The following is a 72,089-nucleotide window of genomic DNA, read 5'->3' as shown; positions in this document are numbered from 1 at the left end:
TCTTTTACGATCATTTAATTAATTATTTGGGTTGGGTAATTGATTATTCATTCTGATCAAGTGGGTAAATTAATATTCATATCTCATTAAAACAGGGGTGGATTACATACAAGGATAATTGGTGTAATTGTTAACAAAGTATTAAAACCTTATTACAGTTCGAATCCCTAATTAGTTGGAATATTTGACTTCGGGAATAAGATTAATTTGACGAGCATTTTATAATTATGACCGATGGACTATTGTGGACAAAAACCAAATAGGTATCAAATAATTCATGACAAAGGACAATTAACCCGGGTAATAAATTAAAATCAACACGTCAAACATCATGATTACGGAAGTTTAAATAAGCATAATACTTTTATTTCATATTTCATCGTACCTTTATTTACTGTCATTTTAATTACTGCAATTTACTTTATCGCAACTTAAATTATATCATTTTTATTATCGTCATTTATCTTTACGCTTAAAATATAAAATCGACAAACCGGTCATTAAACGGTAAAAACCCCCTTTTATAATAATAATATTACTATATATAATTATATATATTTTATATAAATATAGTTGTAAAAAATATAGCGTTAAACTCAGCTAGCTCCCTGTGGAACGAACCGGACTTACTAAAAACTACACTACTCTACGATTAGGTACACTGCTTATAAGTGTTGTAGCAAGGTTTAGGTATATCCCAATCTAAATAAATAAATAAAAATTGTGTAATTTGTATCATATTTTGTAGTAAAAATATAGTATATTTCGTACACTACCTCGCATAACATCAAACCCCATTCTGGAATTTGGAATGTTTTAGTACTTCGATTTAAATGGTAATTGCGATTGCCAAAATTTATGGCATACTTGCGAGTATGCGGGGATATTCTATATGCATTATGTTAATGTCGGTTACCAGGTGTTCATCATACGAATGGATTTTTATACACTTGGGAGTGTAATGTTATTTATGATAAATGAAATCTTGTGGTCTATTAAAATGATGAAAATGAATGATTACGATAAACTAATGAACTCACCAACCTTTTGGTTGACACTTTAAAGCATGTTTATTCTCATGTATGAAAGAAATCTTCCGCTATGCATTTGCTCATTTTAGAGATATTACTTGGAGTCATTCATGACATATTTTAAAAGACGTTGCATTCGAGTCGTTGAGTTCATCAAGATTATTATTAAGTCAATTATAGTTGGATATATTATGAAATGGTATGCATGCCGTCAACTTTCAATGTAAAGAAAGTTTGTCTTTTAAAAACGAATGCAATGTTTGTAAAATGTATCATATAGAGGTCAAGTACCTCGCGATGTAACCAAAAGTAATGTATTCGTTCAGATGGATTAGGACGGGTCATGAAAATTGATGACAAACTCCACTTTGTGGAAAAACCCGTTGAAATTATGGACCGTAAGGTCAAGACCTTGAAACGTAACAATATTCCGATCGTCCGAGTCCGATGGAATGCAAAACGAGGACCTGAGTTTACTTAGGAACAAGAGAATCAAATGATGCAGAAGTATCCTCACCTTTTTCCGACTCCACCATCTACCTCAGCTTAAATTTCGGGACGAAATTTTCTTTAACAGGTGGGTAATGTAACGACCCGACTTTTTCGACTTTTAATTATATTTATTTCTTTCACGAAACTGCGTATTTGTGCGTACTGTGTTAGATTATATTCTGGGATCATTAATTATGTTAATTACTTGCGTTAATGCCTTACAATGTGTTTTTAAGTACTTAATTACTTAACGTGATCCTTGATTTCATTTACGACCGTTAGTGTCACTTATTGATTAAAACGAGCTACGAACTTAGTACACGTTAAACTTTTGTCATAATTGGGATATTATGGCTACGTAAATGTAATTGATACTTATTAATGACAATTACTTGGTTTTATGGTTCCTTAATCATGCTTAAGTGTTTACTAAGGCTTATTAGTTACCATAATGGATTTAACACCTTAATGGACTTCCATGGCCCAACCTACTCAACTTAAGTGGGCTAGTAATGGGTTAATTAGCCCATGTAATCATAATTAAGTCCATGAAATTAATAAGATAATTATTATGCATGCTTATGTACTAAGGCTTGCATTATGTCTCAAACCACCCAACATGTCACCATCACCATGTACTACCACCATGAACCACACCACATAAGGCCAAAATGGTCCCCCCACCCTTGCCTCCCTTGACCGTCGGCCACCACCCCACCATTTTGTATTTTTTTTCTTTTTCTTTCCTTGATAAATACTCATACTTCACTTCATTCTCTCATTTTCATTTCATTCAAACACACACTCTTCTCTCTACTTTCTCACTCTAAAATTTCTCTCAAATACTTGAAGAACTTGTAAGTTCTTAACTTCTTTTTCTTTCTTTTCTTACTTTAATTCATAGATCATCATCATCATGAACAAAGATTCAAGTTTTGTAACTTGAATCTTCATAACTTTTGTTGATTTAAACTTTGTTTTGAAAAGTTTTCAAGAACATGAAGGAATCAAGCTTCTTAGCTTTGAATCTTCATAATCTTGTTAGATCTAAGTTTATTTACTTAAGATCTCTTTATTTATGTTTAAAGATCAAAACCCATGTTTATGATCTTAATGTAACTTGTAGATCCAACACTTTACTTTATGGATCTTCAAGAAAGTTTGAAATACAAGCTTACTAGCTTGATGTTTCTACAAAAAGTTAAGATAAGATCAAAGTTTGTTAACTTATGATCTTCTTTTGTTTGTTGTAGTTTAGATTTGTGACTTGTGTTTTCAAGAAACAAAAGATGCAAGCTTGCTAGCTTGAGATCTCATAAGTGTTGTTAGGAATCCAAGCTCTCTAGCTTAGGATTTCATTTTTGTGTTTGATCTAAGTTGTGTAACTTATGATCTTCTACTTGGTTTAAGCAAAAGTTCATTTGATTATGTTCATCTTACTTTACAAGATCTAAGTTTCATAACTTATGGTTGTGTAAAAGTTGAAGTCTAAGTGTTATGACTTAGGGTTTCACCAAGAACATAAGATCTAGACTTTGTAGTCTAAGGTCTTTAATATTTAGCTAAGATCTAAGTTCTATAGCTTAAGGTCTTGCTTATTTAGTTTGATTCAAAGTTTATAACTTAATAGAACTTGTGATTGTGTTGAAACTAGAAAATTGATGTAACTTTGGTTCATCATTCTTGCTCAAACTCTTACATGAGTTGTATTTTGTGTCCTAGTCTTAACTTTGTATGTTGATGGTTAAACCTTGGTTAAAGTGATGCTAAAACATCAAGAGTTGTACACTTGAGGCTTATATGCATCAAGGATGAGAACCGTGATGAACATCAAACACCGAGAAACCCACCGGAGCACTTGCTTTCTGTTTTTCAGGGTCTGATCAGGCTCCTGGGCTTCTGGAAAATTTGATTTCCAGATAGTTCGGTCCGAGTATATGACTTTTCATTCAGGCCTCGCCTAAATCCGATGTATGGTTTAGGATTCATAGCCTTCCGAAAGTCACTACGCCCTTGTAACGTTGTGCTGAAATTTCTGACCTACTCGCACTTAAACCGTCGCCACGGTCAAACAAAGACGAGTTAGCTTCTGAAAAATGGTCAGCGGTTAGAGGAATTACATACGGAGCCATAGCCATTGGCCTTACGTCATTTCAGTTTGTATAGAGGTCGTAGAAACTGAATGAAGTTAGCCTTTGTTTCGGTCTCTATTCTTGATTGAAAACTTACTTTACATTTTACGTATGATGTTGATGATGATGATACCTAAGACTTAACTTACGTACTTTTAAACCCTTTTGGGACGATTTACTGACTTAGTAACTTTTGACCTAGGTTGAGGACCTTTCGGACCGACTTACTTGCTTACTTATCTCGTATCGACTTTTACCGCACTTTCACTGTGAGTTATAGCTCCCTTTTTACTACAACTATTTTTGGGAATGAGAATGCATGCGCTTTTTATGTTTTACTTATTAGGTATGAGTACTTAAACTTTATATATGTGGGGGTTATATAATGGCATAAACTTTCCCCTTAGCTCGGTAACGTTTAGTCATTCGTTTTTGAACCGGTGAACGCGAATCTTAGATATGGATCCATAGGGTTTGACATCCCCACTCGGGCTAGTCACGCTAGCATTTAACGGGTGTTTAATACTTCGTAGACTTATGCACTCGCCAAGTGTACTTTTAGGGGGTGATATTTACGTTAAGTTAGTTACCAAGTGCCCACGGTTAAGCATATACTTTTCGTACTGTTTTGAAATACGAAATCTCGTGGCCTACCTTACATTACTATTACAATTAAACTATAGCTCACCAACATTCGTGTTGACTTTTAAGCATGTTATTTCTCAGGTGCTTAGAAGTTTGATGCTTCCGCTGTATTAGTCTCGCTGTTAGACTTGCCGTGTAGACTCCCGCTGCTTTTGTTTAGAGATGTCTCTGCATGAAACTTTTACTTTGCATTCACGAACTATGTTACTTTTGAACAATGAAATTGTAATGACCTTTGAGTCTCGTACTTATGTTATTGCTTTCTATTCGTAGAAGCACACTATCGTTTGTAAAACATTTTACGTCGGTAAAGACGTTACCCCTTTTTATGAATGCAAACTTATTTTAAAACAGCATATAGTGTTTGACCTTGTAATGATCCTATTGTTGATGATCCGTACACGTTAATTTTGTACGGGGCGTCACACCCAAGGCTCGAAAAACACCTATAAAAAGAACGAAGGAAGATGAGTCAGAATGGAGAAGCGAGTCTAAAGAAGAACAAGAAAGTGATTCTGGAATTTCGAAAAAGAAGATACCAAGCAGACCTTTTAAATTTGAGGCGAAGATTGATATGCCTATGTATGATGGAGTAATAGTTGTCGAGAAACTAGACTCCTGGATCGATGTAACGACCCAACTCGTTAAACATCGTAAAACACATTTTTTTACACAAAGTTGGATAGGCCAAGCCTGTCAGGCTTAACCCGCGGCGCGGCTTAACACAGACCCATATGTTCTGAAACCATCAGAACCCTCGACCTTCATTTTTCGCTTTATCCCGCGGTGCGCCCCTTAGGGTCGCGGCACGGCTCGGACCTGGAGCTGATTCCAACCTTGTTTTAAATATACAAATCCCCAATTACTTGAAATCGACAAATATCAACGCAAAAGCTTCCCACCACATTACAACATAAAGTTTACATGTTTTAGTAAATCCAAAAACAAGTACTTGACCACCGGGCATCATTCGCCCATTTACAATTCAAGAATATGAGTTCCGACCGACAAGTTTAAATACCAAACATAAACCCGAGCATGGTGTTTGGGGTAAAACTACCCAAACCTAGGTCGAACTCCAAAAGCTAAACTCTAGCATAATCAATAAGGGAGATCACTAGTCCAAACGTATACCCTTGCCTTTGTCCACGCCGGAGCTTAAAAGAGTAAACAACGAGAGGGTAATCAAAACACTTAGTGAATGCAATAATTATACACATACATATATAACATACTTAATTGCAATCACATACACAATTACCTCATACACGCTAGCAAATTTATATAACATACCATCGCAAAGTATAACGCTAAATCTTCAAGACCACAAGCTAGCACAATCAATAGCATATATAACTCAAACTATAATATACTACTTTACAACACATAACCATGGTTAACCAATAGTACAAAGGAATGGTACTCGAATTTCCCATCGGTGTTCATAACAACCATTAGAGTACTTAACATGTCGTACACTAACCCCATGGGTGGCATCTTAACACGTTGATACTTCACCCCGGGTGGCGTCTTATCACGTCGACACTTCACCTGTGATAGTTCTTGGAGTGGCAACTTAACACGTCGATACTTCACTCCGGGTGACGTCTTAACACGTCGACACTTCACCCTTCATAATTTCCGGAGTGGTGTCTTAGCACGTCGACGCTTCACTCTTCACGTGAAACATGGTGTCTTAACACGTCGACACTTCACATCTCGCGCTACACAAATAAATACATTATATACCTACGAATATAATTATTCCGCTCACCTTAATCCCAAACGAAGGTAAGAAAATAAGCTCTTCAACCGTCAATGAGATCATCTATTACATCAACATAAATCAACACTTATCCGAATAGGGCTTCCGACCCGCCCAAAAGGACACCTAGTGCAAATGTTCATCATTTGCACTTACAACTCCAAACATAGGCCTAAATCACCAATTATCACTAAGTTAGTGACCATGGCATTAAATCATCCAACTACACACCACTAGGTCATTTAAAAACTCGTTTGACCCATTTCAAAATCAACACACCCATTTGGGTCACCCCTAACCCAAATAACACCCATTTACAAAATCAACAAGGTGTGCTAGTGATTTACAACCATTTAAGACCCATAAACACCATTTATCACATGAAACCCTAGGTTAGTCATTCTTGAGCCCTCATGACTCAGTCTTACCCAAAAACCCCCAAATTGCTAACAAATGGGTTTTATGTTCATCACTAACCCAAACCCTAACCCTTATCACTAATTACTTAAGGAAATTAAGATTAGAACTTACCACCGCAATCACAATGTAGCTAGTGACTAGATGAACAATTTTAAAACTCGAGCTTAAACCCGAAACAAGCTTCTTCCACCTTTGATTGAGCTTTCTCACACTAGAATCTCCTCTCTCTCTAGGATTAAAGTGGAAAGGGAAAAGGTAGATGAAAATGGAGTAATGACACCCACCAAACTGATCTTGGGGCCTTAAAGTCGTCCCACATGTAAAAATACCAAAATGCCCCTCTAAACATTAAATAAAAGAAGGAATTTCTGTCAGGACCTAAGGCCGCGCCGTGGCCTAACGCTGAAAATGTGGGTCGCCAGCATTTATATATATATACACATTATATACAATTCGAACTTGGGTCTTACAATCGATCAACTCGAGACTCACTTTACACTCTACGATTTTAAGAGTGTAGAAAAAGTTTCATTTGACCGGTTAAAATTAACCATCCATGCCTTTGACTTGTACCTCAGAACTCGATCAGATGAAGAGATTGGATAGCCGAAATTCACTTGATTGTTGCAACAAGAATTTTACCCGGTGGGTTATTTACAAGATAGATGGACACATTGGCATAATCTACATCAACAACAAGGGAAACAAGTAAAAGAATTTACAACTGAGTTTCGAAGGCTTTCGGTGTCATTAGGAGTTCCATTTGATGGTGAAAAAACACATATGAAATATGTGGTTGGGTTGACACGCACCATCCGATCAGAATTGAAGTTACATACGATCACAGACATCTCAAATGTTAGCCGCATCACGATTGCCATCGAGCAAAAGAATAAGATGGGGATGTTCCATAATGATGATCGCACAAAAAATGGGATGAGTAGCAGCTTGACTAAGAAAGATCACTAAAAGCATAAATTCCAACAAATATTGTGAACATTGCAAGATGGAGGACATGTATAAGAGAAGTGTTGGAAGACAAACCCGTCCTTATTTCATAAGAAGTGGGCTAAAGACAAATGGAAACATACAACAGTAACAACTAGAGCAATGGTCCAGTAGAGTTAGATTTGGTTGCTGAGGTGGATAAAAGTTTATCTCTAATGGTAAGGTCACAAAGGGTGGATACTTCAGGTATTTTAGATATGAAGGAGGAATTATTTACGTTGAAGATTCAAGTCAATGAGGAACTAATCAAATTCATAGTTGACACGAGAAGATAAAAGAATCTAATATTTACTATCTGGAACACGATTAAGAAACGTAATCCCGACTTGGAACGTGATTAAGAAACGTCGTTCCAAACACGGACCTATGTTTCATTTGTTTCGAGAAATATATTGATCAGTTCTTACTCTTTCTTTTTCTCTTTATTCTTTTCCAATCGAGATGTGTAGATCTTGTTCATGAATTAATGAAAATGTGCAAAAGCTCTATTTGCCTCTGTCATTCTATGAGTCTCTTCCTTTTGCGTAGGGGCTCTATTTACTTACTAGCTATCGGGTTATGGGTTTTCTCAATGGTATTCGGATCCCCATTTACTTATTAATTATCAGGTAAATTGGGTTTCTTCACGAGTATTTGTGTTCCCATATATAATAAATATACATAGATAATAAAATAAATTATTTATATTATCTATTAAATTCAAATTTAAACTCGGGTATACGAATTGAATAATCGAGTGTGTACTAAAACCTCCCTTTGAGATGAACCCGCATAAAAATTTAAAATCATACCTAGACCTGATCCTGGACCCGTATGCATGGCTCCTACCCCGTTTAAAAATATAAGGTATTGATTTTCCCATCGAACACGGATATGTTGTCATCTCTAATTTTTAGGTATGGAAAATAAAGTTTTGTATAATCTCGTGAAGTTGTGGGTTATAAATTACTATAGATAATTGTAGAAGACTATATTTTATAGATACGCATATGGATATAGATAGATACAGTATAGATATGTATATGTATACTAGTGAAATGACTCGTGGAACCACGGGTTTGGTTAAACGAAATAATTTAATGATATGTTTTAGGAATTAAATGAATGTAAATGCTAAAGTCGTTTAGTTTAATGACCCGTAGAACCACGAATTCTGACTAAGAAACTTGTAATTATACCTTCACACATACTTAAATGAAAAATAAATATAAAGTGAATATACTTTTTGGTACCTATACCTTCACATATACTTAAATGAAAAATAAGAAAAATAAATATAAAAACTCAATAAATTGGAGATACTAAACGGAACTTTAAATGCTAACCATGAACACAAACATCTCATTATACAGTCAGTCAGTGTTCTACTATTGCACATACTTGTATATTCTGGATTCATAACCTTACGAAGAACAACTCATGTTAACAAAAATCAAATTCATTCTTGTCATTTTATCGAACATGTGTTATGCATCCAATAAATTAAGATAAGTAAAAAACTAAAAAAAAAATAAAAAAATTAATGATATAATACAGTTATGCAAATTCAAAAAAATCATGAACCAATAAATGGTATGAGCCCTAAACTCATAACCAAGAATTAAACAAAGATAATCTAATTGTAAACTCTTTAATCAAAAGATTGATTCACCTGAAAAGACTTGTGATGAAGCTTAGAGTAGATGAAAAGATCCATTAAAAGATGGTGTAGAAGATGAATGAAACTATTTTTTGAGGAGATAAATTTGAATTCTTTGTAAAAGAGATTAAGTAAAGACGTGAAATTCGTTTGAGTTTTCTAGAGTTTTAATTTGATTTGGAAAAAGGAAGATATTTTGAGAACGGCGATTTGTATCCGTACATGTTTTTTGATTTAGCGAATATATTACGGAGCACGGTGGTAATTTTATTTACCATATAAAAAAATACTCCATAAATTACAAAAGGAATAAAAGCTGCATCTTTTGCTAATTTATATCTTAATCTTAATCATAATTAATTGTAAAGATTAAATTTTATTGTAAATTAAATTGATTTATGATGTCAACCAAGTGAGTTAGATTTTTTTTATTTTATTTTTCATTTTTTTCAATGAAGGAAAATGACTATTTATGATGTTATCATTATAGCATTTTAATATTAACTATAGAAGATAGATAAATAGGTGGGTAAAAAAACATATAGATTGTTATAGAAGATCAACGTTGAAAAAGACGCGAGACGGGGTCGAGACGCTCGGGACATTAAAACGTCGATATGGGGTCGAGACGTTCGAGACGGTGGTCAATACGAACGTTGACTAACGTTGACTTTTGATCAATTTTAACCGAATAATTGACTTTTCACCGGCGTTGACCCGACATTTCCCGCTTTTAACCCGACTTTTGACCATTGACCGACTTATCAAAAGACATGACGGGATCGAGACGGACTAATTATCAAAATAACACAACGAGCGTCGCAACGGACGCCGTTTACAATAGAAGACTATACTTTATAGATACGCATATATATAGATACGCATATAGATGTAGATAGATATAGTATAGATATGTCATATGTGTATGTATACGGATAAATAGTTGGGTAAGAAAACATAAATTAAAAAATAGAAAAGGGTAAAGATAACGAAAGGAGAGTAGATAGAGGTAGAGATTCACACACACAGTCACACACGTACTAGGGCAAAATCAAATCAAATTGGGGGTAAAATTCTACTACTAATTTTTTTAGTTTACTGTATGTTTATTTTTATTTTTTAATTTTTATATATGTAATAATAATAAGTCTGATAACAACATCATGTTATCCGACCAAGAAATAGCAAAAGGAGTTGAAATTTTACTAACTCAATCTGACCACAAATCATTCAGAACCCTAACTGAATTTGTTCAATCTCTTTCTTCAAAATTAGGGTTTGATTTATCTCATAAATCCCTTTTTATACGTGACCAAATCAACTTTTTCCTTTTCCGATCACAACAACCACCGCAATATCACCACCACCACCCTGAACCATCACCGCAACTATTGCAACCACCGCCACCAACCGCCGTTGCCGTTACTACTTCCGGAATTGTGAAAGACCATTTTGCCCCTCAGTATCATTTCAATCAACAACAGTTTTATCAACAGCAACATTTTGCGCTTCAACAGCAGCAACAATTGCATATACAGCAATTGCAGCAGCAACAACAACAACAACAACCGCCACGTCAGCGGCATCCGGTTGAGCTTAATTTCAGTAAGGCGGTTTCGCCGCAGCATACGGCGGTGGTTAGTTCTCCGCTGTCGGAGGTGAAAAGTGAAGCTGGTGGTGTTTTGGTGCAGGATGTTGGTGGAAAATCATCTGAAAAACCTAAAAAGGGGTACTTTTTTAATTTTAATATATGTCTATATATAGTTGGTTTTAAAAATATTATGTATAGGTGTTAGGGTTAGGGTTTTGAACTGGTAGAACTTTCTGAATTTGAATTGACACTACAGGCCTGAACAAGGATATGAATGTTATGTCATTTATAAATTGGAAACGTAGTTTTAAATGTTTTAAATAATTTATGGAGAATGCTAAACGTTAAACATACCATATTTAACTTTTTAAACTATGGTTAATTAATTGCAAACCATAAATACTCCTTTTCTTATATGAGCATTCATTATATAATTTTAGTCTTAGTGTCATTTATGGCAACGGTTAGTTATAAATACGGAATTAACTTATATAACACACACCTTTAAGGCTACGTTTAGCATTTTTCATACTTTATCTATAGAAAAAAAGCTTCAAACTTTATAACTTTTTTTATCAGTAACGTAGCGAGTCTGCTTAAAAGATGTTGTAGTTTTGAAGAAATGACAAAATTGCTTAGCAATGCATGTTTGATAGTGTTTTTGAATATTGGGTATCTGTGTCTATTTGTAATCCGGAAATACTGCGTAATTTCACTTTATGATGACATATGTACACTTTTCTTATCCTGACTATTTATAGACTGAAGGTTCCCCTTTTAACATGGTAAGATGCTTAACATAAAAGTGAGAGACTTTTTATATTGATTTTGAATAATTGTTATGTGATTTAGTGATAGTAGGATCCATTGCATTTGCTCATCAGAATATTGGGTCCCAATTTTCTATGGTTCTAATGAAATAAGAACATTGCATCTTATAAACACGAATCTTTTATACCTTTTTGTTCTCTCTTTTTTTTTTTTTTTTCCAATACTAGCTAGACTTCTTATATATACTCCCTGAAATATATGCAAGCACAAAATTCCATCTCGCATTATGTTGAACGTTGGCCATTGATTATGGTGTTGCATGTCGTATCAGGGGAGTAGCAGGAACTAAAAGAAGAGGTGGACCAGGGGGGCTAAATAAACTATGTGGTATTACGCCCGAGCTTCAAGTTATTGTTGGCGAGTCAGCATTATCAAGAACGGATGTATGATTCGTAATTTGAGTTATTATTAGCTTTATTAAACCATTTATTCTCAGTATAACATGGGAAGAGGCTGTGGTACATTTGAGGTGGCAATTTGGCTCGTTTACATATGGGCCGATTTATGTTATCTTTATCTTATACGAGAATAGCTCAAAAAGGAAACGGGTCATGGTGGACAAAAGTGCATTAGTTATATCCCTCAAATCAAGATTTGGATTTTAAATTAAATGAAATAAATGATGTTAATAGTAAAAAAAAACCAATATTCTTGGACAAGCTTTCATTATCAACTCACCCATCTCGACATGTTGTTAAACGTAACTCGTTTTGGCATGTACCCTTTTTGAAATGATACCCAACCTGCACCATTCACCACCTCCAATATCAAATTAAGACACCTATATTTGATGTTGCTAACATTTGAATGTTGTTTTATTCAGATTGTAAAGCAGCTATGGGCATACATCAAGAAGAACAACCTCCAGGATCCGGGCAACAAGAGGAAGATAATTTGTGATGATGCTTTGCGTGTTGTATTTGAAACTGACTGCACTGATATGTTCAAGATGAATAAGTTGCTTGCGAAACATATCATTCGACTCGAGCCTACAAGTATGTCAAAGGAAACTTAATGAATCATGCCATATTCTGTTGTTTAATCTTTAGTTCTTTTTCTTTCTTTTTTTAAATTTACGTCACCTTTAAATTTTGCAGAAGAATCATCTCGTAAAAGATCCAAAGTAAATGTTGAACCTGTTGTTGAAAGTACAGATAACTTTCCCAGGCAAGTTATAATTTCAGAAGCACTTGTTAATTGTTTGGGTACCGAAGAAAGGGAAATGACCCAGTCGGAGGCTTTGAGACTTGTTTGGGAGTACATAAACGTCAATAATCTTGAGGTATGTAAAAATTGTATGATCATGATTATCTTTGTAATAGTGGTGCAAGTTCAACCCCTTAACTTATGAATGTGACTATTTAGGTTATGTTTTATTCTGTCTAAAACCATATATATTATTTTGTTTGAAATTTTTGACTGTTACGCATAAAACTATATACATCATTTACTTGAAAATTTTAATTTTTTTTTTTTTTTTACTGGAGTAAAGTTAAATATGCCTAAAAATATACCTAAATGTTGACCTAATCCATATAGTGAATGACACAAGAATCCCACTTATTCTTACTCATTTTCTTTACCAATCATTCTTACTATATCAACCATGAAATCTTTAGCCCTAGATTTTGGCATGTACCTTAGGTCTAAGAAGCATTTTCTTTTTACTATTATTAAGACTTTTGTGATCATTTATCACACTAATTATTTAGAAAAGTTTATAATATTTGGTCAAACTTTGTTCCTGATCAACCTGGTCCAACCTGTACAAAATATTACCAGTTTTGAGCTGAATCATGTATATCACATTTACTTGAAATTTTAATTCATGCATCCCAACGTAAATGCAACATTTGACTTGAAATCTTATCACATTTACTTTCTCATTTTCTTTACCAATCATTCTTACTATATAATTTTTTTATAAGGCCTTAACTACATCTATTTCTATCTTGGTGTTTGTTACTCCGTATAAAAGTATAATACAAGCAGCTTGTAGTTAATATTATTCTCTTGAAACTTACCGATTGTTGTATTGTTTTTTTGTCTTTTTTAAACGGCTTTTTAATGACAGGATCCTCAAAATCCAGTAATGATTCTGTGTGATGAAAAACTTAAGGATCTTTTTGGATGTGAAAGTATTTCTGCAATGCGAATTCCCGAGTTGTTGGTCAGAGAACATTTATCTAACAAGTAGTGTTATCAACTTAGTTGACTGGTACGTACCTTTTAATTAGTGTATTTATATTAATGTTTATGTTGGAAATAAATAGACCATGCTTTTGTTAATTTAAATATTAATAATGAGCTTCGTATTGGCTTCAAAGAAACTCATTATTTGTAGCCACGCTGGATTTTGATAGCTGGTGTTTATTTAACAAACAGTTTGCACTAGCATTTACTATCCTCTAAAGCATTTAGTTTATATCAAAGTTCCGAATATAAAATTTCATTTATTTTCATGACTACTGTTTGTCTTCAGTTTGTATGGAAGTATTTTTTAGAAAGTGTTTTTGATGCTTGCGATTTGACTTTTACATGATCACTAATGGATTCTTGCACATATTTTTATTTCAGATATGCGTAGGAATTCACCGTCTAATAGTTTATGGTTCGTCTGACATATCCCCTGTGAAGAAGTTTGTAGTTTGTTTCTAAAAGTTAGTGTTTTATGATTCAGCTGACACGGTTAGATGTAAAGCGAGTTGTAACTCGTATTTTATGTTAAATCCCGAATAAATATGTCCCTGTTTCGGTTTCTGGATCTTGTGTTTAGTTGTTTTACCCTTGTAAATGTCTAACCTTGGACAATGTAGTTTGACTAGTACTTAATGGATGCCCCTTTAGAACCTTTTTTGTATTTTCTTCATTATTATCGTCTCTTTATTTTTAATGAATCGAAGGAAAGGAATGAAAGATGATCAAGATTGAAGAACTCGGACCCTTGTATTATTCATAATTTATTCCATACTCGACTTCATGATAGGGTTCTCAGATTGTAGTTGTAAAATAAAGCTCCAGTCTCTGGACAAACTTGTCTTTCTTATCTTCGGCAAAACATACACGGTAACAAAGGGATAACTTTTTTTCTATTCATGCTAATCTGAAAAGTTAATAGTATTTTATTGTAATTTGAATATAATCATCAACAACAACAACAACAATATCCAATTCCACTAAAGTGGAGTATGGGGGAGGTTAGATGTAGACAGTCTTTCCTCTACCCTAGAGTAAAAGGGAAGTCATTCCTCCCCCCACGGATACCTATCGGTCCGCGGGTAGAGGAAGTCGTCCCTCCCTATACTATAGGGCAGAGAGGCTGCTTCCCAAGGACCTCCGGCCAGAAGAAACCATGAAATCCGTTAATGGAGTAACTAAAAAGCAAGTAAAGTAGATAAAAAAGAAACCTTAGCATGGAAAATGTAAAGATAAATATGGCATGTAACAAAGTAAAGTAAAAGAACATATAAGTGAAAAATGTAAGTGTCAAATATGCAAGTATAACAAGTCGTATAAGTATAATATGTGTTAGTAAGCATGTAGGTATAAAGCATGTAGTTATAATATGCAGTATAAAACATATAAGTAAACTATGTAAGCATAAAGACATGTAGCATGTAAATACGTGTAATTTAATGCGATATAATGTAATGCAACATGTAACGGTATAGTGCAATAACACATGTAAATAAGTATAATGTAATGCACACAACAAATTGCGAAAATGCTACAATAAGTATAAGTATAGTATGTGAAAAAAAAAAAAAAAAAAAAAAAAAAAAAAAAAAAAAAAAAACATGGAAATACAAAGCATATATGAAGCACAAAAGCAAGTAGGCAAAAAGACATACGATAAAAATATATAAAACTAATTAGAAAATTAAAAATAGGGAAATAAAATAAATATACAACCTAGTCATCAATCCTAATTCTACTCCTCCACAAATTTCTATCAGAAGTCATGTCCTCGGTCAATAAAAGCTCCTTCATGTCAAGCTTCAGTCTATCCTCCAACCTACGTGTAGGTCTACCTCTTCTCCTTACGCCGCCAACCGTGAGGGCTTCCACTCTCCTGACCGGTGCTCTGGGTGGCCGCCTCCTTACATGACCAAACCATCTAAGCCGTCCTTCTCTCATCTTGTTGACGATATTCCCAACTTTTAAGTTCTTTCTAAAAATTCCATTAGGTATCATGTCTAGCATGGTCTTACCACACGTCCACCTAAGCATCCTCATTTCTGCCACCTCCATCCTCCTCTCTTGGGCCTTCGTCATTGGCCAACACTCCGATCCGTACAACATGGCCGGTCTAATCGCTACCTTGAAGAATTTCCCTTTCAATTTAAGGGGTATCTTCTTGTCGCACAAAACCCCTTTCGCAGCTCTCCACTTCAACCATCCTACTCTTATACGGTGAGACACATCCTCATCTATCCTTCCCGATTTGTGTAGCATTGATCCTAAGTATCTAAAGGAATTCTGTGGATGTAAGACCTGATCCCCAATACGAATATCCACAGTATCATTGTGATCTTCGATCCTCCCGTAGTCGCATCTAAGATACTCCGATTTAAGTCTACTAATCCGCAGTCCATTTTGTTCCAGGGCATTCCTCCATTGCTCCAGCCTTCTGTTTAGCTCATCCTGGGATTCCGATACTACAACAATATCATCGGCAAAAATCAAGCACCAAGGGATACTCCCTTGTATCCTTTGAGACAGGTCGTCTAAGACTAAAGCGAAAAGAAAAGGGCTAAGAGCAGATCCTTGATGTAAACCTACTTCTACTGGGAAATACTCTGTGTATCCTACTGTCGTCCGAACGCGAGTTTTCGCCCCCTGGTACATGTCCATAATAGCTCTTATATGCCTACTTGGGATACCTCTACTATTAAGGATCTTCCAAATCAACTCTCGTGGGACACTATCATAAGCTTTTTCCAAGTCTAAGAAAGCCATGTGTAGGTTCTTTTGTTTCTCTCTATACTTCTCCATAAGACTTCTAATAATGTGAATTGCCTCCATCGAGGAGCGTCCTGGCATGAACCCAAATTGATTCTCTGACACCTTTGTCTCGCGTCTAAGCCTATTCTCAATCACTCTCTCCCATAGTTTCATGGTATGGCTAAGTAACTTTATACCTCTATAGTTACTACACGTCTGCGCATCCCCTTTGTTCTTGTAAATGGGAATAACCTCGCTCAGTCTCCACTCCATTGGCATTTTTGCGCTTCTAAACGTCGTGTTGAAAAGGTTTGTCAACCACCTAACCCCATCATCGCCTAAGCACCGCCACGCCTCTATGGGGATTTGGTCCGGTCCTACTGCTTTGTTTCTCCTCATCTTGCGTAGGGCCACTCTAACTTCCCCATGGTTGATCCTCGTGCAGAAACAGTTGTTTTGGTATTGTGGGGCCATATCATAGCCATGTGGTTCTCCATTCCTAGTCCTTCCCCCATCGAAAAGGGATGAGAAATATTCTTCCCATCGTTTCCTAATTTTGTCTTCCTTCACTATGCTTTGACCTGCTTCATCCTTGATATATTTGATGTTAACCAGATCTCTTCGCCGACGTTCCCTAGCTTTGGCTATCCTGTAGATGTCGTTTGCCCCTTCTTTAGTGTCTAGTCTCTTATATAAGTCTTCGTAAGCTTTATCTTTTGCACGTGTAACGGCGATCTTTGCTTCTCCCAAGATTTAGAGCTAATGTTGTTGAAAGAATGGGTGCTGAAATGGAAAATGCAGCCTTTATTGATGCAGATCAGATGTGGAACAACCTAGCGTCCACTATTAGAGGGGTGGCAAAAGAATCCTTGGGAGTGGCAGTTGGGACGTCGAGAGCCCAAAATGGTTGTAGAGAATCATGGTGGCTTAACGACGAGGTCCAAACTAAAGTCGCGCTTAAACAAGCGAGGTTTCGGGAGCTCACCTCCTTTAGAGGGGGTACACTAGCAGACAGAACTAGCATAGAAAATAGCTATAAAGAAGCCAAGAGATGGATGAACTAGATTTAAATGGATATAAATATAAATGAACAAAATTAAATGAATATGGATATAAGGATCACCTAATTCATGTTTGATCGGTTGTTATCTATAGTCTTATGTGCGTTTGTTTACTTTTTAATTGAAGGGTTCAATGCTGAATGATGAACCATTCAGCGCGTTTGTTTCTGACCTCTGAATGACAGATGTTGAAACCATCAAGTGTTGAACTATTCAGAGCTAGAACTATCTTATAACCATTAAACACCTAAATTTTATGTAATGTGCTCTTTAAATTATATCAAGAATATTTATTAATCTATACTGTAGTTTTTGTTCATGTCAAAGGTTAATAAGTTAATTTTATAACATTCACATTATCCGTTCATAATGATTATCAAACAAGTTATTTTCTTTCACATTAAGAACCAGTTGAATAATTCATATTATGAAACATTTAGCACCAAAATCATTCAGTTTTTTGACTTTATCAATCGCACCCTTAGTGTTTGGTTTTGAGCGTGTAAATCCAAATATGGCAGCTTAATCATCCAAAAATAATCAAATATGAATCTCAAACGAAGATGATCCATCAATAATGGAAGAACAAGAAACATTAACTCAAAATCAATTAATCAACAAAGTCTATAGAAAAATATGTGGTAGTCAATTAAGCAAATCGCAGAAGAACATGTGTAATGTAAACATGTTATGTTTGCATAGGTGAACATGTGGGGCTTCTTCGAGGTCCGGTGTGCCTAAGACAACCCCATTATGAATGCTGCCGTTATGAAGACTTTGTGAGAAAATTTTGAGGGATTTTAAAGTGAGATGAATGTGATCTGATAATGTTATTATTTTTTTCAGTGTTACAAGTAATGTTATGGGGAGTGTAATGAGAAGATTTTGAGTGACAAAAAATGTAATTTAATGATTATGTGAAAAAGAAATAAACTAATTCTAATATATGTGATTGGTTGTGGGTTGTCATTTTTACATGTCAAAATATAAAAGACACTCCACCATTTTGTTGAAAAGGACGCCTCACATTGGGCGTCGTTTTGGTGCCAGATAGTGCGTAGTGGATGGTTCAAAAGACCTGTACAACATTTTCTTTCTGAAAAATAATAAAGATTGTACATCTGAACAGACATGTTTAAAAATGAATTTAAACTAAGGTTGTATTCTCGAGTCTTTCTTTTAGCGGAAACGAGTGGAGAGGGGATGCGAGTGTTTTACTATCCTTTCCAATCCGTCCAAATATGGGAGGAGAGTTTTGGTGACAAAATATAAAGGTACTATCCTTGCTAATCATCTCCTCACCTCTCATTTCCGCTAAAATTTAAAACTCGAGAATCGCTGGAATTTTCTAATCTATCAATCTCCTCTTCTTTTCATCCTAAATAAATCTCAAGAATACAACCTAAAATTTTAGAGTTTATAAACAAAATTAACGATTTTAAACAATTATATTAGTCTGTGTATGGGTTTTTTTTTCTTCATATTTATCCATATAATTTACAACAACAAAACTCAATACCGCATAAGTGGTTAAGTGGTGTATGAAGGAGTTGAGATGTCGATAATCATTCCCATATCCGTGAATAAAGACAAGTCATTTCTCCACCCAGAGTGAAAACACTCTCAAAAGCAGAGAAAGTCATACTTCTCTCTATTCGACGGATAAAGAGGCGCCATGAAAATGGTAAAATCAAATTTTAATGAGTTTTAAATTATGCATGAAATTTAATTTAGGCTCTAAGATTTCAGTCAAGTCGCCAATAAATCGACGCTTGCTGTCGACTCAATAACTAGAGCCTTATTTATAATTTAAATGTATAAAAAGTACACTTAATAATCTGTTTCTCTGTACGACTCTTAATTCAGTAAGTAAAATTGTTATTTTTTATCACTTAATCTAGAAGATTTCGAATCAGACACTCCTTTTCAAAAAGAGGCAAATAGAAACAGTGGCAAATTCAGAAAAATAGTAACCGTACCGCATATATCGGTAATTAACCTTCACTCTTCTCAGCATTAATCTTTTAATATTTGCACCCTTGGTTACTTATTTCTGACCTTTTTTCAAAAGGTTTCTCACGAACATATCATACTTCATGCAGAAACTTATACACCGGATACGTAAGGATATTCTATAGAAAATGTCACTTTTACAATTTGTAAAGAGTGTTCGTTTAAAGGATCAGTCCACTTGTCAAAATATCAAGTGACATTCAAGGTTACAAAAATTGCTACTCAGTGATTACTTAGTCGTGACTTTTCAGGGAGTACTCGAATGTTGATCGAATGTTGATCGAATGTTGTTTTGGCCGAGTTTTGACCAAATTTTTCGAGTAATCTCGAGTTTTGACCGAGTTTGACAGAGTATTCTGAGAGTTGCAGAAACCGAGTAGTTGCAAACTTCCACAGATAAACAACGTACTACATATGCAAACTTCTTTGCAACCTTACTAAATTGAACCAGAAAAATAAACCTATAACTTTAATAAAAATGATGCAACTACATTCCTTGAACTGTGTCATGAAAAGCTAAACAAAACCATAGGATATGTTACACAAACATGAAACATCCTACTTTCACAAACTAGAAGTTCACAAAAAAACCTAACCTTGTCAATTCATCAATCAAAAACCATATTAAAGAAAACCAAATCGATCTGGAATGTTACCTCCTGCTATCTTCGTGGGTCCCGGAATCTTGTATCTACTTCCATCGCCATCTTATTGAGTCTTTTGTTTCTCAATCTTTACGTACGGAAGAACGCCCATAAAATAAACTACTTTTGGGTCCCACTCTCTTTGTTGGGCACGGCAAAACATCAGAAACGTGTTTGCAAAGTACGAATTGAATCCCATTAAGACGTGCCATAACGCGTGACCTTGCGGGTTGACTGGCCAACTTGATATTTGACTGCAGCAAAATCGGTCAACTAACCAACACAAGCTACCAAGAAGGAGAGTAGCCACGTAAAATTTTGCAAGTCTTTTGGCGGATGTGTCTTGTGTATATATGTAGTATTTGTAAACCCGGGGAATGCACAATAGGCATAGCATCACGTAATGGATTTTGAAGCCGATATCGAAACGGATTACGGAATGGATAACGGCAAACGAGACGCCGTAGAGGAAGAGGAACGTAGGCATTGTGCTACGATAATGCCAATCGGGTGAATAGAGGATATATATGTAGAGAAGCATTTCCCACACCATTGGAGTTTCATCACTTTGTTGTTGTCTGCAGGTGAAATTAAAAGTAAACCTTGATTAGTAGATAATTAACCTTCATAATCATGAACAATTGTGATGACAAAGTTTTTATTCAAATATATATTCTTTCCAGACTGAATTGAAAAGTGGTTCTAAAGAGTACCATCGAGACACGGAACAGGAGGACATCATTGTGTGAATGTTTTTTGTGTGAATTTAGTATTTCTCAAAAATTAAATATCACTGAATAGGGTCACAAATATCATACTGTAATAAAAAAGGATGACTTGCATTAAGACATATATTAATACCCAAAAAAGCTAGGTTGATTCAACCATTTACAGCTAAAGGTGTGTTCAAAAAAATGTTTATCAAAACACTTGGTTACAAAGCATGCTTGTCAACAATGAAAAGATAGTGTGTCCAATAACTTCGCACACATGAATATACGTAATCATAGCACATTCTTAAGGTAAATAGCAAACAAGATCATATATATTGAACTATGTGTTGTAGCTTATTTACTTCAAGAATATAGCCTATAACATTTAGAACATGGAAAACGTGTGTAAAATTCAAACACAGGGAAAAATTTAATCAGATGAAATGCTCAACTCAATATTCTGGAAACGCAGAGAGCCTAATTATATTATTATAAAATGTTTACTTACACGTGTTGTAGTGTAGCATGATACATCATGCTTCCAATAGCAAGTGCCATATTTGACAAGTGTAGAACACTAAATCTCTTCTCGAAACGTTGTATCAGGGAACTTAAAAGGCCGATGAGTGCCAAAAGAATGCATGGAATAGTTGAAATGGTATTGTAAAACTCAGCAATGTAAGAAGAAAATACATAATTCTTCTCACACCATTCATGGGAGGATGTGACCGGACCCCAGAAGCTTGATACACCATCTGCCATATAACTGTATTTATTTTCACCAAGCAATATGTTGCTACTATATCATCACTTATAAAAAGTTTTCACTGTTTACAGCATTAATTCATATACCTGCAGATAAAGAAAAGTTGTGTTAGTTGTTATTTGAGCAATCAAACCTTCGAAAACTACAAACATGATGCATACAGAACAGTATAAGCGCCACTAAACTGAACTGCAACAAATCAACTGAAGTACAAAACGAATCCTAGCATTCGGTTGTTTAAGTGACGGTAAAATCACACTAACATAAAATACTTCCGTTTCTTAGGCCCGTTTTCTTTATACTCTGCCGCCCATCTCTGGTTTCTATTCCTTGGTTGTTATTATAATTTGGAGTGTTAATGCAAGATTAGGGTTGCAAATATAAATCAATTGATTAACAAAGGCTTTCTTTAATTGTGGGATTTTGCTTCATCCCTAAGAAACGGAATAAAGTAGAAAGTGTATAATTTTGGTTTGATATTTAGGCAAATAATCAAACCAGTTCACAACGTAAACCGTAAACAAATTAATCACAAAAAAGGAATCTCCCACATTGCTTATAAGATTGCAATTTCAAAATTTAACATTTGAAACTAAAAAATAGAACACATTTAATTCACAATTAATTATTCCTTCCTGGATTCAAACCAAAAAACTCGAACCAAAGATCTTAAATTAAAGCATACAAAATATATTATCCATCAAATTTATGCAAAACCATGTCATAATTTTGAAATTCATTCAGATCCAATCTTAATACAATTGTAATGATAGCGGCTAACAAAATTCATATAGATATATTGAACATTTTTAATACGAGATAAAAAAAAAAAAAAACTGAAAATAAGAACCCTAGATCACTGAATTGAATAGATATACATGTATTTCGTATATTAATAATAATAATAATAATAATAAAAGGAATAACAAACCGACCTGCAATAGCATTAGATCGCTGGATATTTGACGTGATTAAACAGAAATTTGTGAATTATTTGATCGGAATTGGGGGAGGAGTGATGGTGATGAGAACGGCGACAACAAAGGACCACTCCTTTTTGGGGGATTCAACATGTGTATGTATCAGTCGCTAATCGCTATATATATCTCACCAGTTTTTGTTTCTTATTTTTTATAAAAAAATTTTACAAGTTTTATGAGCGTGTATTTTATTGTTGATAACATTTGTATCGAAAATATTAGATTGATTATAAAAGCATAAATTATGAACCCGTTCATTAGAATTATTAAAATTCAAATGACAAATAATCGATAAAACACTAAATATGAGCTCAAAAAAATTGTATTATACACATCATACACATCTATATAGTCATATAAACCTCTAAAATGATGATATCATCATTAAGCTAATTACCCTTTAATTTTCATAATAATGATGTCATAATTATATATTAATTTAATTAAAAAATAATAGGAAATCTTTTATAAAAAGAAATACTAATCTCTCCTAAATTGTAATTTTAATTTTCTAAAAAAATTTAAAAGGCATTTATTATTACTAATTATTATTATTAATATTACTATTAAAAATATAAATACTCAACTTTGACCGAATTTTATTATTATTATTTACTTTTAATACAATAATTATAATTATAATTATTATGTTATTAATATTTAAAAACGGATTCTTTTTACGAAATTAATTACGTTACATATGTATGCGAAAATACATGTCTCTATATATTTGTAAAAAAAAGAACAAGTTTCTTAGTCAAACGGATCATTAAAATAAATGACTTCAGCATTTACATTCACTAAATACCTAAAACATGTCATTTATTTGTTTCGTTTAAACAAACCCGTGATTTCACGGGTCATTTTACTAGTTTTACTAGTACTAATAACAAGTGTGTTTTTTCTTCTCTCATTGGTCCACGTTTACACCCTTCACTCACATACGTCTACTGCTCACCTTTTGCTCCACTTTAGAATTTCTTTTCTTTTTCTTTTCAGCTCAACATCTCCCGACACTTCTTCTGTTCAACTATGCTTTCTCCCTTACCTTCAACCTCACCTCCTTTCTTCATTAATCAACAAAAACACGCCACACTTTTTTTAAGCCACATATTTCAGATCTGACCTACACTCACTTCTTTTTCTCTCGATCTAGAAATTTTCAGCAGCTATGTGGATACTTCCTCTCATCTTTTGTTCTATACAGGTAATTATCACTGATTTCGTTTTTAGTTTGTTTTGCAATTTTGGGTCCTGAGTTTCTTGTTATTTGTTGCCTGATTGTTTGTGTTAATTGTAGTGTTCGCTCCCTTCTTCAATTGTAATTTATCCTTTTTCCAGGTGCGTTTATTTATTGTGTTTATTTGATGTTGTGTTCGTTTATTGTTCTTGATGTTGCTTGCTTCCTTTTATGTGTTCTAGGTTGTGGTTGTTCGTGTTATAATGGAATCTATGACATAACTGACCCTTTTTCTATAAAGTGCTAGTGATCTGTTTGCTATGAGTTTTAGCAGATGTTACAGTACAAGAAATTATTGTATAATGAAAGGACCCGTTCATATACATTATAAACGATTCACAATAGTTGATTTCATCGCGAGGTACTTGACCTCTATAAGATACATTTTACAAACATTGCATTCGTTTTTAAAAAGACAAACTTTCATTACATCGAAAGTTGACGGCATGCATATCATTTCATAATATATCCAACTATAATTGACTTAATAATAATCTTGATGAACTCAACGACTCGAATGCAACGTCTTTTGAAATATGTCATGAATGACTCCAAGTATATCCCTAGAATGAGCAAATGCACAGCGAAAGATTTCTTTCATACCTGAGAATAAACATGTTTTCAAGTGTCAACCAAAAGGTTGGTGAGTTCATAGGTTTATCATAAAACAATAAAATTCATCATTTTGATAGACCACAAGATTTAAATACAGTACACCTATTTCGTGTACGAAACCATTTTCATAAATCTTAGTAACCGTACACATATCTCGTGTACAAAAATATCATACACATAACTTGTGTATAAAATCATTCTCTCGATACATAACATTCACTTTTCATTCATTGCTTGGCTTGGTAACCGACCTTAACATATAATGCGCATCAATAATATCCCCAAAACAGAACATCTCATCTGTATAATATATAAACCTCGAAGTACTAAACACCACGCCCACTAGCTCTTCCGTCTAGTGAACATTCTGGGTGGGGGTGTTAAACCCGGTAGCTACCTTTAGGATTCGCGTGAATTAGGGTCATACCCGATTCTAATTCTTAGGTTACCAAGCAATAATAATCAGGGGAAAATATTCATAACAATTAGTGGCAATTATAACATCCAACTAATTCAATAATAATTCACAGAACTTCTGTCTGCATAATAATTCATTCGAGGAATGTTTTGCTTGTGTCTATCTCGTCAAACATTTATAAAAGCATTTCATGTCGCAGTTTAAAATATATTTCAAAAGCATTTAATAAAGCAGTTGTAAAAACAGCGCATGTATTCTCAGTCCCAAAAATGTAATGAGTAAAAGGGAGCAAATGAACTCACAATACGGTATTTTGTAGTAAAAATACATATGACGGCACTGAACAATGCAGGGTTAACCTCGGATTCACGAACCTTAAGAAATAAGCGTTCCAAAAATTAAACGCCATTACCCGGACTCGAACTCGAGACCTCTCAGTTAAACCAAACACCCCTAACCATATGATCTATCTCCCTTTTCTGGTCCGTGTGGTACATAATTTTCTTTTTAACTAGTAATTTCGGTTTTTCCTCTTCATCTTTCTAAACTTTACATAAACTCGCGATCTTCAAATTAACATTAACTATCATCATCTATATTAATTACGTTTATCATCATCATCATCGGTAATATCATCGTCATCATAATCATTCTTCCATGATCATCATCAATATCTTACTCTCGTCATCTTTCTCGATCATAAACACCATCATCGTCATCATACAACATCATCATAGACTCATCATCCATAATCATCTTCGTCTTCAACCATTTTAACTATATCAATATCTTCATCTTTTTCCATTGCCATCATCATAATCTCGTTCTTTCTATCATTATTATCACGCCATTTCTTCATCATTTTTACAGAATTAGAATTAGAACCAGAAGTTTATAGTTGCAACAGGTGAGATATCTTCGAAAAATCGAGTAGCAACATCGTTTGCTTCATCGAATATGTGTACAGCAACAAAAGCAGTCGATGTGGGTTTCTAATAGCCCAATAGTAGCCCAATACGACCAACTGCAAACCCGTTATCAATTAACGAATATGGGTTCAGCTGTGGTTTTGTAAAAAAAAAAAAAAAAAAAAAAAGACACCGAAATAGGAAACAGTTATTGAGCATTACTTGAATAAAATAAAACAAGTGGTTCTTTTGTTTAATAGCTTGTCGGCCAGCAATAAAAAGAATGTAAGGGTTGTTATCATAAATTATGGTACCCTCATTATTTTAAACAAGATTTGATGGTGGGTTTCGTACAAGGAGCTGAGCATGAGCATCATACCTTCATGTTTTCTCGTCGAGTCAACATAATAGCTGTAAATCGAACTAAAACAATAGCATGTGGCGATTTATTTGAACATGTGGTGGTGGTGTTTGATTGGTCACAGTTATAGTAAACAAGGGTGTTCGAAGGATGACTGAATATTAACGAGGAGGTAACATGGTGACAGTTATGGGGTGATCAAAGGTGGTGGCTTTATGTTGAAGATGGTGATGAGAGTGGTTCACATAATTAGGTAGTGAAGTTTACGGTGATGGTGCAGTGGTGTCGTGTTTTGGTTATAAACCAAAGAGGGACAATAAGTAGTTTAAGAGTGGTTAAGTGGTGTGGTGTTCGACTAAGGATGATGAAGATAATGAAGTGTTGATTGGTGTTGTACTTTCGAACAACAGAAAACTAAAGTGGGTTTCGATCTAGTTTGCATAGAATACCGAACTAGGATAGCTCAAGTAGCGGGATTTATTGTTGTGAAGATAGTGTTTGAACTAATCAGTCACACTAGAAAAATCGAGCACGAAATAAAAGGTAGTTGTAAGAGGTTGATGATATATGTGGATTGTGATGACCTCCGGTGGTGATGTGGTTTATGGGTTAACCGGAATAGTAGAAGAAGCATACAGTAGTAGTAGCTTGGTTCCCCAACGATGGCTCATTAACTTCATTATTGTTGTACAGGAACCAAAAATGAAGCAGTAACATAAACGGTAGGTTAGTAGTAGCCATGGATCAAGTGTTTGTTTGAAGGTGATGATTTGTTATGATTTAAGGTTGGATGATCAAACGAAAAACAGGAACAATCAACTAGATATATGTAGTTCGGTTTGCTTGAATAGAAATAAGAATGAAGTAGACACAGTGGCGGTTGATTACAGAAACAAAAATGATTTCATGGTGTTGTTGGAGTGGACATGATGAGATGGTGATTGTTTTGCCAAACAGAAGAAGAAGACGAGAATTAGCAGCATACTAGTTTGATGGTTATTAATGGTGTTCTCATGAATGAAATGAAAACATAGCTGTAGGTGGTTTGATTTAAGATGGGTTCACGAAGGAATGAGAAACAAAAGAGATAAACAGCTATTCTAAAGTAGTAGCAGTGATGTTCTTTATTCATTTTCGAATACGATGAATAAGGTGGGTGAGTGGTGGTTACATGATGAGTGGATCCAACATACAGAAATATATATAAGGATATATAAATAACCCATGTGTGACTTTTAATATAATAAATAATACATAGCAGCCTCTCAATAATTTTAATCTGCTGACAGTTCTCCACGGGTGATAATTCGTAGTCCGTTGCTAAACCGTGGCGGATAAAAAGTCTTCAGAAAAATCCCATATTTTTAAATTAAATAGCTTTATTTATTTTGGTCATTATGGTATAAAATTCAGTCATTAACTATTAACTTAACTGTCCGCGCTCGATCTAATGTAAAATATAAAAAGTGTTAAAATTTAATAACTAGATCCTAAATACATTTTTAGTAATCCTAAAAATTTATAGAACTTATTTTCGAATCACCGTTTATTTTAAATTCACATAAGTTCGAATTAAACTTCTCTAAATAATAATCAAAACGTCCAACGAGTATTACAATCATTTAATATTTTTTTTAATATACTTTATTTATATATTGATATGCTTTAAATAATAATTATTATAATATCATATAATACTTCAAATTATATTTCGAATTATTATTTATATATACATACACACAAATCTATTTACAATTAATTGTTCGTGAATCGTCGAGAGCAGTCGAAGGTCAATTGAATATATGAACACAGTTCAAAGTTTTTGAGATTTCAACATTATAGACTTTGCTTATCGTGTCAGAAACATATAAGGATTAAGTTTAAATTTGGTCAAAAATTTCCGGGTCGTCACATATAACCCTCTTCCTTTTTTTTTGTTCGTTTTAAAATTGTTGTTGCCGTTGCAGGTTTTTTGGGTTTGTTGTACCTTTGCTTGCCGTTTTTCAAGTACTTTTGTTGATGCATTTCGATTTCTCAGTTAGTGAAGTTCAAACTTTCCCATAGGTAGGTTCATTATAATTCACATACATTTCATTTTATACACAGCATAATTCATATTCATATTCATATTCATATTTATTATTTATTTTGAACTTACGAGTCTACGGAATTATAGGGTTGTACCTGCATTGTTTTGGTTGCTGCCATGTAACCAGTTACTACAAAAAAGGTTGGTGTTTTTTGTAACCAGTTCATCCAACTGTAAGTGTCTATTCTCTGTTTTCTTTTTTGTGTTTTTTTTAAATTTGCTTATTGGGTAACCGAGTGTCGTTGCTAAATTTTGCCCTTTAACTTCATAATTTCTGTTTCTAAATGGATATATTGTTAGTTTGCATTAATAGTATGTCTTATAGGGGGAAAAAGTAGGTTGGTGGTTATAGTGGTTCTTAATCTGGTGTTTCTAACTGTTTCGGAAGATTTTCTGTCAAATGAGCAGGTAGATGGTAGTAGTAGAGTTAGTGGTAATGTTTGTGATGACCTGGGAATTTCCGACCAAATTTAAACCTGATCTTTATATAATTCCGACACGATAAACAAAGTCTGTAATGTTAAGTTTCAAAAATTTTAGAACTGTGTTCCTATATTCAAATACCCTTTGACTACTTCCGACGATTCACGAACAATTGTGTGTAAATAAATAATAAAATAATTATATATAAATATATGTATGAATTATATACACAATTAATATAATATATATATATATATATATATATATATATATATATATATATATATATATATATATATATATATATATATATATATATATATATATATATTAAATATTCAAACATGTTATTAAGTATTACATAAGTAATGAAATGTAAGTTAATATGAATTACAAGTTAGAATATAAATAATATATCAATATTATTATTACTACTTTCATTATTATTACTAATGTTAATATTGATATTAATATCTGTATTATTAATATTATTAAAAGTTGTTACATGTAACTTGTTACATCATTATTAATAGTATTATTATTTTTATCATTTTCATTAATGTTAATTAACAATATTGTTATATTATTAGGTATTTTTTACCTTTACCATTAAGAATCGTTATTATAAAAGTAATACAATTTAATTTGATATCATTTTTTTATACATATTATTATAAGTGCTGTTGTTACTAGTATTAGTTATAATATTAGTGATATCATTTTTATTATGATTAGTATTATTAATCTTATCAACATTATCATATTTTTTATATATATCATTATCATTTATTATTAATATTAATATAATTATTATTATTATTATTGATATTATTACCATTATTATTAGTTTTATTATTTTTATTACTTATATAATTATTATGAGTATTAATATTATTATATAGTTACTTACTTATTTATTTATAAACAGATTTATATATCTAGAGCTAGAATCCGTTTACTTCTCAATCAACTGTATTAAACTCTTGTTTTTGTCTGTTGATTGGTACGATTAATTTCCATAAAGTTCCATAATCAAACAATTTAGTTATAATCAATATCCACTATATTTTTTTTTGTTTCTGTTTATTCCTGATTGAATCAACTGTCAAGTTCATTACTATAAATCGATTCTGTACACAGGTATTATAGATAAATCATTCCAACGTTTATCATTATCAATTATCAAAAGTAATTAGTTAAATTCCTTAAATTAAAACTGAAAAAGATACCGTGTCAGCTCGATACCTCTGTTTCATACTTATTTTTATCAAAAATCGAAATCGAAGTATTTTTTAAAATCTATAAATGTAGTGTTGTTAGAAACCTTCTATTTAATCTATCTGAGAAGTTTCAATCCTTAATTTACTGAATTGAAATCGAATTTTTGAGTCAAAGTTTATTTGCTAAAAAGTCAACGAAGTGTTCATCATTAAATTCGAGTTTGTTTTTACATGTTAAGTTAAATTAACGATTCAATTAGTTTCTAATCACAATTGTGAACCTTTTTCATGAAGAACTCGTAGGCTCTCATAGCCTCTAGTGTCGAAATCAGTTTTAAGTTCATACTCGTGTTCTTCAATATCTGTTACTACTATTTTTTTATTATTTTTCTGTTCGATCTGATTCTGACATTAGGATACCCAAACTAGTCGTTTGCTTTTCAATTTATATTCATAAATTAAAATTTTATTAAAACCGTGAGGATTAGAAGGAGTTCCAGTGAATGGGAAGGTGAAGAAGAAGGAGAACTAGCTGAGGCGGGTTATATTTAATTGCGCTGAGTATGTAATCAGAAAAATAGAAACAGACGAGTGGTAAAGAATGTGTTGGGTATTCGAGAGGTCTCGGGTTCGAGCCCGGTTGGGTGCATTTCTTTTTTAGGGCCTTTTCTAAGGTAGTTTTCTTTTTTAGAAATTATTATTATTATTATTATTATTATTATTATTATTATTATTATTAATAGTATTATTATTATTGTTATTATTATTATTGTTATAATTATTATCATTGGTATTATTATTAATTTGACTATTATTATTAATTTGATTATTATTATTACTAATATTAAAATTATTAGTATCTTTAACTAACACTTATTATTATTGTTATAATTATGGTAAGTAAATCATTACTAACATTATTACCATTACAAAATACTAATATTTAGTATTATTATTATTATTATTACTAAAATTAATATGAACATTGTATCATTATTATGATTATCATGATTAGTGTTAATATAGTTATTATTATTACTATCATTGTTATAAATATTATTATTATTATCAAAATAAGTATTATTATTGACTAATATGATTATTAATATTATCATTATCAATAAGATATCTAATATTATTATTATTATAAGTATCAACATTAACAGTATCATTATTAGAATTATTATTAATAAAGTTATTATTATTATTATTATTAGTAAATCATTATTGTATCAAAAACTATATTTTAAGCAAATAAATATTTTGTGCATAAAATATATTTATTACATATATTAATATTTCACATAACTATATAAATAAAACTTACTAATATTATTTATTTAAAACGTACATATAACAAACTATTGATTTTTTTAAATAAAACACTAAACAAATATGTGTATAAATAAATAGGAATATATTAATATAATTATATAGATATTGAACATTATGAAAATATACACAAATTAAATATATAATATATAAATTAAGATATAATAAATAAATTGTTCAATTACGTTTATGTGTATTAATAAAGATACAAATGATATAGGTTCGTGAATCCGAGGCCAACCCTACTTTTGTTCATTGTCGTCATATGTATTTTTACTACAAAATACATTATGGTGAGTTTCATTAATCCCTTTTTAAATGCTTTTGCAATATATATTTTTGGGACTGAGAATACATGCACTGTTTTTATAACTGTTTTACGAAATAGACACAAGTAATTGAAACTACATTATATGGTTGAATGATCGAAATCGAATATGCCCCTTTTTATTAAGTCTGGTATTCTAAGAATTAGGGAACAGACACCCTAATTGACGCGAACTCTAAAGATAGATCTATCGGGCCCAACAAGCCCCATCCAAAGTACCGGATGCTTTAGTACTTCGAAAATTATATCATGTCCGAAGGAGGATCCCGGAATGATGGGGATATTCTTATATGCATATTGTGAATGTCGGTTACCAGGTGTTCAATCCATATGAATGATATTTTTGTCTCTATGCATGGGACTTATGTTTATGAGAAATGGAAATATGAAATCTTGTGGTCTATTAAAATTGTGAAATGATTATTTATGTTAAACTAATGAACTCACCAACCTTTTGGTTGACGCTTGAAAGCATGTTTATTCTCAGGTACGAAAGAAATCTTCCGCTGTGCATTTGCTCATTTTAGAAACATTACTTGGAGTCATTCATGGCATATTTCAAAAGACGTTGCATTCGAGTCATCGAGTTTATCAAGATTATTATTAAGTCAATTATAGTTGGATATGTTCTGAAAATGGTATGCATGCCGTCAATTTTCGTTGTAAAGAAAAATTGTATTTTAAAATTGAATGCAATGTTTGTAAAATGTATCATATAGAGGTCAAGTACCTCGCGATGTAATCAACTGTTGTGAATCGTTTATAATCGATATGGAATTCGTCCGGATGGATTAGGACGGGTCTCTACAGTTGGTATCAGAGCAGAGGTCTTAGCGAACCAGGTCTGCATTAGTGTGTCTAACTGATAAGTAGTTAGGATGCATCAGTGAGTCTGGACTTCGACCGTGTCTGTATGTCAAAAGTTTTGCTTATCATTTCTAGTCAGAAATCATCTGATTATCATCCTTAGGAAATCACTTGCTTATCATTCTTAGTCTAGACACGTTTTACTGCATTGACTGCATGAATAATGTATAGACAAAATTCATATCTTAGCGTATCTGCTACTTCATATCTTAGCGTATCTGTTACGGTAACTTTTCCTGTTGTATTTTGTAGATTCCTCCGTAATTTATGGGATTTTAGTATTATATATGCATGTGTAAATTATGTATTGCAGGGTACTAATCTACATCCTATAATCTAATTCTTATCGAAAATCTTTCATCCGATCGTACGAGATGAATCCCTCAACCAGTTCGAGTTCCTCAGATTCCAATAAGTTATTTCGATAGTTATTCCGACAGTTATTCAGAATGGATAGTCATCTAAGCTCCGGAAGCAACGACACCAGAATGAATCAACCAATCATCCATCCCCAATTCATCTGATGGATTCATAGTCAACTTAATCAATGGAGACGCGCAGAAGGCGATCCCATCCACTAACCGAATTCACCTTTTGGCGAAGAACCTGAAGCACTTACCGGCGAGCCTGTTTGTAACACCATTTCACCCTCATTTTACAAATATCTCACCACGACTATATCATAACTCAGATTCTAAACCTTATTCATCCGCTCGTTCCGACCGACAATCATTTCGGGATAATCGAAGAAGTCAACGAGCTTCGCGCTCGAGTAATCAATTTGGAGAATATGGTGCAAAACTTACCAGCTTCAGCAACATCACCGGCATTAACAGAACCATCAGTAACAACACCAGTACCATCAACAATCCATGCCTCGACATCTCATTTTGTACCTCGAATATAATTATTGTTCTATGAATCGTTCTATATCATTTATGTTCGTTCGATATGGTGATTATGTAATCTCTAATATGTTAGAGATTATATATTCTTGTTCTAACGATAAATCAAATGAGTTTAATATCATATTGACTCATTAAATCCATGATTACATCTGAAGAAAATATATATGTATATATGTTTTCAAAAAGATTGTAATTAAAAAAAAATTCTTTTGTACAAACTGTTAATGGTGAAAATATTTTAACGTGTAGGTAATACCCGAGGAATATTTAAATTTCACAATAATAAGTTACACTGTATATTCTTCGAATCTGATTCAACAGTTATTCACTATTCTATTTACAACCACCGAGATACGTATCCGTTCACTAAAGAATAACTATTTTTTTTATTTAAATTCAATTTCATATTTGGATTTTGACCTATCAGAATCCAACAAGTGGCATAATGAAGAAATAATGGACACAATAAAAATTGATTAGAAAACAGACTAATTAATAATATTAAATTTTATTAAGAAACCACGCTAACAAAATCTTAGCTAACTGTTCCTAGCTAACTGTTAATTCCGTATTACATTTTATTTATCGCAATTTAATTATCGCAATTTATTTTATCACAATTTATATTCTCGCAATTTTATTTATTGTCATTTAAATTCTGTTATTTACTTTACGCACTTTATTTATCGTCATTTAATTTATGTTATTTATTTTACGCACTTTAAATATCGGGACACGTATACAAAGTTTTGACATATCATATCGACACATCTATATATATTATTTGGAATCACCATAGACACTCTATATGCAGTAATGATCGAGTTCTCTATACAGGATTGAGGTTGATTCTATAATAATATATATACTTTGAGTTGTGATCGAGTCTGAGACGAATACGGGTCACGATACGTATTAATTAATTCGAATATTATATATTAAACTATATATGAATTATTGGACTGTCAACTATGGACTATCGACTGTGGACTAAAAACATTGGACAATTAAAATGAATTAAAATATTGATTATAACTTATGAAACTAAACATTTCTTCAAGTTTGCCACTTGATTTTATCTTAAACCCCATTGTATCTTGACAATTCTAATCTGCGTTCAAACCTTTCATGATTCTTGAAAACACCTCAATTGAAAGGATGAATCAACCGCGCTTCATCTACCGAAGAAAAGATTGATGCATATAGTTATGCACCTGAACACACTCGGAACCTGAGTAAACGTTTAAACCATGTCTGTGCTAGCTCCTTTGGCGTTGTTATTACCGAAAATAACTTTTCAATCCTTTTTCAAGGTAGCCAATTTTGTCACAACTCCAGCAAGTCAACTTCGACTTTTCATTCGAAGTAGCCTTACTATAATCCTGATATATACGATTACCCTTTTGATGTCGGAGAATTCTTTTATATTCCACCATATTACCAGTAGACATACTAGCAACCTCGTTACTTCTTGGCTTAAATCTCTCTGACAAATCATTATATTTATTCATTAAAACCCTATCATATACTCATCCGCATCTTGTAACGAGAACTGCCATACCAATTACCGGGAATCAGCAATCAGTACTTTGAAAACTCACAGCATATCTACATCACAGTTATATGTATGACATTTATCTCTTAGAATTATGATCTCTCCTTCTGGAATTCTGAAAAGCACTTAGTCATAAATCAATACTCTGAATGTTGAAAAAGCTGAATGAAGCAACAGAAACCATAGACAACCGTAAACGACCATAATCATCAAAAGTTTGATGATAAAGAATAGTATGTTAGAAAAGCTCAGAAAAGTTGGAACTGAAAAACGGATTGAACTAACCACGAAGGAGACCAAGGACAGATATAAGGACCATACCATATATTCAAAGAATCCAAGTAATTCTGGATCCGATGAAACCTTCAACGAATATCTTGCTCTGTACTCATGTTAAAATCTTGCAGAAAATCTTCCTCATCAACCATCGAACTTAGAAATTCCAAAATATCATCATCAATATCTTCGATATTTCTGAGGATATTTTCATAAATATTCTTGTTCAAAATTATATACCTCTTCGTGTTTCCTGTGTATCATTATGTTGGAAACATTCAATAGAAAATTTAGTACTGAAAAGCGGATTATGCGAAACTATGAAGGAAGCCGTGGACAAATCACAAAGAATAAGTTTGACTTCAAAGAATCCAAATGACTCTGTTTCTGATGAAATCTTTAGCGGATACCTTGCTTCTGAATCTAAACCCTTACGGATAAATCTTCTTCATCATCCATCGATATTAGAAATTCCAAGATATCATCGTACTCTTCATTATAAATATCCTCCATATTTCTGGAGATATTTTATAACTATTCTTATCTGAAATCATTAATCTCTTCGTACTATCAGTGTTACATCATATAGAAACTGTTAGTTTCTATATTCTGAAAACTTCGAGCTTAAAATATGAATGTTATTGAAGTAATGTTGGGAACTGATGCATAAGTTAGTATAATATAATGACACTTGATCAACGTGATTATATTACAGTAAGTCATGCCGAGTTTCTAATGGGGCGTGATGATTCACAGACTCTAACGTCATCATGTGCCATGTTACATGACTCTTGTATTCTATTTAAACCTCTAAAATATCAAGAAAATATTCCTTGATGATTCGGTCTTTTCCAGGGTATTCTGGTAATTTAACAAATCAAGATTTGTGCCATTACCATTCCTTTCTTAGAACATTAGCAATGTTCCTTCTAAAACTTATATCCGCGAATTCTAGACCATTACAAGAGATGCCAAATCGCCAGAAGAAAAAACGAAGGGACAAAGCTCTGAAATAGAAATTGGAGTATAAATCGCAGCAAATAGGAGAGGGTATTAACTGGGGATGACAATGATTGTAGGAAACAGAAATAAGGACATTGAAATATAAGAGAAAATATAAAGCCCAAAAATAACACCGAAATTACAAACCGTGGATATCAGTGCGTATAGCAATATAAAGACACGGGAGGATTATAAATACAATAATCCCTAAAGCATAGTAGAAATAAACGGAATCCTCCGGTGGGAGTTGGAAGAGGAGAATGAATGTTGCGATAGTCAGAATAAGAACAATGATCAGAATTGGATTAAGCATTTTCACAATCCTTGGAAATGTAAATCAAGGAAAGAAAATATAGAAGTAGTGAAAATAATGGAACGGTAGAGGTAAATTTATAATAAGAGTATCCGACATAGCAATCAAGGCAGATATCCGCATTTAATTTAAGAGATCTTAATTACCGTATTAAACGAAGAATCAGATCTTTTAGATTTCAAAGATTTTCTTTAAATCCCTTGAATTCCGAAATTCAACCAAGACAACGTCAAAAGCTAAGACGCACCTTACTATTTAAATTCAACCATGACTACGTCAAAAGTTATGACGAAACTTATTTTTCCTCCTTCCACTATTTTGCGATAGCTTCACTCATACGCTTCAAGTAACCGAATCGTTTGATCTATATTACTCGGTAATGAAGAAGAAAAAAACTCTATTTATCACTCATATTCGTCAAGAAAACATCTTTATTGTTAACCATGACGACCTCACTCAAATTTCGGGACGAAATTTCTTTAATGGGTAGGTACTGTGATGACCCGGGAATTTCTGACCAAATTTAAACCTAATTTTTATATAATTCCGACACGATAAACAAAGTCTGTAATGTTAAGTTTCAAAAATTTTAGAACTGTGTTCCTATATTCAAATACCCTTTGACTACTTCCGACGATTCACGAACAATTGTGTGTAAATAAATAATAAAATAATTATATATAAATATATGTATGAATTATATACACAATTAATATAATATATAAATATATATATATATATATATATATATATATATATATATATATATATATATATATATATATATATATATATAATATTAAATATTCAAACATGTTATTAAGTATTACATAAGTAATGAAATGTAAGTTAATATGAATTACAAGTTAGAATATAAATAATATATCAATATTATTATTACTACTTTCATTATTATTACTAATGTTAATATTGATATTAATATATGTGATAATGCTAAAAACAAACATATATTTTATAGCATTATTCCCCAAGAAAGACAAGCTTTTAGTTGCAATTGTTCTATTTACAAGTGATATTCGTTTAAATATTAAAAGGTGAAGACAAAATACAGATTCGATGAATTGAAGACGCAAACGACCAAAAAGCTCAAAAGTACAAAATACAATCAAAGAGGTTCCAATTATTGATAAGAAACGTCTCGAAATTACAAGAGTACAAGATTCAAAACGCAAAGTACAAGATATTAAATTGTACGCAAGGACGTTCGAAAATCCGGAACCGGGACCAGAGTCAACTCTCAACGCTCGACGCAACGGACTAAAAATTACAAGTCAACTATGCACATAAATATAATATAATATTTAAATAATTCTTATAATTATTTATATATTATATAAATAATAAAAATCCGTCGGCAAGAAAGACTCCAAAGTTGGTGAGCTGGAATTTCAAACTCCGCGACTCGCGGAGTTTGAAGGCAGAAAAGGCCGCGAGTCGCGGAGACCCCCTGAACTCAATTCCCTATAAAAGCAAACGAATTCTGATCATTTTAAATATCCATAATCTCTCTCTCTCTCTCTCAATATATACGTAAATATATATATATATATATATATATATATATATATATATATATATATATATATATATATATATATATATATATATATATAAAATTTTAATTTTAATTTTAAATCCTAATAATAAGGGTATGTTAGCGAATGTTGTAAGGGTGTAAGTCGAAATTCTGTCCGTGTAACGCTACGCTATTTTTAATCATTGTAAGTTATGTTCAACCTTTTTAATTTAATGTCTCGTAGCTAAGTTATTATTATGCTTATTTAAAACAAAGTAATCATGATGTTGGGCTAATTACTAAAATTGGGTAATTGAGCTTTGTACCATAATTGGGGTTTGGACAAAAGAACGACACTTGTAGAAATTAGACTATGGGCTATTAATGGGCTTTATATTTATTTAACTAAATGATAGTTTGTTAATTTTAATATAAAGATTTACAATTGAACGTCCCTATAAATAACCATATATACTCAATCGGACACGATGGGTGGGGTATTTATATGTACGAATAATCGTTCATTTAACCGGACACGGGAATGGATTAATAGCCACTAGAATTATTAAAACAGGGGTGAAATTATGTACAAGGACACTTGGCATAATTGTTAACAAAGTATTAAAACCTTGGGTTACACTCAGTCGACATCCTGGTGTAATTATTAAACAAAGTATTAAAATTTTGTTACAGTTTAAGTCCCCAATTAGTTGGAATATTTGACTTCGGGTATAAGAATAATTTGACGAGGACACTCGCACTTTATATTTATGACTGATGGACTGTTATGGACAAAAACCAGACGGACATATTAAATAATCCAGGACAAAGGACAATTAACCCATGGGCATAAAATTAAAATCAACACGTCAAACATCATGATTACGGAAGTTTAAATAAGCATAATTCTTTTATTTCATATTTAATTTCCTTTATTTTATATTTAATTGCACTTCTAATTATCGCATTTTTATTGTTATTGTATTTAATTGCACTTTTAATTATCGTACTTTTTAATTATCGCAAGTTTATTTTATCGCACTTTTATTATTCGCAATTTTATTATCGTTATTTACTTTATGCTTTAAATTAAGTCTTTTATTTATTTAATATTTTACATTTTGTTTTAACTGCGACTAAAGTTTTAAAATCGACAAACCGGTCATTAAACGGTAAAAACCCCCCTTTATAATAATAATATTACTTATATATATATTTGTATTTTTATAAAATTAAACTAACATAGCGTTAAGCTTTGATTAAAAGATTTTCCCTGTGGAACGAACCGGACTTACTAAAAACTACACTACTGTACGATTAGGTACACTGCCTATAAGTGTTGTAGCAAGGTTTAAGTATATCCATTCTCTAAATAAATAAATATCTTGTGTAAAATTGTATCGTATTTAATAGTATTTCCTTGTAAAATTTAATAGCTATTTTATATACACCTCGCATAACATCAAGTAATTTTTGGCGCCACTGCCGGGGAACATCTAGCTTAAAAGCCGGAAGCGCAACGCTAATATATATATAAAAAAAATTTCTTATTAAGTTTTAATTAGTTTTTGTAAAATATATACTTTTTAAAATTTAAAAAATAAAAAAAATTAAAAACCGAAAATATATATATATAAATCTATTTTTAAGATTTTTTTAAAATTATAAAGTATTTCTATTTTTATTTTAGTTTTTAAAACATAAGTTTTTATTTAATTTATGTAAATATTTTATATATTTATTAAAACAGAAAATTTAAACAGAAAAATAAAAAAAATAAAACAAAATATAAACCTGTCAAACGAAAGCTCCTGATCTGAAATTTGATACCCCGCGACTCGCGGAGTTTCCTGCTTCGGGCACCGCAACTCGCGGAGCAGCCCTGACACACGTGACAGGAACCCTAATCAGCATTAATTACGGAGTAATTATTAATTATTATTATTAACCCTAAATTACTTATTATTATAATTAGTTTTAAGTTTCTTTTTATTTAATTTGTATTTTAGTTAAATTAGTTTAATTAATGTAAAATTAATAGTTTTAATAAATAAATAATATAAAAATAATATTTTTATAAAAATTGTAATTTTTACAACTTTTTGTATATTTTTATATTTTCTCCCTTTTTAATTGTTTTAGCGTAATATTTGTATTTTTCGCTAGTTTTTAGTTTTAAACTTAGTTTTTGCCATAGTTATATTTTTATTTCTAGATTTTTAGGCTTTGCTGTAAAATCCGTTAAGTGCTTTTTCTTTAGACTAAGATTTAGGTGCTTTAGAATTTTGCGACGCCTTTTTAAGTTTTAGTTTCTTTTTTAGTTATTGCCATTTGGGATATAGTTTTACTTGTAAGCTTTAATATTTTTAGACGCCTTTTACCTATGTATCAATTATCATTCCAATTAGTAATCTCAATTTGCGATTATACTTTTAAGTTATTGATAGTAATAAGGTTGGGTTAGTCGAGTGTTTTTAAGTTCTATAAGTCACTCTTTTTCTTTCTTATTTTTATTTTTCGATCTTTTTCCGACACGCTCTTTTTCTTTCATATTTCTCGCTATTCTAGTTTTTAGGACATAGATTTTTTATTCTACTTCTTATCTAAATTTCTTAAAATTACGAAAATTTATTTTAAGTGGTTAAATTGATAGACATCAAAATTTTCTGGTTCGTAGTAATAGTTGAATTTGTACGTGGACCGGGTTATTGGAGCCAAACAGTCCTCAATTATATTGAGACCAAACGAATCCTGCCCCTCTGCTGCATCTTTTGGCTATTCGAAACGTGGGCAAAATCAGAAAAGTCTATTAATTGGATAATTTATATAATTTTTCTTTCCTTTTTAAAAACTAATAGGATATTCAGTGAATGCACCGAGCAAGACGTTCACCACCTTTTGTACGTTCACCACCTGTAACTCGATCAAGACATCTAGTTAATATTGTCGCCGTTGATAATCCATTTTTTGAAACCGACCTCACAATTGAGAATCCGGAGAATATTCAGGGACGATTTATAGATCCTGAACCATTAAATTTTCCTCCGGAACCACCAATCATTCAAACAGAGATTGTTGAGGAACGAACCATTAAATCAGAATCCTCTAGTGATTCCGATTCAACAAATTCAATTATGGAGAATCTGGAACCTTTAAGTATGGAAGACCGAATGAGAGCTTAACGCACTGGCCAAGGTCACGCAATTACTCATCCAGACATTAATGCGCCAGATTATGAAATCAAAGGACAAATTCTACACATGGTGACTAATCAATGCCAATTTAGTGGTGCGCCGAAGGAAGATCCAAATGAACATCTTCGTACCTTTAATAGGATCTGCACTCTATTTAAAATCCGAGAAGTGGAGGATGAACAGATATATCTCATGTTATTTCCCTGGACTTTAAAGGGAGAAGACAAAGATTGGTTGGAATCGTTACCTGAAGGGGCGATTGATACATGGGACGTTTTAGTTGAAAAATTTCTTAAACAATTCTTTCCGGCATCTAAAGCCGTAAGACTTCAAGGAGAAATTGTTACGTTCACACAGAAACCAAATGAAACTCTATATGAGGCATGGACAAGATTTGGAAAGTTATTAAGAGGATGTCCGCAACATGGTTTAGACACCTGTCAAATAGTACAAATATTCTACCAAGGATGCGACATCACTACAAGAAAAGACATCGATATAGCAGCTGGTGGTTCCATTATGAAGAAAACCGAAACTGATGCTTATAAAATTATTGATAACACTGCTTCCCACTCACATGAGTGGCACCCAGAAAAAGATATCGTTAGATCATCTAAAGCAGCTAGAGCTGATTCTAGCCATGACTTAGATTCCATTTCCACAAAGATAGATGCTGTCGAGAGACGAATGGAAATGATGACTAAAGATATACACTCAATACGAATTAGTTGTGAGCAGTGTGGAGGACCACATTTGACAAAAGATTGTCTCAGTATTGAATTAACAATGGAACAAAGAGAGAATATTTCATACATAAACCAAAGGCCTGGAAATAATTATCAGAATAATTATCAACTGCCAAGACCGATTTACAATCAAAACCAGAACTATAACCGAAATATTCCATACAACAACCAACAAGGTCCTAGCAATCAACAAGTATCCAACAATACTTACAATCAGCAAAGACCTAATTTTCAAAACAAACCACCACAACAAACCGATGATAAAAAGCCAAATTTAGAAGATATGATGACGAAGCTAGTTGAAACTCAAACGCAGTTTTTCACATCTCAGAAACAAACAAATGAACAAAATGCTCAAGCATTTAGAAATCAACAAGCTTCTATTCAAAATCTGGAACAAGAAGTAACCAACCTAGCAAGATTAATAGGTGAAAGAAAACTGGGAAGTTTACCTAGTGATACAAATGCAAACCCCCAGAATGAAACAGCTAAAGCCATTACCACAAGAAGTGGTACAACACTTAAACCACCTGAAATACCTGTAAATTCTGATGAAGCTATTCCTACTCCACAAGAACCACAACCTGAACAAGATAAGGAAAAAGAACCGGTAATTGAAAAGGTTAATGAAGATAACACAGCTAAGGATAAACCTTATGTTAAACCATACCAACCACCACTTCCTTACCCGAGTAAAATGAAGAAAGAGAAACTTGAAGCCGAGCAATCCAAATTCTTGGATATGTTTAAACAGATAAATGTAAATATTCCTTTCATTGATGTGATTTCAGGAATGCCTAGATATGCTAAATTCTTGAAAGATCTGATCACGAATAGAAAGAAAATGGAAGAACTCTCGGCTGTTACTATGAACGCTAATTGTTCAGTAGTGCTGTTGAATAAGATACCAGAAACATTATCTGATCCATGAAGTTTCACAATTCCATGTTTTCTGGGTAGTCTTAGTTCAATAGAAGCATTGGCAGACTTAGGTGCTAGTATAAATTTAATGTCGTATTCACTATACGCTAAACTAGACCTTGGAAAATTGAAACTAACAAGAATAAGTATACAACTAGCCGATCGATCAATAAAATATCCTAGAGGGATAATGGAGAACATGCTAGTCAAAGTTGGTACTTTAGTATTTCCAGTAGATTTTGTTGTTCTGGACATGGAAGAAGATTCTCAAGTTCCTCTCGTATTAGGAAGACCATGATTAAACACGGCTAAAGCAATGATAGACGTGTTCGATAAGAAATTGACCCTAAGTATAGAGGACGAAAGTGTTACCTTTTCAGTTGATAGAGCAGTGCAACAATCGCAATCTGCAGATGATACATGTTATTATATTCAAACTATAGACTCACATGCAGAATTGTTAGAAGAATTTCCAGAATTACAAGGAACAGGAGAATGTTCTTTAGGAGAAGGTAATGAACCAATTGATGAAGCTGAAATATTAGCTACACTTATAGCTAATGGATATGAACCAACAACAGAAGAAATTCAAATGCTAAAAGAAGAAGACAGATATCGATATAAATCATCAATAGAAGAACCTCCGAAATTAGAGTTAAAGCCACTTCCAAACCATTTGGAATACGCTTATTTACATGGTGAATCTGAATTACCTGTAATAATATCGTCTTCTCTTACTGAAAATGAGAAATCACAACTCATTTCTGTGTTGAAAGCTCATAAACCAGCTATTGCATGGAAGATTCATGATATTAAAGGAATAAGTCCTTCGTATTGCACACATAAAATCCTTATGGAAGAAGGTCATAAAACGTATGTGCAACGCCAACGAAGACTAAATCCGAATATGCAAGATGTTGTTAAAAAAGAAATAATTAAACTGCTAGATGCAGGTTTAATTTATCCAATCTCTGATAGTCCATGGGTAAGCCCAGTTCAATACGTGCCTAAGAAGGGTGGCATGACTGTCATTACAAATGAGAAAAATGAGCTTATTCCTACTAGGATTGTAACATGATGGCGTGTGTGTATTGATTATAGAAAATTAAATGACGCCACCAGAAAAGATCACTTTCCCTTACCTTTCATTGATCAAATGTTGGAAAGATTAGCCGGAAGTAGTTACTATTGTTTTCTAGATGGATTTTCCGGATATTTTCAAATTCCAATAGCACCCGAGGACCAAGAGAAAACCACGTTCACGTGCCCTTATGGTACTTTTGCTTACAAACACATGCCATTTGGACTTTGCAACGCCCCTGCAACCTTTCAAAGGTGCATGATGGCGATTTTTCACGACATGATAGAAGAATGCATGGAAGTTTTCATGGATGACTTTTCAGTCTTCGGTGATACATTTGAAACATGTCTAGCTAATCTTGAACGAATGCTTATTAGATGCGAACAATCAAATCTAGTTCTTAATTGGGAGAAATGCCATTTTATGGTTAAAGAAGGCATCGTTCTTGGACATAAAATTTCAAAAGAAGGAATTGAAGTGGATAGAGCTAAAGTAGATGTAATTGCTAAACTTCCACATCCCACCAATGTTAGAGGAGTTAGGAGTTTTCTAGGGCATGCCAGTTTTTACCGACGTTTCATAAAAGATTTTTCTAAAATTGCCACTCCTATGAATAAACTCCTAGAAAAGGATGCTCCATTCATCTTTTCAGATGAATGTATCAAATCTTTTAATATTCTTAAAGAAAAACTCACTAATGCGCCGATAATGATAACACCAAATTGGAATCTACCGTTTGAACTAATGTGCGATGCAAGTGATTTTGCAATGGGAGCCGTTTTAGGACAAAGGATTGAAAAACGATTTCAACCTATTTATTACGCTAGTAAGACATTACAAGGAGCACAAACAAATTACACAACTACTGAAAAAGAACTCCTTGCTATTGTCTTTGCTTTTGACAAATTTCGATCATATCTCGTTCTAGCAAAAACGGTGGTCTATACCGACCATTCTGCTCTTAGATACCTATTTTCGAAACAAGATGCTAAACCAAGATTAATCCGTTGGATCTTACTCTTACAAGAGTTCGATATTGAAATTCGAGATAAAAGAGGAGCAGAAAATCTCGCCGCTGATCATCTTTCTCGTCTTGAAAATCCTGAATTAGAAGTTCTAAATAAATCGGCCATACAAGACAACTTTCCTGATGAATATCTATTGAAGATAGATTATAATGAAATTCCAGGGTTTGCAGACTATGCAAACTACTTAGTATGTGGATTCCTTGAAAAAGGATTATTGTACAAAAAATGAAAGAAATTCTTTAGTGATATAAAACACTATTTTTGGGAAGATCCACATCTATTTAAAAGTTGTCCAGATGGAATAATACGCCGATGTGTATTCGGAGATGAAGCTAGTAAAATTTTAAACCATTGTCACACAGGACCAACAGGAGGGCATTATGGGCCTCAACTAACAGCAAGAAAATTTTATGAAGCTGGATTCTATTGGCCTACAATTTACAAAGATGCACACCTTCTTTGCAAATCCTGTGATGCATGTCAAAGGGCCGGAAAAATAAGTCAACGTGATGAAATGCCACAAAATGTCATTCAAGTATGTGAAGTATTTGACATTTGGGGTATTGACTTTATGGGTCCATTTCCAAAATCTCATAATAATCTCTACATTCTCGTTGCCATTGATTATGTATCTAAATGGGAGGAAGCACAAGCTCTCCCAACTAATGATGCACGAGTTGTAGTCAACTTTTTAAAACGTCTTTTTGCAAGGTTTGGAACACTGAAAGCTTTAATAAGTGATCGGGGTACTCATTTCTGTAATAATTAACTTGAGAAAGTTCTTAAAAGATATGGAGTAACTCATAAAATCTCCACTGCTTATCATCCACAAAAAAGTGGACAAGTTGAAAATACCAACCGAGCTTTAAAACGTATTCTAGAGAAAACCGTAGGATCAAATCCGAAGGAATGGCCCATTAAATTGGAGGATGCACTCTGGGCTTTTAGAACAGCCTACAAAACTCCAATTGGAACCACACCTTTTAGACTTGTTTATGGAAAAGCATGTCATCTTCCAGTAGAAATTGAACACAAAGCATTTTGGGCTTTGAAGACATGTAATCTTGATTTACATGAAGCTGGACGTCTACGATTAAGTCAACTAAACGAATTAGAAGAATTAAGACATGAAGCATACGAAAATTCGTTAATCTATAAAGAAAGAACGAAGAAATGGCATGATAAAAGAATCAGAAGTTTAAAAGAATTTAAAGAAGGAGACAGAGTTCTTCTTTTCAATTCACGATTCAAGCTATTTCCTGGAAAATTGAAATCAAGATGGTCTGGACCATTCATAGTCAAAAGAGTTTTCCCATACGGAACGATAGAATTAATAAATTCAAATGGGATTGAATTTAAAGTTAATGGTCACAGAGTTAAACACTACATAGATAGTCCAATGGAAGTTGACAACGAAGTTAATCACAATTTCGATACCACAGCTAACTAAGTGTGGGGAGAATCAAGTCTTTAAAGGATTTTATGTATTTCTGTTAGAGTTAGATTGTCTGTTTTCGTGTAGTTCTCGAAAATGGAACCCGAATGGTCTTTCCCTAGCAGACCCTAAAGAACTAGTCTTCTCCCCCCATTCTGAATTTTTATTTTTTTTAGGTTTTTACGAAATGAAGACTGCCTGTGAACTAAACCATGGTCTAATACTACACGCTTTGATCACTAAACGTAATAATGACACACTACCGAGTGAAATAGTATCAGTAATCAGAGAAATATTGGACGGAGTAAGAAAAGAATCCAGATGCGAAGATAATAAATTACAATTTGGTAAAGAAAAATCAAAATCCGCAGCGAAAAGAAGAGCACGACACCTAGAAAGATGTCACAAATGCGGAAAATGGTCACATGGAGGTAAATGTTCAAATAATCAAACCTATTCAAATACCGAATTTGTTACTTTATGCAGAGACGGACCGTTCATATGTTTAGAAGAAAAAACACTGAATGCTCGAGGTTACGCCTATGTAGCCATGGAAAACCAATTAAACCGACTATCTTATGAATGGGATAGATCGTATAACTAAGAATACTATCTCACAGGTAAGTCTGTACAGTTTTTTGTTTTTATTTTTATTTTTATTTTTAACCTTTTGATAATAAACGCTAATTTGTTCGCTATAAAGTATTAAATTGGTATTGAATAAAATTAGGTTTGGCGACCGAAATTATTGATATCATACAAAAATTTATTACATCACTGCGAAATTTAACGTTTATTCTTAAGGTATAAATATCTTTAATCAATCAACCCAAAATATTTCAAAAATTCGTCATGAGTTAAATTAGGTTATGGAACCGAAATTACTTTACCGAAAAGAGGGGCGCATATTTTTGATAATATTTGATTGATTAAAGTGGGATAAAAAGCCAAAAATATTTTTAATTTTATTTTTACCATTTTAAAATTAATATATAAATCTTAAATTAATATTGTGAACTCTGTAAAATCAATATATTTAAGTTTGTCAATATTTGAAAAATTAATATTTTTAATATAAGTTTGTATGTATAAAAATAAAAATATAATATAAAGTTTGGTGTGAATTTTTAATATTATGCATTTTTAATTAAGTTTGGTATAAATTTTTAATTTTATGCATTTTTAAATTTAAGTTGGTGTGAATTTAAAAACAAAAATTTACTTTATTTCGTTAAGTTAAAAATATGATTTTTAAAATTCGTCGTAAGTTGAAGACTAGGTCTTTGAACCGAAATTGCTTTATACGAGGGAGGGACGAGAACTTTTATTATCATTATTTTTAATCTTATTGAATTAAAGTATGCCAAAAATATTAAAAAAACCCAAAAATCTTAGTTTTTAAAACAATCACTATAAAAAGACAAATTTTAAAATTTTGTCGAAGGACGGACTAGGACATCGATCTGAAACGACCTCGTCCTAAAACAAAGGAAAACAAAATTTTAAATTTATTTTATATTTGCTTTATAAGTTAAGATTTTATTAAAAAAAAAAAAAAAAATCAAACACCGCGACTCGCGGAGTTTGAAGGGTAAAAATACCGCGACTCGCGGAGGGACCAAAACCCAGAAAAAAAATAAAAACGTAAACTGATCAGTCCTCAACCACACACACACATATACTGCGAAAAAAAAACCCGAAAAAAACCCGAAAAAGACCTCCCAAATTCACAATTTTTCACCTTTAATCATCAAATCTTTTACTAAAATCATATTGATAAGGATGCTATCAAGGAATTACTCAAGAAAAACGATAAATTTCTACACCTAAACACCATTTAATCCGAAAATTGGTGTTCTTGAGCAATTTTTTTCCCTAATTTAATTTTGATGCTTTTTAGTGTAATTATGCTTAAATTGTTCATGTATTATGCTTGTATAACCTAGATTGATGCTATTTAACATGATTAGAAGCCTTAAACTTCAAATTTTGAGTAATCTAGGGTTTGTGTTCTTGAACAAATTTGCGGCTTTTTGATATAAACAGGTTATGGCGGTTTGTTGTCATGAATTGTTGCTAAATTAAGTAGTGTAACATGTTTAGGTAGTTAAATGATCCAAACTTTGAGCCTAAACATGATTTTGAGAATTAAAGTGGACTTTTTCAAGTCTAAAATTCATGAACTTGATTTTTGAGAGATAATGCCATTTGAAACTTGTTTAATTGCTAGTAATGATTATTTTGACATGTTATTTGAGTTGAATGCTTATGAACTTGGCGAACATTTTCGTATATGCTTATTTGAAAAAGTGTAGATTTGATGAAAATATGAAAATGAGCTTAAGTTTGATATAAATTAAACATGTCATTGTAATTATTTTGATTGATGATTTTGCTGACACTGATGCATATTTGGATGCACAAAAATTTGTTTGATGTGTTTTGCAGACTGAAAGGGGTGAATCTTCATCCCAAGCTCGCAATGCTCCTGCTGAGAATGCGGAACAACAGGAGGTGGAAACTACTACAAACAAGATATACCTCATCCAGTCATGACATTTTCTGATATGCACTTGGAAGATTTGCACCCGAACCTGAGATCTGACAGACTTTGGATAGATTATCCAAAATACCAAAGGGGCTTGCATACTCTTCATTCTAAAGCTGTTGAAGTACCTAGGGTCATAGAATGGGGACCATTAGAAGCTGTAGAATTGGCCGGGCCAATTAGGGAATTACTTGCACAGAGGTATGGTAATTCTACTTTTAACAATTGGGTACGGTTATTCAACATGCATAGACCTGTATATAAAGTATGGTGTGAAGAATTGTTGTGTAGTATAGAATTAAATGATCGGGTAGCTAGTTTAACCGATCGATCTTTTATTAGATTTTTGTTAGGAGGTTCGATGCGCCACATGTCTTTACTAGACATGGCTCAGGCTTTACGTATATATACGCTTGAGGAGTTAGCATCTGCCGATTGTAGAGGGTTGATATTGAACGGTAGGAAGATAGATGAGAATTTTGATACATATGGTGTATGGAGTCAAATGACTAGCCATCACCGATTCAAAGGGGGAAATTACTCTTATTTGGATATAGATAGAGCAGAGTTAAGAGTAATTCATAGATTTTTAGCTAATTCGATTACACAAAGAGGTAAGAATAAGGAAAAGGTAAATGAACAGGATTTGTTTTACCACATGTGTATTCGAGACCCACAAAGCGCTGTAAGTATACCATATTGTGTGGGTTATTATTTATCAGCTATGGTTAGGGGGATGAGACCGCATAGCATAATAGGAGGTGGTATATTTATTACTTTGATTGCTGAATATCTCGGTGTGGATATAAGTCGGGGGGGATTACTAATCGAAGAACCAGAACCCCGCGATACAATAGGTTTAAATGTATACCATGGTACGAAGGTTTTGAAGAGGCGAAATAATGCCGCAGTACGATATAATGGTAGACATCCACAGGTTGAGAGAAACCAACAGCAAGGTAATGTGGGTGGGGGAAATGAAATGACAGAAATGCAAAGGTTTATAGCTTCACAAGAGTACGAAAATGCTAGACATCGAGCATTTGAAGATTGGCAAGTTCATCAAAACCAAATCATAGCTTATTGCCAACAAATAGGTAGAAACTATATTCCTACTCCATCGCCCGTATTTCCTCCCTGGTCTATAGAGATCTAACCACCGTATCCTATGTATAACCCAGCCGAAGCATTTTATAACACCTATGGTTATGCATGGAACCCCTACTTGTATCAGTATCATCCCTAGTCTACTAGTTTTATTTATTTTATAATTTGTAATGTTGATACATTTAATACTTATGTTAATATTGTAATAGTTTTTATAATTTTCTAACTTTTATTATTAGATTTTAATAATTTTTGAATGTGGGGTAATATACCAAACTTCAAAAATATGTATATATGTTTGCAGTTTATCTTATGTACACAACAGGGTAAAACAACGCATTTTCAAAGACTGGCATTAAGTTCAGCAAAAGCAACTAATTTTGGCGACAAGATGCAAAATATATGTGAAATAACAACAAGACGGAATGAACAAATGATGTGCACCATTTATCATTCAACACAAACACAAATATGTTTGGAAACTTTGGTAAAATTTAATCATTTCTACGCTAATCACCCTCAATAATTTAAATTGTTACTGATTTCTTGCAAATGAGGGCATTGCAAGATCTTAAGTGTGGGAAGGGGTTAAATTCTTTCGGATTTTTTTAAATTTTTTTTTATCTTAAACACTTTGTTACCATTAAAAATAGTAGTAAAGTAGTAGTTGTATTAGAATCTAGTGCTCTCTGATAATAAAGAACAGCCCTAGTCTTATATACTGACTACCCAATTCTAGTAAAAATTTTCAAAATTTTCAATTAAATGAACTCAAAATCATGTTTATACATATTTATGAACGATAAAACTAGGTTTTAACACCGAAATTATTGTTACCTCGGAAAGGACATAAATTGAGAAACAAACCAAAATGTTAAAATTCATTTAAAATGGAATAGATGACAATAAAAAGGAAAATAAAAGCCAAGTGTGAGAAAATTTACCAAGATATTTTAAACATATGTCACATATTTCTGTAACAAATAACTGAAAATACTTTTGCTTTGGACTAAACTAAACTGTTTTACCCGATGAAAGAAAAGAAGAGATGGATCTACGCGATGAATCAATTCCATCATTAAAAGGAAGTAAAGTCTTCCGAAAAAGAAACGCGCTTCTTGATTTAGGTCAGGAAGTTGTCGTCCAGACCAGCTGTAGGTTGACGAAAAATCTAGAAAAGTCATCACTAAAATCAGCAGGAAATCCACGGACCTCAGAATCAAACAGGGTCGCCATGTGGTCAGACTTATCCTAACCATGAGAGGATCTGTCTCGTAAAATGGGGAGGGCGCTGTGCAAATTAGCTGGATAAGACTAATGAATCAGATCCCCAGAAAGGATAATCTCCTTAAAAGATCAAAAATCAGCTTTTAAGCCTGATATTACTCAATCCTTGAGATTGACCTTAAAGATTGAGAATTACAAACTCATGGAATTCAATGATATCTAAACTCGAGCCTGAACGAGAAAATATTTTGATCAAAATTACAAACCGATTTGTTTTCTAAAAACCCATTTTCAATGCGTTCATTACCATTGAACGTAAAATCCTAGGAATTCACCTGGAATTCATTAGGTCACCTGAACTAAATCGGGTGTCAACCGTAAGAACGGTGGTTGCATAGCATGATCAAAGACAGGACCTTGTTCCAGACTGGAAAATTATAAGGGTGAGCTTTACTATTTCTCCTACAAAGGATAGTAATTGCGTCCGACACGTTATAGACCAAAATTAAAAGCATGTCAGGGGACATTGCCTTAACAGTTGCTTGTTCAACGCTTTCCTTTACAACCGGACGGTAGTTTACCGAAAGGTAATATACGGGACAAGTAAACTGGACGTGTTGCTTTCCAAATACAAGGTTAGCAAGTGGGTGACACAAAACCATAAGTTTTGAGCTAAAATTTTCAAATCTGAAACCCACCAAACCCACAAAAATATTTTGCAAACAACGGTGAAGGGTTATTCCGGAAAACTTATCTAGGGTAAAAGCTAGATTTAATTTTCAAAAGATCAAATGTTTTCATAAAGATCCAATTTCCTTAAAGGATCTAAATTTTTATAGTCATATGGGACTGTAAACCACAAAGTTACTACCATTGTTTATACCACCGTAAAGAAATCACTGATGTACAAAGTGTGAAGAATAAAGAAGTGATTCTAGTATTTCAAGACTATATTGCTTGAGGACAAGCAACGCTCAAGTGTGGGAATATTTGATAATGCTAAAAACGAACATATATTTCATAGCATTATTCTCCAAGAAAGATAAGCTTTTAGTTGCAATTGTTCTATTTACAAGTGATATTCGTTTAAATATTAAAAGGTGAAGACAAAAGACAGATTCGACGAATTGAAGACGCAAACGACCAAAAAGCTCAAAAGTACAAAATATAATCAAAGAGGTTCCAATTATTGATAAGAAACGTCTCGAAATTACAAGAGTACAAGATTCAAAACGCAAAGTACAAGATATTAAATTGTACGCAAGGACGTTCGAAAATCCGGAACCGGGACCAGAGTCAACTCTCAACGCTCGACGCAACGGACTAAAAATTACAAGTCAACTATGCACATAAATATAATATAATATTTAAATAATTCTTATAATTATTTATATATTATATAAATAATAAAAATTCGTCGGCAAGAAAGACTCCAAAGTTGGTGAGCTGGAATTTCAAACTCCGCGACTCGCGGAGTTTGAAGGCAGAAAAGGCCGCGAGTCGCGGAGACCCCCTGAACTCAATTCCCTATAAAAGCAAACGAATTCTGATCATTTTAAATATCCATAATCTATCTCTCTCTCAATATATACGTAAATATATATATATATATATAATTTATATTTTAATTTTAATTTTAATTTTAAATTCTAATAATAAGGGTATGTTAGCGAATGTTGTAAGGGTGTAAGTCGAAATTCTGTCCGTGTAACGCTACGCTATTTTTAATCATTGTAAGTTATGTTCAACCTTTTTAATTTAATGTCTCGTAGCTAAGTTATTATTATGCTTATTTAAAACGAAGTAATCATGATGTTGGGCTAATTACTAAAATTGGGTAATTGGGCTTTGTACCATAATTGGGATTTGGACAAAAGAACGACACTTGTAGAAATTAGACTATGGGCTATTAATGGGCTTTATATTTGTTTAACTAAATGATAGTTTGTTAATTTTAATATAAAGATTTACAATTGAACGTCCCTATAAATAACCATATACACTCAATCGGACACGATGGGCGGGGTATTTATATGTACGAATAATCGTTCATTTAATCGGATACGGGAATGGATTAATAGCCACTAGAATTATTAAAACAGGGGTGAAATTATGTACAAGGACACTTGGTATAATTGTTAACAAAGTATTAAAACCTTGGGTTACACTCAGTCGACATCCTGGTGTAATTATTAAACAAAGTATTAAAATCTTGTTACAGTTTAAGTCCCCAATTAGTTGTAATATTTGACTTCGGGTATAAGAATAATTTGACGAGGACACTCGCACTTTATATTTATGACTGATGGACTGTTATGGACAAAAACCAGACGGACATATTAAATAATCCAGGACAAAGGACAATTAACCCATGGGCATAAAACTAAAATCAACACGTCAAACATCATGCTTACGGAAGTTTAAATAAGCATAATTCTTTTATTTCATATTTAATTTCCTTTATTTTATATTTAATTGCACTTCTAATTATCGCATTTTTATTGTTATTGTATTTAATTTCACTTTTAATTATCGTACTTTTTAATATCGCAAGTTTATTTTATCGCACTTTTATTATTTGAAATTTCATTATCGTTATTTACTTTATGCTTTAAATTAAGTCTTTTATTTATTTAATATTTTACATTTTGTTTTAACTGCGACTAAAGTTTTAAAATCGACAAACCGGTCATTAAACGGTAAAAACCCCCCTTTATAATAATAATATTACTTATATATATATTTGTATTTTTATAAAATTAAACTAATATAGCGTTAAGCTTTGATTAAAAGATTTTCCCTGTGGAACGAACCGGACTTACTAAAAACTACACTACTGTACGATTAGGTACACTGCCTATAAGTGTTGTAGCAAGGTTTAAGTATATCCATTCTCTAAATAAATAAATATCTTGTGTAAAATTGTATGGTATTTAATAGTATTTCCTTGTAAAATTTAATAGCTATTTTATATACACCTCGCATAACATCAATCTGTATTATTAATATTATTAAAAGTTGTTACATGTAACTTGTTACATCATTATTAATAGTATTATTATTTGTATCATTTTCATTAATGTTAATTAACAATATTATTATATTATTAGGTATTTTTTACCTTTACCATTAAGAATCGTTATTATAAAAGTAATACAATTTAATTTGATATCATTTTTTTATACATATTATTATAAGTGCTGTTGTTACTAGTATTAGTTATGATATTAGTGATATCATTTTTATTATGATTAGTATTATTAATCTTATCAACATTATCATATTTTATATATATATCATTATCATTTATTATTAATATTAATATAATTATTATTATTATTATTATTGATATTATTACCATTATTATTAGTTTTATTATTTTTATTACTTATATAATTATTATGAGTATTAATATTATTATATAGTTACTTACTTATTTATTTATAAATAGATTTATATATCTAGAGCTAGAATCCGTTTACTTCTCAATCAACTGTATTAAACTCTTGTTTTTGTCTGTTGATTGGTACGATTAATTTCCATAAAGTTCCATAATCAAACAATTTAGTTATAATCAATATCCACTATATTTTTTTTTGTTTCTGTTTGTTCCTGATTGAATCAACTATCAAGTTCATTACTATAAATCGATTCTGTACACAGGTATTATAGATAAATCATTCCAACGTTTATCATTATCAATTATCAAAACTAGTTAGTTAAATTCCTTGAATTAAAACTGAAAAAGATACCGTGTCAGCTCGATACCTCTGTTTCATACTTATTTTTATCAAAAACCGAAATCGAAGTATTTTTTAAAATCTATAAATGTAGTGTTGTTAGAAACCTTCTATTTAATCTATCTGAGAAGTTTCAATCCTTAATTTACCGAATTGAAATCGAATTTTTGAGTCAAAGTTTATTTGCTAAAAAGTCAACGAAGTGTTCATCATTAAATTCGAGTTTGTTTTTACATGTTAAGTTAAATTAACGATTCAGTTAGTTTCTAATCACAATTGTGAACCTTTTTCATGAAGAACTCGTAGGCTCTCACAGCCTCTAGTGTCGAAATCAGTTTTAAGTTCATACTCGTGTTCTTCAATATCTGTTACTACTATTTTTTTATTATTTTTCTGTTCGATCTGATTCTGACATTAGGATACCCAAACTAGTCGTTTGCTTTTCAATTTATATTCATAAATTAAAATTTTATTAAAAGGGTGAGGATTAGAAGGAGTTCCAGTGAATGGGAAGGTGAAGAAGAAGGAGAACTAGCTGAGGCGGGTTATATTTAATTGTGCTGAGTATGTAATCAGAAAAACAGAAACAAACGAGTGGTAAAGAATGTGATGGGTATTCGAGAGGTCTCGGGTTCGAGCCCGGTTGGGTGCATTTCTTTTTGAGGGCCTTTTCTAAGGTAGTTTTCTTTTTTAGAAATTATTATTATTATTATTATTATTATTATTATTATTATTATTATTATTATTATTATTATTATTATTATTATTAATAGTATTATTATTATTGTTATTATTATTATTGTTATAATTATTATCATTGATATTATTATTAATTTGACTATTATTATTAATTTGATTATTATTATTACTAATATTAAAATTATTAGTATCTTTAACTAACACTTATTATTATTGTTATAATTATGGTAAGTAAATCATTACTAACATTATTACCATTACAAAATACTAATATTTAGTATTATTATTATTATTATTATTACTAAAATTAATATGAACATTGTATCATTATTATGATTATCATGATTAGTGTTAATATAGTTATTATTATTACTATCATTGATATAAATATTATTATTATCAAAATAAGTATTATTATTGACTAATATGATTATTAATATTATCATTATCAATAAGTTATCTAATATTATTATTATTATAAGTATCAACATTAACAGTATCATTATTAGAATTATTATTAATAAAGTTATTATTATTATTATTAGTAATACTTATTTTGAGCAAATAAATATTTTGTGCATAAAATATATTTATTACATATATTAATATTTCACATAACTATATAAATAAAACTTACTAATATTATTTATTTAAAAACGTACATATAACAAACTATTGATTTTTTTAAATAAAACACTAAACAAATATGTGTATAAATAAATAGTAATATATTAATATAATTATATAGAAATTAAACATTATGAAAATATACACAAATTAAATATATAATATATAAATTAAGATATAATAAATAAATTGTTCGATTACGTTTATTTGTATTAATAAAGATACAAATGATATAGGTTCGTGAATCCGAGGCCAACCCTACTTTTGTTCATTGTCGTCATGTGTATTTTTACTACAAAATACATTATGGTGAGCTTCATTAATCCCTTTTTAAATGCTTTTGCAATATATATTTTTGGGACTGAGAATACATGCACTGTTTTTATAACTGTTTTACGAAATAGACACAAGTAATTGAAACTACATTATATGGTTGAATGATCGAAATCGAATATGCCCCTTTTTATTAAGTCTGGTAATCTAAGAATTAGGGAACAGACACCCTAATTGACGCGAACTCTAAAGATAGATCTATCGGGCCCAACAAGCCCCATCCAAAGTACCGGATGCTTTAGTACTTCGAAAATTATATCATGTCCGAAGGAGGATCCCGGAATGATGGGGATATTCTTATATGTATATTGTGAATGTCGGTTACCAGGTGTTCAATCCATATGAATGATATTTTTGTCTCTATGCATGGGATGTATGTTTATGAGAAATGGAAATATGAAATCTTGTGGTCTATTAAAATTGTTAAATGATTATTTATGTTAAACTAATGAACTCACCAACCTTTTGGTTGACACTTGAAAGCATGTTTATTCTCAGGTACGAAAGAAATCTTCCGCTATGCATTTGCTCATTTTAGAAACATTACTTGGAGTCATTCATGGCATATTTTAAAAGACGTTGCATTCGAGTCATCGAGTTCATCAAGATTATTATTAAGTCAATTATAGTTGGATATGTTCTGAAAATGGTATGCATGCCGTCAATTTTCGTTGTAAAGAAAAATTGTATTTTAAAATTGAATGCAATGTTTGTAAAATGTATCATATAGAGGTCAAGTACCTCGCTATGTAATCAACTGTTGTGAATCGTTCATAATCAATATGGACTTCGTCCGGATGGATTAGGACGGGTCTCTACAATGTTGTTGCATCAAATATTTCCCATCACTGGTCTTTTTCTCCATTTCTATTTTCCAATGATTTTGTAACTTTAATGTATGTATGTAGAATATGTTTTTGTTTGTATCTTTTTATAAAGTCAAAGCTTAAATATGAAAAAGAATTACACATAACACTTCATTTTATGGTATTTTGTTATATATATTGATTTGAATTGATTGATTGTACAGGTGCAATGACCATGAAAAATATGTCTATTAAAGAAAACTCCAGACCCAAGCCAAATAATTCATGACACTCTTTTCACTTGTGAAACTTCAAGTTAGTATATATAGCAACAAAATTTCTTTATTTGTACGACCAGATTTTAATTAATTTGATTGATTAATATATGTTCTGTTTTGTAGCTTCCATCAGTGACATAGAAGCTTTGTATGATCTCTTTGAGAGATTAAGCGTTGCCATAATCAATGATGGCCTTATTCACAAGGTAAATATTTACATAATAACTATTTTAAATATTTCATAACTATGCTTCATTACCGAACGAAAAGATTAAGAAGATGAATATCATGCTATTTTATGCACATGAAGAGTTCTAGCTTGCGCTTTTTAGCAATAGAAATATGCAGAATCTTTTTATATATGTTTCTGTTTGTATATGTTTATAAAGTCAAAGCTTAAATATGAAAATGAATTACACTTAACACTTCATTTTATGGTATTTTGTTATATATATATATTGATTTGAATTGATTGATTGTACAGGTGCAATGACCATGAAAAATATGTCTATTAAAGAAAACTCCAGACCCAAGCCGAATAATTCATGACGCTCTTTTCACTTCTGAAACTTCAAGTTAGTATATATATAGCAACAAAATTTCTTTATTTGTACGACCAGATTTTGATTAATTTGATTGATTAATATATGTTCTATTTTATAGTTTCCATCAGTGACATAGAAACTTTGTATGATCTCTTTGAGAGATTAAGCGTTGCCATAATCGATGATGGCCTTATTCACAAGGTAAATATTTACATAGCAACTATTTAAAATATTTCATAACTATGTTTCATTACTGAACGAAAAGATTAAGAAGATGAATATCATGCTGTTTTATGCACATGAAGAGTTCTAGTTTGCGCTTTTTAGCAATAGAAATATGCATAATCTTTTTGCAGATAGAGTTAGTAAACAATTTTTTTTTGAAAGACAAACTCACACACCCATCTAATTCTAACACGAATATATACACCACGAAATGTCTTAAGCAGGACTCGAACCCTCAAGTTTTTTGTGTTGTTGATTACATTGCTGCGACTATTTGATGCATTTGATATCAAGAAAAATGGGGTTATTGAATTTGATGAATTTGTACGCTCGCTAAGCATCTTTCTTTCTAATGCTCCTGAATGAATCAGACAAAATCGAATGTAAGAAATATGTAAATTAATTTGTTTAGAAATTAAAAGTCTAATATTGCTATTCATTACTACTTATACTCTATAATCTTATTTCATGCATGTTTAGACTATATGATCTGAAGCACCCCGGCTTCATAGAACGTGAAGAGGTAACAAATATAGACTAATCTTTCGAGATTTAGTCAATATTTAGTCTCTTTCATAGCCGTTAAAAATTTGTGAGAAAGCTTTAGTTGCTTTTGGGAACCTTCTCTTCTGTCATCAGAGCCACTCCAAGGAGTTTACCTGCCATCCTTAATAATGAGCCTGCAGCAATTGGTAATTTCTTTTTAGTTAACATCTTCATTTTAATTCATTCAATTTTCTTAAAAAAATTTCTTGCAATATTTGTAGTCATAGATATGGGTTCGGCTAGATCTTTTGTCAACCATGTATGTCAATCACCATACGAGCCCTCTAACCGTCTTACTTTGGAAGGTAAACAGTAGTTATTACAGTTTAAAAGCAGGTACATCCTTATTTTTGTTAAATTTCAAATTCTGGTGCATGACTTTTGGCACATAAGAGTTGCTGAATTGTTTTACGTATTTTGCATCCATAATTTCTAATTTGTTTATTAGTATTTCAACTCTAATTATTCGCTACGATCAACTATAACATTAATGTCAACTATAGATTTCCCGAAAATTGTCAATGAGAGGATACCATGAGGTATATTCTTATAGTGATAATTCTGCAGCTCCAAGACTATTTTAACTACAAATTTTCCCTATTGATGTAACTCTGTGTTAATGGATGTGGTTATAGGGATAATGTATTTTGTCAGTCGGATTCCAAGGCATCGTTGGGAAAAAATATCATTAGAAGGTATAATGGTCAATAATTTGGTTACCTCATTTGATAAGGAGATTGTTGATATGGGTAGTAATTGTGTGAATTCATCATATGGTCATGTATCAGCAAAGGGTAGCAATTCGGCGCCTGCATTTTTGCATTTTTGTTTTTCCTTTTTTTTTTTAGAAAAACATAAATTTGTGTGTTCTTTCATATTTTATTTCCTTAGCATTGCTAGATTTTGTTACTTGACATTAATGCATAGTAATTACAGATGTTGTTGGGTACAAACATTGTTCTGGCATTGTTCTGGCAGTGAGTCATAAACTCAAAATATATCAGGTATTGGTCTTTAAGTATTTACTGTAAGTTGATTTGTGACATTTTTATCCGCTTATTCACCCTTGGTACTTCTATTATCCTATGTAGGTGCTTCCATTAATACAAAAATATCGGTGATTGGAATTGTTCTTTTGGACGCGTGAAAGCAGGTATGTATTCACCACTATACATCATGTAAACTAATAGTCATTAGCAAATAACACTAGAATTGTATGTCTTAATGTTGTTTAAATAATATTTATCTTTTATAGTGAACCCTTATTTAGAATAGTTGCTACTTGATAGTGTGCATTTAATTAGTGATCTTGATAGTTTTATATTTCATATTCAGTGTAAAATGGCATTTGATTGATAAATTAAACAACGAAATTAGCACAGCCCAATCTTTCTGCTAATTATGTGCATAGTCTCTTATTTTAGACCCGTTTGGATTATAAATACTAATGTATAGTAAATGGGAGTTTTTGACCCATTTAGAATGAAATGAGCCCAAGAGTGTTTTGGACACTTCCAATCACTATGGTACTGTTGGTAGGATTTTACTTAGTCTAAAAACCTAAACATATTTAATTCAGTTTTAAAAAGCTAAACATTATGCAACAAGGTAACGCGATACAACGGAGTATGAGCCATCCACAATTTGATCAATTCAGCCGCATAATAATTGTAGGAGCTGCTTACAGAATCACAAGGTAGTACACCCAAGACACGATTTTTGCTGTTTTAGTATTAATTGCGTGCATGTAAGATTATATAATTTTAGCGTTTAACAAATTATTTATGCTGAATTTGTCATCAATAGTTGCAGATACTATAGTAACGCTTTAAGGAGTGTATCAATCTGAGATTAAAACCAAGATACAAACCGTACATGATACGCCACTCAACTACGAATATGCATAATTGGACGTTAAATATGAATATGCATAACTGGACGTTAAATATGCATAATTGGACGTTAAATATGAATATGCCACTCAGTCCCTTTCAGTTATGGTTTGAGTTTTTCTTTTTGTTTTTGCAATTTCTTTAATTGTTCCTTTGGGTTTTTTGTTCGGCGGAATTGTTTTGAGTTGAAGGACTGGTATGGCTTTAATGGTTTGTTGCTTTAATGGTTTGGTGTTGTGTTCTGAGCCAAGTGCTTAGAAACTGGAGAAGCATCGGCGCCATCAAAAAGGCTCTTCAAGACAAGAGATACAAGAACTGAGAACTACAAACGATGCAAGAGAAAACACCTTTTAAGTAAATGAGTCAAAATTCGCCCATAGTGCACATAACAACCTTCATAGTAGCAAAAACATGAACCGAGTACCGGACCAAATATTATCGATTCGCTTTTAGTATTTTTTCAGTTTAATGTGGATTTATTACTTCTGATATCAGGTTTAAGTTTTATGAGGTTTGATAATGTGGTGTTTATTTCTTATGTCTTTCGTTTTTTTAATGGGTTGCTGCAGCGGTTGGTAATTATGTAATACAATACGCTGTAGATTTGGTACTCAGAGAGTTTTAAAATATATTCCTATGATCGTATGTAGTTAACATTTGTGATATGGATGTCAACAAATGACTGTCGTGTGTGTACGATATAATTATTTTTCATTGTAGTTTGTATGCCCCAAAAATCATGAAGTAAAATGTGCCGTGTAAATCGATAGCTACCGTTAAAATCGCATAAACCTTCGAGCAGCAATGCGCGAACCCTCAACTCTTGTTAAAACCGATCGTTAAAAATATTATTTTATTTACATTTATAATTGTATATGTTTCTAGTACAAACTAGTTCTATTTTTCAAAATTTTAAACGAAGAAGAGCAGAGCAGACATACATCTAAATATCTATAAGGATTATCAAATAATCATTTTAACTTCAATCGACAAATATGAGCGGTGAACACATGTGTTTATATAATATTATACAAATATTATATGAACGTAACTTTTTAAAATTTATGCACATACTGTAAATTAATTTTATATCATATAAATATCATCATTCAAAAATAATATTGTAATATTAATAAAGAAATATCTATTTTATTACAATAAAAAACATTGTAAATGATTTTCGATATATGATCATTTATATATTAATATTATCAATATTTCTATTAAATCAATGTATCGTTTAAAACATTATTATTTATGACCATTCAAAACTAATGATACGCATACCCGATTGGATCGTATTGTGCATCACACTTGCACCATGTGCATATCCTCTGCGCTATAGCATTTCAGGCGCAAGTTAATGTGCGCTGGGGTGCGCCAGTTTGGGGTTAGCACGCTGCGTAAAGATGACGTGTCCTGTACTTACCACGATCTCTGTACAAGGGCCGACAGCTAGCAAAAAAGGTAATAGTACTGTTCCCTGGTCCCCTCTATTGAACAACCAGGTACTATAGACAAGAAAGCAACGTGGAACACGTGGCTCCAATAAGCAAACAACACTGTAGCTATAAATAACGGACTCGAATCACAAGGCAGCAGGTTGGTTTTTTGGGAAGTTACACAGATACTATTTTTAGTATCTACGTACGGATCAATCGCGCTATCTACATAGCGCCTTCCTTACCCGCGCTACCGGACTCACATCACTTCACTAGATACTCTCGATATACAGGTAATGTTATGTGAACATAAACCCTATTCCCAGCGCGAGCCATCGCTAACCGGACTACCCGCCGATGGTGGGTCTATGTTTAACCACCCCTGCTGAGATCCTCATCTCGCAAGGAGTTATTCACGGTACTGCGGACCAGAGAGTTAAACTCAATTGACCCTTAAATCCCCCTTCATTGATGTCAAGCATGGACCCAACCCGACCCGATTATTCTATGCTTGATCATTTGGCGTCATCCGTGGGACATACAAGTTAAAAGGTTTTGATTTAATCTTTTCTCTATATGTCCACTACTCATTTATTTTTTCTTAACAGGCATCTGTTGCGGAAAGATAAGTGCATTCAATGATTAACTGCCGACAGCAGCTAGGAACTAAGTGGAAAGCCGACACTGGCGGAAGCCCGGAGGCGGCGGAGATATCGTTCCCCGCCATCCGAATGTTCAACACCTCCTGCGCGCCCATTGTAGTACATGGATACTTACCCGAATCAGGTCATGGCGTTAAGTGCCTTCACATGGACAATGGCAGTAGTGTTGACATCATGTACGAGCATTGTTTCCGACATTTTCCCATGCCGATAAGTCGAACCATCAGGCCTTCGACCACAGCCTTGTCTGGGTTTTCAGGTGAATCAGCGTGGCCCATCAGAATCCTAGACTTGAGGTTGGAGCTAAGGGACAGCAAGGATAAATTTAAAAGGCGCACTGAGAGCATTGAATTTTGTGTAGTGCGCTCATACTCCAGGTATAATGCTATACTGGGAAGAACTTCCATTCAAAAATTCGGCACTATACCATCCACAGTCCACGGGATGGTCCGATTTCCAACGGAATGAGGAGTCGCCACTCTCAAATCGACACCGTTGGATGCTTTATGCGCGTCTATTACTGATAAAGGTAGCGCCACTCCGGAGGAGAAGGGCGCTAATGGATGGTGGGTCATAGTCAACTCCGAGTATCTGAAACAGAAGGTAAAAATAGGAGGAAGCCTGAAGCATGAAACTAAAGAAAAGCTGAGGAACATCCTCATTTCCAACTCCGACATGTTCTGTTGGCGCGATGCCGACATGACTGGAGTGCCTCGTGAGATAGCGCAGTATTACCTCCGCGCTAGCACCAATTTGACCCCTATCAAACAGAAAAAGAAGTCGATGGCGCCTGAGAAGAGCGAGTGGTTGCGCAGAGAAGTTGACAAGTTGGTAAGGGCTAATATACTTCGCAAAGTGAACTACCAGACATGGGTGGCTAACCCCGTATTAGTAGCTAAGTCCGATGGAACGTGGCGACTTTGCATCGATTTCAAAGAAATCAACAAAGCCTGCCCTAAGGACAATTATCCGTTGCCAGAAATAGACTGGAAAGTCGAGTCGCTGGTAGGCTTTAGGTTTAAGTGCTTCCTAGACGCCTACAAGGGATATCACCAAATACAAATGGCTGAGGAAGACGAAGAGAAGACCGTGTTTCTCACAGACCAGGGGATATACTGTTACACCAAAATGCCCTTCGGACTGAAAAACGCAGGTGCTACCTATCAACGCACCATATATAAAGCATTCGCTAAACAAATCGGGAGCAACCTTGAGGCGTATGCTGACGGCCTCATCATTAAAAGCAATACCGAGGAACAGTTATTAGTTGATATCCTCGAAACATTTAACACACTCAGGAGCATCAATATGAAGCTTAAGCCTGCCAAGTGTAGCTTTGGGGAAGAATAAGGGAACTTTCTACGGCACATCGTGACTTCGCGTGGAATCAAGGCTAACCCGAAGAAGATAGAAGCAATTGAAAAGATGCCCTCCCCTAAAACAAAAAAGCAAGTTCAAAGCCTCAATGGAAAATTAGCCGCATTAACGCGAATCCTGTCTAAGGCCGCTAAAAGATAGCTTCCGTTCTTCCATACTCTAAAGGATTGCGCTAAAAAGTCGGACTTCAAATGGACTGATGAGGCGGAAAAGGCATTCCAAGAGATGAAAGCTCTACTCAAAGATCTCCTCACGTTAACAGCTCCTGTCGCGGGTGAGACCCTGATACTTTACCTTGAGGTGTCCAAGGAAGCTGTTAGTTCCGTCCTTGTTGCGGAGTGATGAGACACTCAAATGCCAATATACTTCGTCAGCAAAGCACTATCAGGGAGCGAGTTAAACTATCTCCCAATAGAAAAACTTGTGTACGCGCTTGTTGTCACTGCGCGCCGGCTACGCAGGTACTTCCAAGCACATCCGATTACGGTACTCACTGACCAACCTATTCGACAACTTCTTTACAAGCCAGAGATATTGGGCAGACTGACCAAATGAGCAATAGAGCTGGGCGAGCATGAAATTACGTACTGCGCTAGAAGCGCTATCAAGGGGCATGTGATGGCCGATTATCTGGCCGAAAGACCGCTGATATGCTGGTAATCTGCGACCCTGAGCAACTCCCCGCGCCTTCTCCCGAACTATGGGAGCTCTATACTGACGGCGCAGCAAGCTTTGAAGGCGCTGGCGCAGGTTTAATCCTCACAGGTCCGTATTAGGAAGATCATACATACGCGCTACGGTTCAACTTTAAGGTAACAAACAACGAGGCAGAGTATGAAGCGCTAATAGCAGGGATGCGTATGGCCCCAGAGTTAGGAGTAAAGAAGCTGCAAGCCTATGTGGATTCACAGTTAGTCGCCAATCAGATAAACGACACATTTGAAGCCAATGACAAATCTATGAAATCATACCTGGCTCTGGTCCACTCTCTAGCTGATACATTCGTTGACTTCAGGATCAGTCAAATCCCTAGGAGTCAGAACAAGCAAGTGAATGTACTCAGTAAGCTGGCGGCCCTCACCTTCAACCATCTGGAAAAGAAGATACTAGTGGAGCAAGTCTTCAAGAAATCCATAGAGCCAGAGACAACGATTGTGTCCATTGACGAAGAAGAAGCGACTTGGATGATAGACATCATAGAATTCCTACGAACTGGGTATTTGCCTAAAGGGGAGAAGGAAGCAATGAAGATCAGGGTGAAAGCGCCGAATTACGAACTACGAGGGGAAATTCTATATCAAAAATCTTATCTAGGCGCATCCCTACACTGCGTGGGACCCAAAGAAGCAGCTATGATTATTGAAGAGATTCACAAGGGATCTTACGGGTTACATTCTGGGTCGAGGACAGTCACCAAGAGGATTAAGCAATTAGGATATTATTGGCCTAGAATGTACGCTGACACAGCTGAAAGGATAAGAGTTTGCCAAGAGTGTCAGTTGCACGTGCCCGTTAGCAAAGCGCCACAACACCCGATGATACCTATCACGTCGCTGTGGCCATTCTGCAAATGGGCTATTGACATAGTGGGACCTTTCCCAAAGGGCGCGGGGAACGCCGAGTACCTAGTGATTGCTATCGACTTCTTCACCAAATGGGTGGAAGCAAAACCACTGTGCACCATCACCAGTAAACAGATCAGAGATTTTTTCTGGGAAAGCATTGTATGCAGATTCGGTGTACCTAACGAAATTGTCAGTGACAACGGTACACAATTTGAAGGCAACCCCTTCCGCAGCTGGTGTCAGGATTTGAATACCAAACAACGCTTCACCTCCGTCGCACACCCTCAGGCTAATGGTCAATGTGAGGTTACGAATAGAGATATTGTACACGCCATCAAAGCAAGGTTAGGAATGAAGCGTAGCGGATGGGTGGATGAGTTACCAAAAGTCTTATGGGCACACAGAACAACGCACAAGAACAGCACAGGAGAGACACCGTTCAGTTTAGTATACGGTTCAGAGGCGGTAATCCCGGCGGAAATAACCGTTCCAACAGAAAGAGTCTTGTCATACAGCGAGGATGAAAACGACGAAAGGTTGCGCACGAATCTGAATTATGCGGAGGAGGTCAAAGAAATGGCAGCAATCCGAGAAGCCGCCAACAAACAGTGCATTACAAAATATTACGACAAGCGTGTAAGGGCAAGAACTTACAAGGTAGGAGATCTTGTGTGATGCAACAACCAAGCAAGCAGGGCCCAAAACACTAGGAAGTTAGGGCCAAACTTGGAAGGACCTTGCAAGGTCATTAGGATCAGTAACACTGGAACTTACAAACTGGCAGAGCTTAAGGGAAATCCAATCAAACGGACCTGGCATGCTACCGCGCTTAAAAAATGCTACATGTAATATAGAAAATAGGAGAATTGATCACTCACCAACTTTGTCTAGATTTACATGTAATTACTAAACAACGCGCCTTTGTAGGTCGACTGTGTGCTGCATTATTGTAAACTCATTTTTTCGATTATATTAAAGCATTAAGTCATTTTTGTTTATAATTTCATGTACCTCTCGGAGCTGAATAGCTCTATGATTTGAACTGCACGTGCATAGTTGAATACTAGTGCGTTCCTGCCTACTTAAGGGATGACTTTCCCTAGCTCCCGTGCGGCAGAAGTCTGTTTGGCAATAGACTAGACTACTTACCGGAGAGCGACTGTCATTAGGTTGACCTAGTTCCACCCGAGCAGATCTAGGGATCTACAAGTCATGACTATAAACAAAAAATGTTGGTCGTTCTTGACCACAGTCCCAAACTAATATTTGGAAGACTCTAAGACGCGACTACGAGCGCGCGATCTAAGTGTGTGTTGAGTGCACATCAGCGCACATAAAGATTAGCGACGGCACGCCAAGAGTACATGATAACGATGATTATCAATAACGAATCAATAATACGAGCAGTAGGTGTATCACAAGTTTAAATCACAATAATACATTTATTATTAGTTGAAAAATACACATACTACAAAATGTTATACGCGTCGTAACGCATTATGACATCACAAAGTAAAACTACAATTCGAAATCTACTAAGTCACGCGCCATCACTCGCGAACTGCATAGCAACTCCTCGAGCCGGGGAATAGGGATATGGCGCAAGGCTCTGCAAGCCTCCCTAGCAGCTTTCCGCGCTCCAGGAATGATACAATCCCGGATAGCTTTGGGAAGGACGGTGGGCACTTGAATATGCTCCTTCACGATATCCCAAAAATGGAGACGCTCAACATCCTGTATAGCTTTCAGGGCACACTCATAGCGGTCATTTACGACGTTACTATTTAAAGCATGATCTACTATAAGGGGAAGACCCGCCTTTAACACCTCCAACTCATGAACAGCCGACTTCGCTCGCTGCTCCGATTCAATGCACTATGGCCTAAGAGCGCGAATAGTTTCCTCATGGTCACTATTCTGGCGGTTAGCACAATCTAGTTATGCCTGTATCTTTTTATTGGCTTGCTGCGCATTATCAAGCTTGCCGCAAAGGCGCATTATGGTGTCCTTCATTATAGAGAATTCATCGCTGAAAGACTCATTGCTCGGCCCGGGACTCTGGACATTCTTACCCTTAGAAGACCTCGTCAAATTAGGGCTCTGCTTTTCAACGGAGGAATCACTATCAACCTGAATGGGGGATGGGTGAGGTCTGTTCACGCCCCCTTCCGCGTTACTTCCATGCCCGTCATCTGCGTAGGAATAATAATAATAATAAGTAACGTCGACGGACAAGCAAAATAAGTAAAAAAAGGAAACACGGCACATACCAATACGAGCGCGCTTTGATGAAGAAGAAGTGGTTGATCTTTTGCACTTCTTCAGAGCAGGCGCATCACTGCGCAATGAAACAAGCTTCCCACGGGGACATCGCTTAGGCAAATCAGCATATTGCACCGTAACCTTTTTCTTCTTCTTCCTGCGCGAGGAATCAGAAGCAGAAGTTGCGGTGACAGGGCGCTTAGCCGAAAAACCTTTTCCCAAAGGCATACGATCCACCACCACAGAAGCTGAAGAAGAGAATTCAAGGTACTCGGAGAAGGAAATTGCTGTCAACAAAGCATAGAAGTGTTAAGGAAGAGGTAGAAGAGAAGAATGTAAAAAAGATCTACATACCTTGCAAGTGGCGACTGAAGTGAGGGTAGTAGTTGGGATCTGGCCAATGCTTGGATATCCCCCAGTGAAATGCCCCGTTCATATACAATATAAACGATTCACAATAGTTGATTACATCGCGAGGTACTTGACCTCTATATGATACATTTTACAAACATTGCATTCATTTTTAAAAAGACAATCTTTCATTACATCGAAAGTTGATGACATGCATGCCATTTCGTAATACATCTAACTATAATTGACTTAATAATAATCTTGATGAACTCGACGACTCGAATGCAACGTCTTTTGAAATATGTCATGAATGACTCCAAGTAATATCTCTAATATGAGCAAATGCACAGCGGAAGATTTCTTTCGTACCTGAGAATAAACATGCTTTAAAGTGTCAACCAAAAGGTTGGTGAGTTCATTAGTTTAACATAAATAATCATTTCCATCATTTTAATAGACCACAAGGTTTTCATTTCCAGTTCTCATAAATAATCGTCCCATGCATAGAGACAAAAATATCATTCATATGGATTGAACACCTGGTAACCGACGTTAACTTAATGCATAAAATATCCCCAAAACAGAACCTCTCGTCTGTATAATAATCTCGAAGTACTAAAGCATTCGTACCCCGAATGTGACTTGTCAAGGTCCATAGATCTATCTTTAAGATTTGCGTCAATCAGGGGCCATTTCCCTAAATTCTTAGGTTACCAGACTTGAAGGGCGATATTCGGTTTAATAATCCAACCATATAATGTAGTTTTTGATCACTTGTGTCTATTTCGTAAAACATTTATAAAAGCAGCGCATGTATTCTCAATCCCAAAAATATATATTGCAAAAGCATTTAAAAAGGGAGCAAATAAAACTCACCTAATGTATTTTGTAGTAAAAATACATATGACTATATTGAACAATGCAGGGTTGGCCTCGGATTCACGAACCTATATCATTTGTATATTTATTAATACATGTAATCGTAATCGAATAATTTATATGTATTATATCTTAAATTATATGTCTTATATATTTGATTTGTATAAGTGTTTAAAATAATTAATATTTATATAGTTTAATATATCTATGTGATTAGTATTATATTAAAAATCAATAATAATAAATTTAATAAAAAAAATTATAATATTAATACTAATTTTTATACTAAAAGACACTTTCATAATAATCTTAATAATAATGTTAGTTTTAGTAAAAAATAACCTTTTTAATAAAAATGATAATTTTTAATGTTATTAATAATAATAATTAATAATTAATAATAATAATAATAATATTTGTAATTTGATACTAATACTAATATTAATAATATTAATAATAATAATCATAATATTAAGGTTGTAAATAATTAATATGATAATAATAACATTAGTTAATAATAAAGATAATAATAATAATGATAACAATAATTAATAATAATAAAAATAACAATATTTATAATAAAATTTCTAATAATCATAATTATACCTCATATATATGGAATCACCTTTAATGGCGGCTCCCAAAAGAAACAGATCGAAGAAACCCAAAAAAAAATATACTATGCAGAGGGAAAAAAAATCATCATTCGATTAATCAATCAAGAATCATTATCATCATCATCAACAGATTAATCAAAGGGTAATTATTGATGAGCAGCAGGTCATTCGATTCGTCATCAACCTCATTCAATCTTCATCATCGATCTTCCTCATCATCCTCCATCAATTGATAAATTAGTCGATTCATCAATTGATTGAGTAGGTAAGCAGTTAATTGATATATTTCCTTAATTTCTTCATTTCTCTAAATATATACTTTGTACTTTTTAATTGGATTAAACCTAAGTGGTAATAAATGGTGTTCTTGGTAGTAGTCGACTATAGTCAACGATCTAATTATGTTTTCGGTTAATAATAGCAGAAGTAGCGAATAGCAAAGATTAAACAGCAGCCTAATTGAGTTTTGATTGCTAATGGCCTTTGTTTTTGAATGGTTTTCAATGGTTTTGGGTTTTTGGTTAACATAACAACCACGATTAACAGTAGCAGATTCGATTAATAGAATCTTGTTCCAGGTTTTCTTGATGTTGCTCGATCAACAAACAGTAATGGTGCTTGTTCAAGACAGAAGGTGATAGCAGCAATAAACAATTGATCGGATAATAACAGTTGTTTTGAGACGTGGTGTTAGTTTCGCGTCTGACTAAATAGAAAATCAGAAAACAGCTGCTGTGAATGATTGTAAGTATGATTCTTGTTTGGTGCTCGATAGAAAACAGTTTGGAAACAGAAAAAATAGTGGTTTGGGTCGGTTTAAGGTAGTGCCAGTGATGATTAAGGAGTTTTTAGAAATTTCGAATTTGCAGCTGCTATGAGGTATGTTTTTTCTTGTGTCATTTTGAATTTGAGTTTTTGATATAGTGAAATGGATGTGTTTTTGTGTCGAGCTTGAAACAGGAAAAGATAGTAGCAGCAACAATTATTTGACCATGGTGTTTCGATCAAATACATCAACAAACAAGCAGCAGTAGCAACTTCTCAGGTGGGTTTTTATTGGATTTAATAAATTAGTAAATAAGGAAACATAGTGGTGTTCAATAGTAGATAATAAGGCTGTGGCTGTGTGGTTGAAAAACGAAAGTAAATTTTTGGGCTGTTTTGGACAGGAAACAGGATTAAGCAGGTGTAGGAGGTGGTTGTTGATGGTGTCACGGTGGTAGCAATAATGGTGGTTGTGAAGTAAACAGAAAATATAAACTAGAAACTGCAGGCTGCAGTTTCATGGTGTGGTTTAAAAGGGAAGGTGGTTGTCGTGGTTAGACTATGGTGAACAGGCTACAAACAGAAGCAAACAGATTTATTCGTGATTGGTGGTGGTTGTTTGGGCTGCAAAACAGGGAAAAATATAGCTGCAGTGGTAGTGATTGTGGTGTGGTGGTTTGGTTCGTTTGATGTGTTTTATGAAGGAGAGGGAGAGAGATTAAGACGAGTGAAAAAGAGTGAGGTGATAATGATCGAATATGAGCAGAAATCCGTTTAAAGGGTTGATAGTTGTGGTATGAAGAAGAAGGATGAAATGGGTGTCGGGTGTGATGAGGTAGAATAAGAATATGAGTTTTTATCTTTTTATCATTGTATGAACACATGTATGCATCATATAGAAATAGAATGATTGATTGTAGTGGATATAAAGGATTGGTTAGTGTTGTACTGGCATTGTGGAAGGCAAAAATCAATTAAGTCAAGGAGATACAAACAAAATGAAACAAAAGGAGATTGAGATTTGTAACAAACTTGTACCATTTCTATGACTTTTATGATTACTTTACATTATTAACTTCTAATTGTATATCGATAACTTTATTAATAATACTTAAAATACTACT

At 33.2% G+C, this 72,089-nt stretch overlaps 2 protein-coding genes and 1 long non-coding RNA gene across 4 annotated transcripts; 2 read left to right on the top strand and 1 right to left on the bottom strand.

The window, feature by feature from the left end:
• Positions 1-10,172: 10,172 nt before the first annotated feature.
• Positions 10,173-14,422, top strand: LOC139843657 (uncharacterized). 2 transcript variants are annotated; one of them, XM_071833776.1, is made up of 6 exons: positions 10,173-10,861; positions 11,826-11,937; positions 12,378-12,543; positions 12,637-12,836; positions 13,629-13,772; positions 14,132-14,422. In XM_071833776.1, the coding sequence occupies exons 1-5, from the start codon at positions 10,296-10,298 to the stop codon at positions 13,749-13,751; spliced, it is 1,167 nt and encodes a 388-aa protein (XP_071689877.1). In that variant the 5' UTR covers positions 10,173-10,295; the 3' UTR covers positions 13,752-13,772; positions 14,132-14,422. The 2 variants fall into 2 exon arrangements, with proteins under 2 accessions (XP_071689877.1, XP_071689878.1); XM_071833777.1 differs by having other exon boundaries at positions 10,174-10,861; positions 12,378-12,549; positions 12,652-12,836.
• Positions 14,423-19,941: 5,519 nt separating this feature from the next.
• LOC139843534 (alkaline ceramidase-like) lies at positions 19,942-22,758 on the bottom strand. The gene is made up of 3 exons (XM_071833634.1): positions 22,631-22,758; positions 21,438-21,781; positions 19,942-20,794 (listed from the first exon to the last, which is right to left on the bottom strand). Exons 2-3 carry the CDS (start codon positions 21,689-21,691, stop codon positions 20,281-20,283), a joined length of 768 nt encoding a protein of 255 aa, XP_071689735.1. The 5' UTR covers positions 21,692-21,781; positions 22,631-22,758; the 3' UTR covers positions 19,942-20,280.
• A 5,406-nt stretch (positions 22,759-28,164) lies between these two features.
• LOC139843559 (uncharacterized) lies at positions 28,165-57,877 on the top strand. Its single transcript, XR_011757617.1, has 3 exons — positions 28,165-28,281; positions 28,394-28,447; positions 57,784-57,877. It is a non-coding gene; the product is annotated as an uncharacterized lncRNA (long non-coding RNA).
• The last annotated feature ends 14,212 nt before the right edge of the window (positions 57,878-72,089 follow it).

The sequence above is a fragment of the Rutidosis leptorrhynchoides genome, chromosome 4, assembly GCF_046630445.1.
Source record: "Rutidosis leptorrhynchoides isolate AG116_Rl617_1_P2 chromosome 4, CSIRO_AGI_Rlap_v1, whole genome shotgun sequence".
Classification (NCBI taxonomy): domain Eukaryota; kingdom Viridiplantae; phylum Streptophyta; class Magnoliopsida; order Asterales; family Asteraceae; genus Rutidosis; species Rutidosis leptorrhynchoides.
Note: the sequence above shows the minus strand (reverse complement) of the source record. Positions and strands in the feature narration are given on the sequence as shown.

What these genes read in the sequence shown, in the direction of transcription:
- LOC139843534 (XM_071833634.1), bottom strand. Translation starts at nt 21,691, where the DNA reads ATGGCAGATGGTGTATCAAGCTTCTGGGGTCCGGTCACATCCTCCCAT. An exon ending in CATGCTACACTACAACACGT is followed by an intron (nt 20,795 to 21,437) that starts GTAAGTAAACAT and finishes TTTCACCTGCAG; the next exon opens with ACAACAACAAAGTGATGAAA.
- LOC139843657 (XM_071833776.1), top strand. Translation starts at nt 10,296, where the DNA reads ATGTTATCCGACCAAGAAATAGCAAAAGGAGTTGAAATTTTACTAACT. An exon ending in CAGCATTATCAAGAACGGAT is followed by an intron (nt 11,938 to 12,377) that starts GTATGATTCGTA and finishes TGTTTTATTCAG; the next exon opens with ATTGTAAAGCAGCTATGGGC. An exon ending in TAAACGTCAATAATCTTGAG is followed by an intron (nt 12,837 to 13,628) that starts GTATGTAAAAAT and finishes TTTTAATGACAG; the next exon opens with GATCCTCAAAATCCAGTAAT.